At 37.7% G+C, this 72,089-nt stretch overlaps 2 protein-coding genes and 1 long non-coding RNA gene across 6 annotated transcripts in view; 1 reads left to right on the top strand and 2 right to left on the bottom strand.

Annotated features, from left to right (window-relative positions):
- The first annotated feature begins 20,323 nt into the window (after positions 1-20,323).
- LOC131995019 (uncharacterized) lies at positions 20,324-33,412 on the top strand. The gene is made up of 2 exons (XR_009397069.1): positions 20,324-20,372; positions 32,192-33,412. It is a non-coding gene; the product is annotated as an uncharacterized LOC131995019 (long non-coding RNA).
- On the bottom strand, positions 22,611-50,342 carry LOC106096082 (zinc finger protein 674). Of its 4 annotated transcripts, XM_059362559.1 has the most exons (6): positions 50,036-50,342; positions 49,341-49,790; positions 40,976-41,555; positions 40,531-40,640; positions 40,064-40,451; positions 22,611-22,816 (listed from the first exon to the last, which is right to left on the bottom strand). In XM_059362559.1, the coding sequence occupies exons 2-6, from the start codon at positions 49,344-49,346 to the stop codon at positions 22,701-22,703; spliced, it is 1,200 nt and encodes a 399-aa protein (XP_059218542.1). In that variant the 5' UTR covers positions 49,347-49,790; positions 50,036-50,342; the 3' UTR covers positions 22,611-22,700. The 4 variants fall into 4 exon arrangements, with proteins under 4 accessions (XP_059218542.1, XP_059218543.1, XP_059218544.1 ...); XM_059362560.1 differs by lacking the exon at positions 49,341-49,790 and having other exon boundaries at positions 49,840-50,342; XM_059362561.1 differs by lacking the exon at positions 50,036-50,342 and having other exon boundaries at positions 49,345-49,833.
- Positions 50,343-66,272: 15,930 nt separating this feature from the next.
- The window catches only part of LOC131994758 (myb-like protein I), a 22,304-nt gene continuing 16,487 nt past the window's right edge, over positions 66,273-72,089 (bottom strand). The window contains exons 2-4 of the mRNA XM_059361634.1: positions 69,293-69,727; positions 68,997-69,155; positions 66,273-66,329 (exon numbers count right to left, since the gene is read on the bottom strand). Coding sequence (XP_059217617.1) covers positions 66,273-66,329; positions 68,997-69,155; positions 69,293-69,586 — 510 coding nt within the window. The 5' untranslated portion in view covers positions 69,587-69,727. The remainder of the gene's footprint in view (positions 66,330-68,996; positions 69,156-69,292; positions 69,728-72,089) is intronic.

The raw sequence follows: 72,089 nt of genomic DNA, 5'->3' as shown, positions 1-72,089 counted from the left end.
ACGTTTGATTTGGACTTTAATTTTAATTTCGTTGAAGTTATAATTTCTAAAAAATAAAATACAAATTCCAGTGAAAAAATGCAAGACGCAAAAAAAAAGGTCTCGTATTAGCATTTCAAATTTCATTGCAGTTGAATGGAAATGAGATTTATCTGTGTCGTAGTTGGCATCGATGTAGGAGGGGCAACTAAAGTTTAGTACGTATCGGCAGTCTTCAATCAAACATTGGAACGTCCGCACATTACGCAAAATACCTAGGTTCAAATCCAAAAGGACACAAAACCAGAGAACATCAGAAAAATCTTTAGTTGAGGTTATACTTTTCTAAGCTCGCATAGAGGAGGGCTAACTGATTTCTGCGCTGATTTGCGATCTATCCCTGGCTAGCTTATCGGCTGCTTTGTTTTCCGCAACCCTTGATGGGTCGGGCGTACCGAAATCAGACAGCCTTTCCTATAGTTCGACAAAGCTCCTTTCCACTTCTTACATGACACGAAGATAGAGCCTGCAACGTCGCCTGGCTATCCAAGTTTATAGTGACAGTCCCATTCGGCCACCGCTCTCGCATCTACATCGATTCCAGGGCCTTCAGGACCGTAAAGACTTCGGTCTGAAAGATGCTACACCCTTTCTGGACCCTGTGGTTCTTTGATTCCAAGAAACTCAATGGTGCATCTATAGCAAAAGGTGCCCTGGTGCATCTATAGCAAAAGGTGCCGGGATGGGCTTGGTACACCCAGCCCGGAGATACTTCTCCGGGAAAACTACGTCCAACCCGTCAATATAGAAAGCATATTATTCTTCGTGCCGCAAATAGCATGTCGCCACGCGCCATCTCCATTCCCCAGCAAAACTGAAGAATGCCCAAAGTTTGAGGAACTCTAGATTTCTGACCCCCTAAATCTGCAGTGCCGTCAAACAATGGGGTGGTTAGTTTAGTTTGAAAGGGTGCGGATTTTAATCCACCCCATGCCACATACACCTAAGTCAGTAATCGTCTTGTAGTGCACTCTAAATATTAAAAGTAACATCGAAAAAAGAAAAGTCAGGAACTTCGTGGTACTTAGACCGATTAAAGATAAAACTAGATTTTTTAATTTTTTTTACCTGTTAGGGCGAACATTATTTTATTTTACAATTTTCGTTTGTTTTCTTTCAAGACGAGCTCAATGATCGGAGCCACAGATGTCTGGCTTTTCTTTTCCATTGCAGAATAATCTTTTATCATTTAGCTCGTCTCGAAAGAGAAATAAACCAAAATTTATAAATCTTGGACTTTTGAATAGTCAGAGCTTATGTTAACAAGAAAATTTGTTCGGGCTGCCAAATCTTAATTTGTGGTCTCCATGACTGCAGTAGCGAATGAGCTCTATATAAGATGATATTTGGATATAGGTGTCACATATATCGATATCACGCTTTACATTATATTCGTCATAGTTTCCGACTGGCCATTTCTGTTCTAGAGGCTACATCTAAAACAAAGAAAGTCGATTTTCAACTGGGATTATTTGGTGCATACCTTAAAACTGGGTATCAAATTTGACCGCTTTCTACTTCTTCAATCTTCTGGACGCTCGTACTGTTTTAGGATCAGAGTGGGCAAATGTGTTTTACATTATTGGAAAGGTATGAAAATGAGGTATATTTTGAATATAAAACAGCCGGTCCTAAAGTTAATACACCTAGATAGAAGTTGATAGCAAACGTGCTTATTCCAGTACCGTATGGTAATAAAGCAATAACGCACGGTATGGATAAAATAAAGAATGATTGATACCGTTTGGTACTAGCCTTATTACCGAAATGGTATTGGTTTTATTATCAATCTATTACTAGTTTTAGTACCAAACCACCATTGAATATTCCACCCCCTAATGAACCAAAAAAAAAAAAAAATCATTGAAAATATTTTTAATTTTATTTTATCTCGGTTATTTATGTTAATAGTTACAATTAAATCATTACGAAAGAAGTAAAAGCGTGACCATGGATTCTGCTAAAAATTTATACAAACTTAATTTAGTTGAAAGGCATAATTTTATACTACATACCAGGATACAAGGTTAATCGAGAGAACGATTTATATGGGGGCTATAATAGGCTATAGACCGATTTAGAACGTACTTGGCACAGATGTTGAAAGTTGAAACAGAACACCGCACGCAATGCCAAATCGGATAAATTGCGGCTTTCAGGGGCTCAAGGAGTCAAATAGGGAGATCGGTTTACATGGGAGCTATATCCAAATCTGAACCGATATGGCCCATTTGCAATCCCCAACGACCTACATCAACCTTAAGTATCTGTGCAAAATTTCAAGCGTGTGTTTATTTGAAAGTTGTCCCTTTTCTCAAATAACATTTTTAACCAATTCAATAAAAGGAAATAATTGATATTTCTTTTTGCATTAATAAAAAATAAATTATTTCATTGGATTAAATTGCGGATAAAATATGTAATATATTGCTTCGAAATATTTATTTTTTAATCAATATTTTTTTAAAAGAAAGAAGAAAAAATTGCATTTTCTTTATGAGCCCTTGCTCATTGACGTGGATACCGTCTGTAAAAAATATAATGAACAAAATAATTTATATACATATTAAAGTGAATGGTAATAAATACAAATCTCAGCATTTTGTTCACAATACCACGATATCTTGATCCACATGAAGGAATACTGAATTTGTTATTTTCCGTCACCATCGTCGTTTTACATGCCACTACATTCTCTATAGGGATAATAACAAATTAAAATAAAATAATAGTTATAAATACAACGACTATCTTCTTCCAAATCCTCAGTTTCGTTTGGAATGTATCTATTTCCTTTGCTCACATCCTAATTTTTTCTGCTATTCACCATTTTAGCAAATTGCTTTTACTTAACAATTATAATTTAATAAATTATTTCATTTTATTGATATTTGTCTACCCACGTATACGATAGAAACTAGAATTTGGCTCACTCGCACTCCCATGCAATACATATGTGTGAAAGAGAATGCGACAGAACGCAGAAATAGATACTCGCAATTTGTATTATTAAATAACAATTTAATTCGTACAATTAAAAATATGTTCAACTTATGCCTGCTTTGCCAAACACTTGCCATTATCCAAAATAAATCGGATTTCAATGTAAAAAATAATTAAAGCAATTAACACCTTGTTGGAAAAGTCACTTATAAATCAATTCCATGTTTAATAGGTAAGATTTAGGTCTATATTTTGTCTGTGTAGGTTTGAAGTTTGGTGACCATCGTAGAAGACATTGTGCAAAATTTCAGCCAAATAGGATAATAATTGCGCCTTATACGATCTCAAGAAGTAAAAACGGGAGATCGGTTTATATAAGATTATAGACTGATTTAGAATATATTTGGCACATCGTTGTTCAAATGTCAGTCAAATCGGATAAGAATTGCGCTCTTTAGAGGCTTAAGAAATCAAATCGGGAGATCAGGTTATGGACGGATTTAGACCATATTTAGCATAGATGTTGGAAGCCAAGAGACACTTCCCGCAAAATTACAGCCATATCGAATATTGATTGCTCAAGAAGTCAAAATCCATGTCTTCGTTCATTGCCAAAGACATGGCGTACATTATAATACGCGCAAGGGCAGCAAAGTAAACACTGCATGGAATTTGGCAAATCCAACTAACACAAATTAATGAAAACCAATCATTTTGAAAGTGCTCGATGCTTTTTTATACCCACCACCGTAGGTATATTTATTTAGTCATTCCGTTTGCAACACATCGAAATATCAATTTCCGACCCTAAAAAGTAGATATATTTCAAATCGTCGTAAAATTCTAAGACGATTTAACGATGTCCGTGTGTCTGTCCGTCCTTCTGTTGTAATCACTCTACAGACTTTAAAAATTAAGATATTGAGCTGAAATTTTGATGCTCGCTGGTTAAGTTCTTGAACGGGCCAAATCGGACCATATTTGGATATAGCTGCTATATAGACCGATTTTCCGTTAAAGGGTCTAATGCCCATTAAAACTTCATATTTCATCTGATTTTGCTGAAATTTTGAACAGTGAGTAGTTTTAGGCCTCCCGACATCTTACCTAAATATGTTTCAGATCGGACTATATTAAGATATAGCTGCCATATATACCGATAAAGGGTATGAAGCCCATAAATGCTTTATTTATTGCCCAATTTCTCTGAAATTTGAAACAGTACTATATTTAGATACAGCTGCCATATAGACCGATCTCCCGATAAGGGGTCTGAAGCCCAAAAAAGCTTTTCTTTTTTAACCGATTTCGCTGAAAATTGAAACAGTGAGTAGTTTTAGGCCTCCTAACATAGGACCCATAGTAAGAAGGACATAGTTCAGATCGGGCTATATTTAGATATAGCTGCCATATAGACAGATCTGCCGATAAAGGGTCTGGAGCCCATAAAAGCTTTATTTTTATCCGATTTTACTGAAATTTAAAACAGTGAGTAGTTTTAGGCCACCCGCCATCCGACCCAAATATGGTAAAAATAGGACTGTATTTAGTTATAGCTGTTATATAGGCCGATATGCCGGTTAAGGGTCTGAAGCACATAAAAGCTTTATTTATTACCCGATTTTGTTAAAATTTTAAATACAAATGTCAACAATGACTTATATTTATAAGACCAGTCAATGTTCGTGCCGAACTTGGGTGCATAAGTTATCAAATTTTCATCGGATTCTGACAAAATGGGTGTTTACATATATACCCGAGGTGGTGGGTATCCAAAGTTCAGTATTTTGTATGCTGGACCGACTAAATCGAATAGTGAATTTCTTAAAGTGTTATGGGGACCAAAGCGCTGTCCAATATATAAAGCTGCATTATCATTAGATCGCATGAACTGCATAAAACAAAGCATTAGGTTCGACAATCGAAATACGCCACAGCAGCGACTAATCAACAGCAAAACTGCGGCTATTGATGATATTTTGCAAATGTTGCAGTCTAACTTGGCAGCAGCTTACACTCCACATGACGCAGTGACCGTTGATGAACAGTTATTCCCATACAGAGGCCGCACCCGCTTCACACAACATATTCCATGGAAGCCTGCCAAGTACAATATAAAGATATGGTGGTGGAATGATTTACTCTGGCCGACGGTCATTCCTACTGATTCTGACAAAACAATTGGCACTACCAAAAATAGAGGAACGAGCGCTGAACAACTGCATAACCGCATATCCAAGGATACGGAACGCAATGGAAGCATTTGATGTAAAGGTAAGAAAAAACAATTATTATGTTGAAAACAGAATAACTACATAATGTTGTTCTCTTTAGATATTATCAAGACCGGCAGAAGGAGCTGCACCGTCGTTTGCGTTTAGAACGAACATACCGTAATGTCGCCTATGCCGTTCTGAGTACGGACGGCAGCGGAAAACAAGGGCCCAGCGCCATACCTGTAACAATCCAGTTTGTGCAGAGCATTCAACCCTAATGCATCGATGCTACACCTTCACAGATAATATTAAAACTTTCTAAAAATCAAATCATCTAACATTCATTATACATAATGAATGATAATTAATCAAAACTAATAAATTTTTAAAAAATACGTTTACATATAAAATTCCATTTAATAAGTACAAGGCCCCTTGTACTTCGTATAAGGTCAACGGATGACTCAACCGTCAGAGGGAAGTTATTTAACAGAAGTTATTTTCCTACCATGGCAATATAGGGATCAAGTAAAAGGTATTAAAGGGTGAAAGAAAGCGCAGCGGAGCGTGCCAGGTCCAGCTGCTACCAAAATTTGCAAATTTTGACCATGAACATTCCACTAAGAACACGGGCTAACTTCTCACATATCAATGAGTGCAGTTCGATTCATGTTTAAGCTCAATGATAAGGGGCGTTTTTTAATAGCCGAGACCGAAAGGTGTGCCGCAGTGCGACATCTCTTTGGAGAGAAGTTTTAACATGACATAGTACCGCACAAATGTTATTAGGAGGTGAAAACCTCCGCTGAAATTTTTTTTTGATGGTCTCGCCAGGATTCGAAACCAGGCGTTTAGTGGCATAGGCGGATATGCTAACTTCTGCGCTACGGCGGTTCAGCTATTACCGCATAAATAAAATAATGCCACATAACCAATACAACGGACACAATCGAAAACAACAATCTTTTGGTCATAACTTTGAAGGTTGCAAAAAGTTGCAGCTTAAATTTTAGCATCTTAACACCACCAATGACATTGAAGTAAAATATCAATGGGGATTTCAAGGGGGAACATAACTAAAAACTTACTTGAAAATTTAACTGGTGAGATAACCTTACAAAACATACAAATAAAACACTAATTTTAGATAACCTACACAACAACTTAACGTACACAAGATATCATTTGCAATATTCTATATAGATTTTTTCAACATAAATTGTATTTATTTATTTTCATAAAACAAAACCTTCAAATACCAAATAACAAATGAATTCTATACAAATTATATATTTTTTTCATCTTTATTTAAAATAATCAGGTATTTTAGTTTGGATAACACTCTTCTATTTCTTTTCGTCAACAAAACCTTCTAATATATTGAGAGACTTAAGTCCATTACTTGGCACTTAATTACTCATCTGCACAAAAGTTCTAAGAACATAAAATGATAAAAAACGTGCTCCAATGTAGGTATGGCCTTATTGATATCAGCCAATTCTTCATCGGCTTGTTCTTCATCATCGTTATCTGAATCTGTGGATTTTAAAGTAATATGACATTAAGCATTTCTTCACCAATATCCTCAAAAAGGTAGGTTCGAAACCATTTCCGTTTACTCCTAAATTGCTCGTCTTCTAAAATTTTACGAATTACAACTTTTTTTTTTAAAATATTTGGTAACGTAGTAAGCAGAATTCCAAACTGCTTAGCTATGTCTTTTTTTTTACTCCTTCTTCAACTTTATTGATAATTAATATATTTTCCAGAGAATGCTACTGAAAATTATCGTTTCACTGACTTTCTTCTTTAGTTTGTTTTGGTTTTGTATATATAAACATATATATATATAAAAAGGGTGTTGTAAATATTGACATTCGTTTTGAATTCCTGGATGTCGTAGTCGATGGGAAATATATTTGACGGAAGTCGATTCCACATACGAACAGTTCGGACGAAAAAGGAATTATCTTTAAAGTGCGTCGTTCGGTCTACTGGACAATCTATCACATACGGGTATAAATTCCTAGAAAGTATCGTATTTATGACGCTGAACTCGTTTTTACGCACACAAATAGAATTAAAATTTTTTACTAAATTAAAAGAAAACAAGTAAGAGCGTGCTAAGTTCGCCCGGGTTGAATTTTATATACCCTACACCATGGATAGCATTTGTTGAGTTCTATGGGCGGTATCTCCTTTTAGGCCAACAATGCTATGCTATTGGAGCTATATCAAGTTATAGTCCGATTTGGACCATAAATGAATGCTGAACATGGTAGAAGTCATTGTGTAATATTTCAGTTCATTCGGGTAAGAATTACGCCTTGTAGGGGTTCAAGAAGTAAAATCGGGAAATAGGTTTATATGGGAGCTGTATCAAGCTATTGTTCGATTCAGATCATATTAGACACGTATGTTGAAGGACATGAGAGAAACTGTTGTTAAAAATCTCTGCCAAATCGGATGAGAATTGCGCCCTCCAGAGGCTCAAGAAGTCAATATCCCAGATCGGTTTATATGGCAGCTATATCAGGTTATGTACCGATTTGCTCCATACATAGCACAATTACTGGAAGTCATATAAAAACACCTCATGCAAAATTTCAGCCAAATCGGCTGAGAATTGCGCGCTCCACTGGCTCAAGAAGTCATGATCCAAGATCGGTTTATATGACAGCTATTCCAGATTATGAACCGATTTGAACTTAACACAGTGGTTGGAAGTGATACCAAAACACTACGTGCAAAATTTCAGTCAAATCGGATAATAATTGCGCCCTCTATAATCCTATAATTTGGCCCATTTATAATCCCAACCGGCCAACACTAATAAAATGTATTTGTGGAAATTTTCTAGCTTTACTCCTTCGAAAGTTTGCGTGCTTACGACAGACAGACCGACGGACGGACATGGCTAGATCGATATAAAATGTCGCGACGATCAAGAATATATATACTTTATGGGGTCTCAGACGCATATTTCGAGGTGTTACAAACAGAATGACGAAATTAGTAAATCCCCATTCTATGGTGGAGGGTATAAAAACAGAGAAAAAAAAGCAAGACCGAATCTTATATACCTTCCAGCATGGATCGAATTTGACGGGTTCCCTTTATAGGAAGAAACTAAAAAAGATAATGATAGATCATAAAAAGAAATACCCATTGATTATTTATATGCTTCGATAAGAATTCCGCCCGTTGTAGGCTTAAGAAGTATAACGACCCCCTCCACATTTTTTCGAAACCAAAATATTTCAAATTTCTTCTATTTCTGTAAAATTGGTAAAGGTACATCTGGATGGGGGATATACTAATTTCGTCATTCTGTTTGTAACTACTCGAAATATTCGTCTGAGATCCCATAAAGTATATATATTCTTGATCGTCTCGACGTTCTGAGTCGATCTAGCCAAGTTCGTCCGTCTGTCTGTCGAAAGCACGCTAACATTCGAAGGAGTAAAGCTAGCCGCTTGAAATTTTGCACAAATACTTCTTATTAGTGTAGGTCGGTTGGTATTGTAAATGGGCCATAGAGTGCGCAATTTTTATCCGATTTGAATGAATTTTGGCACGTAGTATTTTGTTATGATATCCAACAACTGTGCCAAGTATGGTTCAAATCGGTTCAAAACCTGATATAGCTGTCATATAAACAGTTATGGGAACTTGACTTCTTGAGCTTCTAGAGGGCACAATTCCTATCCGATTTGGCTGAAATTTAGCATGACGTATTTTATTCTTACTTTCAACTATGTGTCATATAAGGTTCAAAACGGTTCATAACCTGATATAGCTGTCATATAAACCGATGTGGGATCTTGACTTCTTGAGCCTCTAGAGGTCGCAATTATTATCCTATTTGCCTGAAATTTTGTACGACGGATTCTCTCATGACCATCAACACACGTGTTTATTATGGTCTGAATCGGTCTATAGCCCGGTACAGCTCCCATATAAATCTATCTCTCTATTTTACTTCTTGAGCCCCCAAAGGGCGCAATTCTTATTCGTATTGGCTGACATTTTACACAGGTCTCCAACATATAATTTAATTGTGGTCCAAACCGGACCATATCTTGATATCGCTCTAATAGCAGACTAAATCTTTTCTTATATCCTACTTTGCCTAAGAAGAGATCTTTTTTGAAATTGTGGTCGCTATTGGGTGCAAGACCCATCGGCGGTCACATTTGGTCATTAAGTCAGAGTCGAATTTTGTACTGATTACTAACACACTTATTATAGCCCGATATTAAACTTTCAAAGTTTGGGTGTCTTATTTATGTTTTATAGAGAAAGTTTGATGAAATTGTTTCATTTGCCCATTATTAATGATAAAATTTTAACAATTTTTGTTTTTGACAATTTGACTTGTCGAATTTCATTTAAGATTCTCGTACATAACACATAAGGATATAATTTTTCGCCTAATCTTTTCATTTTAAAAAGATTTCACGGAAGAAAAGCTAAAATTAAAAAAAAAATAAAATATTTTAAGTTATATTTCGCTGTGGTCCAATCTACGGTCAAAGACAAAAGAATCAAAAAATTTTTAATAGAATTTTCGTGCCTTAATCACTATGAGCTCCGTATCAATTGTCTGAGATGGTGCATTGTGAGTTGTGGAATTGCAAGAAAAAAACCAAATGGTTTTATTTTAAATTGTAATTAATCTGGGTGATCATTTCGGACTTTTAAAATTGTGTTTGAGCCCTTAAAATTTTTTCTTCATTGTTGATGTAATTCAAATAATGTATAATTAAATATTCCTAATTATTCTTGGGAAAAAATTACATATAAAATTTTAATTAAAATAATAAAACGAGAATTAAGAGAAAATTAATAAACAATTATATACAAGAAAACTTTTTGTTAAGTGTTTGTCTTTCGGAACAATTTTTATAAAAAAAAATTCCATGGAGATTTTGGCTTAAAGAAACTTTTCGTTTAAAACAATCACAAAAATATTATCTTTTGAAGAAATGACATTGCGATTTGGTCTTTAAAAAATTGCATTAACCCGTTACCGACGCAAAATACCCAAAAATATAGCTGCTTTGGAAAAATTCAAGCTCGAGTTAGGAAAGAGGTATCGTTATGAAATTTAGATTTTCGTAAAATTGACGACTGAAATCAGTATTCCCGTCACATTTGGGGGAAAATGAACTTGTCAAAAATAGGCAATTTTTTTTAACCCAAAAACCAAACGAAAAATTTCTAAAAATTCTTAGGATTGAGATTTCATGAATCCGTCTTAATGTCTTGTTGCATTTGATGGTTCCTGTATTAATAAAATTTATTTATGATAATAATCCTTATTCTTTTGACAGTAGGTGCGATTTTATACAAAAATCATTAAATCCAGCTTTTCCGCTAAATGACCATAAAATATTAAAAAAAATCATTTTTGGTTGCAGTTTTTATACCCTCCATCATAGGATGGGGGTATTATAATTTCGTCATTCTGTTTGTAACTACTCGAAATATTCATCTGAGACCCCATAAAGTATATATGTTCTTGATCGTCGCGACATTTCGTGCCGATCTAGCCATGTCCGTCCGTTCGTCCGTCCGTCTGTCGAAAGCACGCTAACTTTCGAAGGAGTAAAGCTAACCACTGAAAATTTTCCACAAATACTTCTTATTAGTGTAGGTCGGTTGGTATATTGATAAATGGGCCATATTGGTCCATGTTTTGATGTGCCATATAAACCGTTCTTGGGACTTGACTTCTTGAGCTTCTAGAGGTCGTAATTATTATCCGATTTGCCTGAAATTTTGTACGACGGATCCTCTCAAGACCGTCAACATACGTGTTTATTATGGTCTCAATCGGTCTATAGCCTGATACAGCTCCCATATATTGGCTACACAGGTCTCCAACATATAATTTAATTGTGGTCCAAACCGGACCATATCTTGATATCGCTCTAATAGCAGACCAAATCTTTTTTTATATCCATTTTTGCCTAAGAAGAGATGCCGGGAAAAGAACTCGACAAATGCGATCCATGGTGGAGGGTATATAAGATTCGGCCCGGCCGAATCTTGTTTTACTTGTTTTTTTCAAAAATGTTTCAAATTTAAAGTATTTTTAAAAATTGCTACGTCAATATAAATTCTCTAAATTATGAATACATAAAACTTCATCATAATCGGACAACGGAATCGAGGCCCAAACTTAATGGGTAAAAATTTTGTTTTTAAAAATATTTATTGAAATTTGTCTATAGGAAAAATTTAAGGAAAATGTAGTTTGAGACAGGTAAGCATAACAACAAGTAAAAAGGCGTTAAGTTCTGCCAGGCCGAACTTTGGATACGCACAACCTCGGGTATATATGTAAACCACCTATATAGCAGCTATATCGAAATATGTGCCGATTTGGACCAAATACTAATAAGTACAAGTCGTTGTTTAATTGTGTATAACAGAATATTGATCATTTTAGTAGCTTTACCTAAAAATAAACCGATCTGAGCCATATACGACACGTATGTCGAAAAGCCTAACATAAGTCACTGTGTCAAATTTCAGTAAAATCGGATTATAACTGCGCCTTTTATGTGACCAAGACTTTAAATCGAGATATCGGTCTATATGGCAGCTATATCCAAATCTGGACCGTTTTGGATCAAGTTGCAGAAAATGTCGAATGCCTAAAACAACTCACTGTCCCAAATTTTGGCGACGTCGAACAATAAATGCGCCTTTTATTGGGCCAAAACCTTAAATCTAGAGATCGGTCTATATGACAATTATATTCAAATCTGGACCGATCTAGACCAAATTGAAGAAGGAAATCGAAGGCCCTAACACAGCTCACTGTCCCAAATTTCAGCAAAATCGGACTATAAATGCTATAAATTATGGGATCAAAACCTTATATCGAGAGATCGGTCTATATGGCAGCATATGCATATCTGGACTGACCTGGGCTAAATTGAAGAAGGATGTCGAGTGGCCTAACACAACTCACTGTCCCAAATTTCAACAAAATCGAATAATAAATGTGACTTTAATGGGACTAAATCGGCGGATCGATCTATATGGGGGCTATATAAAAATATAGTCCGATATAGCCCATCTACGAAATTAATCTGGTTGTGGACAAAAAAAGAATCTGTGCTAAGTTTCAGCTCAATATCTCTATTTTTAAAGACTGTAGCGTGATTTCAGCAGACAGACGGACGGACATGGCCAGATCGTCTTAGATTTTTACGCTGATCAAGAATATATATACTTTATAGTGTCGGAAATGGATATTTCGATGTGTTGCAAACGGAATGACAAAATTAATATATACCCCATCCTTTGGTGGTGGGTACAAAAAGACTTAAAAAATGTATTGTGGCAAAATGCAAAATTTTATTGAAGTTTTGGCTTTAAAAAATAATCTCGAGGTAAGGTTGTGGTTAGAGAGTTTTTGTTTTTAATTTTGTCTTTAAAAAAGTTTAAAAGTAGTAGTTTTGTCATTAAAGAATATTGCTCAGAAATTTTGTGTTTAGGAAATCTCATTAAAATTTATTTAAAACAATATCATTAACATTTTTTTTTGCTAAGCATATCATTACAATTTGTCCTTAAGAAAAATAATTTTAAGGCGACCCTTCCAAAGCAAAATGTTGTCTTTGTAGAATATTATAAAAATTAAATTTTGCATTTTAAAATAATGTTACTGAAATTTATTGTATAAAAAAAATTTAATTTAATTTTTTTTAGGTAAATTTTTTTTGTGGGGATGGTGGCTCGGTCTCCCCGGACTACGTCCTTGAGCTATATGTAAATCTGAACCGATTTCTATCAAATTCACCAAAAATGTCGAGGCTCATAAGAGAAGGTTGGGTTAGGTAAGAGTGGCAGTCCTTTACAGACTCACATAGACAATTTTAAGTCCATTGTGATACCACAGCAGCGACAGACCAAGGATTATGGAGGGAATCAAACCCACGACCCTTGCACTGGTAATCCAAGCACGCTACAAAATCGGCTACTGAGGCACCCTATAAGTCATAAGAGAAACCTTTGCGAAAAATTTCGTGACAAATCGGTTGACGAATGACGATACTATTGCAGTATTAGTCAAAGTCAGACGAACATATATATAGATTGTATGAAAATTGCCAACTGTATTTTGTACACAAATCAACATTAACAGAAAGACAAACAGATGGACATAGCCCAATCGGATCAGAAACTGATTCTGAGTCGGTATGCTGTTAACGGGTCTATCCCTCTTCCCTGTATCACAGTGTGGGTATAAAAAGATCATTTTTAAGTCGCCGGAGTCGATTCAAATAGTCGGCAGATCGGTTTTTATGGAATCTGTATAGAAATATGGACCGATTTTGCTCTTTTACAAACCCCAACCGACCTACATTAATAAGAAGTACTTATGCGCATCGAAATATATATCTGCGACCCTATTAAGTATTTATATTCTTGATCGTCGTGACATCTTAAGTCGATCTAGCCAAGTCTGTCCATCCCCATATAATCCAATCCTCTGATTTTATTTCGTAAGCCTCTAGAGGGCACAATTTTGCATAACGGTTTCTATTACGACCTCCAACATTTTTGCAAGCATGGTATGAATCAGTCCACAACCTTATATAGCTCCCATAAACCCATCTCCCGATTTGACATCTTAAGCCCCTATAGGGCTCAATTCGCATCCTATTTGGCTGAAATTGCGCATAATGATTTCTCCTATTGCCCCTATCATTCATGCCAAGTATGGTTTGAATCCGTCTTTGACTTGATATTGCTCCCATATAAACCGATCATACAATTTTATTTTTTGAGCATATAACCGAGGCAATTCTCAGAAAAATTTATAAAAGGTCCATGGAGCTTTATCCTTTTTAGTATCGGCAAGCAAACGAGATTCGGTCCGACCGAACTTTTTACTTGCTTTGACTTAAAGATGTAACCTTTGAAAGTTGGTAGAAATGGGTTCTCAAATATGTTTCTCATTACGATTTAACGAAAGCTAACTTTAAAGTTATCTCGTGTTAACATAATAATGTTAAATTTTTGTTTGAATTCACTAAATAACAATTTCGTAAACAAAAAAAGTTGTTTTTTTATCGGAGCGGAGCGGTATTTGAGATTGAAAATCGCTCCGCTCCGTGATCAAAATATTTCGCTTTTTTTGCCGAAAATATATTTAAAAATTTCCCACATGGGAGACCGTTGAGAATTTTTCTGATAAATTTTAAATTATTTTGTACCATCTTTTTCATCTTTTTGGCTTTTTAAAAGCCGGTCGTGCGAGTTAATTTCTGTTTCATTGTTTTTTAAGTCGAGCTTAATGACCCCACTGCTGGACGCGTTTCGATAATTGGGTTTCTTTATCTCATCGGCATCATCGTGAACTATGTCCGTCCGTCTGACCGGCCTACAGTTCACACTTTGTTCTTCGTAGCACTTATAATTGATACCTATATTGACTGTAGGCGACTAAAAAGTCGGTTGTGCAAAAATTTTGTCCGTACATTATTTTCCGAATCCGATAAGCTTCCGGAATAAGTTGAAAATCAGCTGAACAAAATTCAGAAACTCAGAAGAAGACATGGGCTGGAAAATTTAGATTGTCCAAGCATTTGCAATATTGGGAAAGAGGTCTGCAGACTTTTTAACAGAAAAGCCGGAAGCCTCCTGGAAGCTTTCCTGCGAACGATAGCGTTAACGACGCCGCCAAGATAAAAAAAACGTTTATCCCAAAAACCCATGTCCAAACTGAGACTTTAGTAGACGACATGGGAGTGAGAGCAGAGACAACGGAGGACATGTTGAGGCTTTTGATGAAAACCCATTTTCCACAGGATACGAAGGGACTCCTGGAATAATGACTTTGATCGAAGGTTTATAAAAACTGAATTTATGGCGAAGGAATCCTTGAGGAGCTTCAAACCATTTAAGTCACCCGGACCTGATAGAATATTTCCGGCGTTACTACAGAAAAAGGCAGACAATCTGGCGCCTCGCCTGGCCAAAATTTTCACAGCGTGCATAGGACTTTCATATACTCCGTAAGCCTGGCAGGAGGCAAGGATTGTGTTTAAACCCAAGCTCGGCAAGGCAAGTTATGCGACACCAAAGGCCTACGGACCCATAAGCCTTACGGCCTTTCTACTCAATACCATGGAACGTATTGTGGACACCATGATAAAGAGTAGGATATCCAGCGAACTGCTCAAATACAAACAGCATGCCTATGTAAAGGGAAGGTCGGTGGAGACTGCCCAGCATGATGTTGTGTATATAATAGAAGAATCTTTCGATGCCAAAACCTACACGCTGGCGGTATGCATTGACAGCGAGGGGGATTTCAACAATGTGCGGACCGACACACTGATCCAATCCTTAGACCAGTACCGGGTTGACCCGGTCCTTAGAGACTGGATAAACCATATGCTAAGGAACACGAGGATAAATTGTGTGTCCCATGGCATAAATATAAGGGAAGTGGCACAGGCCACGCCACAGTGGGGCATTTTATCGCCACTCGTATGGGTGACCACCTTAAAGGACCTATTACGTATGCTGACTGAGGAGGGATTTGAAACCGTCTGTTACGCAGACGATGTTATAATACTTTTAAGGGGTAAGGATCCGAACAAGCTATGCAGAAGGGCCGAAAGGATCTTGCATATGGAATATGACTGGGCTAGACCCAGAGGTCTCAATGTTAATCCAGAGAATACTGAAATATGCCTGTTCACGAGGAAGATGAAAGTGGGCCAATTTAACGCACCACGTTTCCTAAATAAGACTATTTCGATTTCTGACAAGGTCAAATACTTAGGTGTGATCTTGGACAGGAAACTGAATTGGAAGTGTCACATTCATGAGCGTACTGAGAAGGCTCACAGATATTGAGCACTATGTAGACGGGCCGTAGGCTCGAAATGGGGTCTGAATCCTAGGATAGTCCACTGGCTCTACAGGAGCTTGATTAGACCAATACTTACTTACGCCTCAGTAGTTTGGTAGATAGCTATGGTGCAACATAAGGACCATACAACAGGTTCAGAGAAATGAAAAGGCAGACGATTTGGCGGTGAAGGCCAGAGGACTGCCGTCAATAAACTTGGTTAACCTGAAGCCTTTCGGGTCGACGCAGTCCGAGTTAAGGGAGTGGGCGACGAATGTGCATGCAACATTGTGGAACAGCGAAACGGTCAGTAGGGCGGCGAAAATCCTATGGGGGGATCCAGATCGTGAGAAGGCGAGGTTATTACTGAAAGGAAGCAAGAAGGAGGTCAGTATAGCTATTGGTATTATAACGGGACACCTAGAACTTCGAGCTCACTTGTGTAAAATCGGTGCGGCTAGTGATAGCAAGTCTAGAGCATGCGGGGAAGATGATGAGACGTTGAAGCATTTCTATTTTTATTGCCCGGCTTTCGCGTCCAACAGATACCTGTATTTAGGTGGGGACACAATACCAGACATGAACCAACTTAGGGTAGTGGTATTGAAACAATTATGGATTTTGTAAGTAGCACGGAATTCCAAACTTAAAATTTTCTTTTTAGAGATTGCTTTATAGTTTTTAGAGTGTATGTGTATGCCCATAGTGGCATGGGGCGGATTAATATCTGCACACTCTTTTCAACCTAAACTAACCTGCATTATTTTTTAATCTACATTTAGAAAATCCACAATGGAAAAGAAACCCATTTACTTTAATTTCTCGAATTTTTAAACTTTTCTCTAATACAATTAAAAGATCATTGGTTTTGTTTGTTTTTTTTTTTATTGAAATACTTTTTGTTGTTTTGTTTGCATTTTTGCTTTGTAGTTTAATTTCATACAGTATGGGGAGAGTCCTTCGTAAATATTTTAATAGTTCGCGTTGGATTCGAATTCTATTCATGTTTAAAACTACCGATCAGATTTTGTGTCTTAGATTTTTCTCCATATTTTGTTTTGTTTTTGTTTTTTGTAATGTACTTTTCATCTATCATTCTGAATTTCCAAATTCACACATTTAATACTTCTTAGAAATACATAAAATACATGGTATGTCCTATTTATTAATAATATTACCAATAATTGATGATTAAAATCATTTGTTATAATGCATTTGGAGTATCATTTATTTTTTTCTCTTTCTTTCTTCTTTCTCATTCATGTATCTTCTTCTGTTTCACAGAGACTTAACTATTACGGTTCATTCAATATAAGGGATTAAATAAAATGAAAAACTAAAAAGAATAAACGAAAATAAAATTCAGAACTAACATCGATTTGAAAAGAGTTATAGTCAGCAAGGAAAAGTATTAAAGTAATAAAATTAAATATGAACACAAATGAAGGTTGATACAAAAATATATGTTATTTTTAAAGTTTTCGTTTTTGTTACCGGATATGTAAAATTTGTGTTTTTTTTTTCTTTATTTTTGTGATACACTCGATTGTTATTCTCCAATAAATTTTCAATAATGTACAATTTGTATTTTTTTGCAATTTTTTTTTGTGTTTTTTTCTTTTAAAAAGCATTACATGCAACACTACAATTTTTTGCCAAATCAAAGATAAACTGGTTCACATAGTATGTGTCATTTGATTTATGGTCTCCATGAGTTCAATCTGGTAAAATCAAGTGGAACGGTGTTATTTTTTTTTAGGAGGGATAGGGGTTATATTCATTTTAAATGGTCTATTTACAATTGACTGGAAACACTACCTTTGGATGGCAACTCTTACAAAGTTATAGACGGATGGTCAACATGCAATGTATTGGCTCACAAAAAGGAAATAATGGGTTTCCCTCGAGCAACAGACTCAAAGACTATTTGAGAGGTTGAATTATATTGAAATTGCGTAGCATACTGGTCCAAGCCGTTAGGTCCAAGGTATCACATATTGATTCAATAATAACCTCAAAACTGGAGCAGTTCTTTTGGCACGGAATTCATATACTACCGGAAGAATGGAAAATTCTAATTACATTCTTTTGATCATATCCTCTGAATTATGTGTCAATACATTTTATTGTACAATTATAATGAATAAATTGTTAGGAAAAAAATATTTACATTATTATTTTTAGAGTAGAGAAAGGCATTCCGTTCGCTTTTATAACGCATTCAAAAGAGCAAGTAATGTCGCTGCTTTCAACGCATTCATTGTTTGTTGAATGCTTTTTTACGCTCTTTTTTACATTGCAGTTCCCCCGCAAACTCCGTATTCGTTGACATTTTTGTTCGGTGCGAAAAAAAAATGCAAATGCGGCCCGTCCCTTTTTATTTGGTCCCAATTTTTAACTCGTACTCTATTCCTAAATACCTTTCATTTGAGTCCCATATTGTCTCGATCAGATCACTTTTGATTTTGGGTGGGAGGTTTTTATATATAAAGGCTTTACTCATTCGACACGATAAATATGCAGACCATTCGTGTTTGGTGAGATATGTGAACAAAAGACATGCAATGCAATGCACTGCTTTCGTCATATTCTCTTTCTATGAACTGTGTTGAATGTTGTTGTTTTGCAATGATGTGTGGCGACTACAGTATGCCATTTTTTTTGCGAATGGATTCAAAAGCAATAAAAGAGGCATTTAAACCGTTCTCTGTTGTCCCAAGAGTACACATAATATTAATTGGAAGTTTGTTAAGAAACTCTGCATGTCATTCAATTGTTTCACAATTTTTCGTTTCTTTCGAATTTGAAAGTAAAAAAATCTATCATATTATGAAACCTTCTTAGGCTCAGTATGATCCCCAAGCGAAATTTTCGGTAGCAAATATGAGTGCTGCCTTTTTTATTTCGGGATTGGACAACCCTTGTGTTGCTATCTGCCAACTGACAGCTCTATCGTAAAGCTTGGTATTTTTGAGGACATACGTGCTCAGTACGTTTTGACATACGAGCGGTATTTGTGTTGTTTACAGTAACTTAAAAGATTCATCTCGCCCAAAAAATGGAATTAAATCGTGAAAATTTTCGTACGATTATTTTTTACAACCTTCGACGTGGATTAACTCAACAACAGTGCATCGATGAACTTAATTAAATTGTTGGCGATGATGGAGCTTCATCAGACCAGTGTTTATCGATGGTATGGTGAATTCAAACGAGGTCGTAGTTCACTTCAGGACGAATTTCGTGAAGGTTGTCCAAAATCAGTTGTTTTCCCAAACACCATTGATGCTGTGTGCCAACTGATATTGCAAGATTGTCATGTGACCTATAGTGAGATTAAGACAACCGTAGGCATTAGTGGCACGAGCTTTCATTCAATATTGCATGAACATTTGACCGCCAAAAAAATTTGAGCGATTGACACAATTTGTCAATCGCTCAAAAAAGACTCGTGTCGATTGATCGAAAGACATGCTCCAAAAATACGAAACAATTGCATTTTTGGGCACTCAAAATATAGATTTGATGAGTTATCCGCCGTATGGCCCTGATTTGGCAACTTTCTTTTTATTCTCGTACACCTGAAGAAGCGGTTGATGCGTTCAGAATGCATGTTTAGGAGATACCTCAATCAGAGTTGCAAAAGTGCTTCGACAATTGGTTCAAACGCATGCAAAAGTATAAAGATCTTAATGGGGAATATTTCGAAAAACAATAAAGCAATTTTTAATAATTAATATTTGCTTTTGTGTTCTCTATTCCTGAATGTAAAAGGCAACCCTCGTACATGGTGATTATAAACTATGATTCATTTGATCAATCTGCCACACTTTTTTTGGTGATAAAGTACGAATTCATCAAAATTAAGCGTTATTTCGTATTCAAAAATCTCTTACGTGGCCCAAAAAATGATCAAAGCAATAGTTTTCTTCCAATGAAACCAAAAAAATATATCCAATGCTTTGAATGTCAGCCTGTAGCACAAAGCAAACTGAAAATTCCGCTTGGGATATGTCAATGCATTTCTTATGGCAACGAACATTTCGTTTGAGGTGCATGCCGGCTTTTAATCAGAAGTCGTGAGGAATCTAATCGGAATATTATTTTAAAATCGATTTGCCGATGTTATTGACGATGCATTTTTAATGGATACGACACGAATGTCTAAGAATATTGGTTAATTTGTTAAAAAATACTTTACCAATTCTTGAAAACTTGAACTGACATTTCACAGTGAACTGGGATTACCAGTACGAGTATCGTGAGTTCGATTCGCATCAGAGACATCGGTCTGTCACTACTGTGTGTCTACTATGTAAACTATTCCATTTCTTGAGTTTTGGGTTAAATGTGTTTTACAAGGTTCTGAACAATTTTCTTCGAGAAATTTCTATAATTTTTTAACACCTATGGTTTTGGAGATACACATGTATTCAGTATTCAATGTGTATGACCATTTTTGCCAAATGGGAACGGAAGTGTGTAAACTTCTTCTGCGAAGGTGATCTGTTATTGTGTCTGTTTGTCGCGAACTTTTCTACTAAAAATTTGCCAGTAAAAAAATTGCAGAAGAGTAAGAAAATCCTTTACTATCTTTTGCTATTTATTAGAATTGAACATTAACCAGCTGTTCGATGGTACAAGATTTCTGCTGGGAAAATACCTCCAGTAGATATTTGCAACTCTCAATTATCAAACTTTCAAAATTTTGTTCGTCCTTAACCATTTTCGCTTTAAAAAAGTTATAAAAAGTGATCAGTTCTATAGGCCATCTCATAGCATCAGGTTGTACGTACGGCATTGACCTGATGGAGTCCTTCATCGGCAAGGGCTACCGCCTTAGTGTATAACACACTGCTACAACAACAACAATTTCGAAAACAGAAACTATGTTTAGCACAGATGTAGGAAGCACTAATACAAGCCATCGTTTCAAGCAATAATAGTTTATTTTAAATGAAAGAAATAATACCAAATGACCAGTTTATATTGAATATAAACCAAAATATTATATTCTGTGCCTTCAAAAAGTCAACTCGTGACAATGGTCCATATGGGGGCTTTATCTAGATATAGACCTTGTAGCTGATTGCCATACATAACCTGTCTGCAGGCAAAAACTCACTGACGACGGACTGGGTATGCTTTCGCAACGGGTGTCTTGAAAAAAGAAATATTAAGGCCAGGATCAAACACCTATTTAAATGTAACAGAGGAGTCCCGAACCCCCATGGGAATGCCATACTAAGCTTCGGTTCTCTCCGCAACTTTGGGTTCAATCCATGTTATGCCCAAATCAGTCCTCACCTATAGCCAGCTGAAGACCTGTGCTCCAGGGGATTCCGGCAATAGATAAGAGTACTCTGGTCTGACTTTAAGACTTGTTCAAGTTGGGTCCCGAATAGTGCTTAACTGGCTGTCACTAAGACCCAGGGAGTTGGTACCATTCAAAATATAACTAAAATCGCACCACTGTGGAAATAAACTTCAAGGCAGGCATCCTGAAAATCGCAATGTAGAAATTATTGGAAAAAAATCATCTGCAACAAATAGTTTAGTTTACGTCTCGCGTACCCAAACTTAGGATGACTTAAAAAAGCGACAATGGCCTAGAACAGGTGGCATAAGTCAGTACTGTTTAAAAGTATTTATACCCATAAGATGCGAATAATTTACAAGGTTTTTGTGAGCGTAATCATTGCAGTTGTGACCTAAAGTATTCTGTTCCAGAACTTAACTTTTCATCATTCATACTTCTTAACTAATTCACCATATCTCCGGCAGAATTTTGTAAACCAATTGTCGTTGCGGTGCTCACAGTTGGCTGCATGAGAATGAAATTGGTTTTACCCTCCTTATCTGTGGCAAGTTGCAGGAGTTCAGGTTTATCCACACCACCGGTGGATGCAGTGATATCGCCGGTATGGGTGATAACGCAGTACTGATTACCATTGTAGGTCACAATGGGCAGAGTGGTGCCAACAGCTGCTACAGATGTCGGAACACTGGCCGCTGCCGTTAACTGATGGTGCTGATGATGGGCATCCGTTGTCGTTTGAATGTTGAGGCCGTTTATGTTATTCAGCTGGGCCTGGACGTAGGTGGCGGCAGTTGGTGAGTTGGCAATAAAGTTGGCAATCTAATTTGAAATGAGATTAATGGGCGATATAAGGTTGTAAATTTTAAACTGTAACTTTATATGGAGTTGGTGTTATCGAATCAGTGTTTTTGTTGTTGTTGTAATTACTGTTGGCTTTTAAAGTGTTTCCTGTACAAGTGTGTTGTGGTTATTTTCGTTAATATGAATACTCTATGTTTTGCAAATATTTACATCATGATTATTGTTGTTACTGTTGTTGTTGGTGGTGGTGGCGTCTCTGTTATCATTGTTCGCTGCTAAAGCCGCTGAGGTTGTACTAAAGATGGCCGGTGGTTGGGTTAATTTCTTTGGTGCTCTCTTCACCACTTGTTGCTGTTGCTGCTGTTGTTGTTGTACATCTGCAATTTGCTGTTGTTGTTGCTGCAAATTGATAAACATTTGATTCTGAATGATTATCTTCTCTTTACGTTGCGACATGTCATCATTGCTGCCACTATTATTGCTACCTCCACCGCTATTATTGTTGTTGTTGCTGTTCGTAGTTGCTTCCATTTGATAGTTGCGCTGATGTGCAAGTGTTGCCATTTTGGCGGTTTTTCCAATTTCTGTTGTTTCCTGTTCCTGATGTCAATACTGAAAATGCAAAATCACATTTAAGCTGGTAGCAAACATTTTTATTCATATATTTAAATAAAACAAGTAAAAATGATTTAAAATCGATATCTTTCTGCTGACATAAATGGAATAATTGGAGGCCTTAAGATAAAGCTCAAATGGGGGTTTCTTTAAGAATTAGAATTAAATTTGTCCCAATCAGGTGCTCAAGAAGCTAAATAGAACGATCCGTCAAAATGGGAGCTATATAAGATTATGCACCAGAGAACGGTTCGAATGCTATATTCATTGTCTATGAATCCATTCGAATGCAAATTGTTGTCACCACACATCATTTTCAAACAACAACATTCAACATAATTCATAGAAAGAGAATGTGACGAAAGCGGTGCATTGTATCGCATGTCTTTTGTTTATCTCGCCTACACTCAAAGGCAAGGAATACGCAGCGAACGGTATGCATTCTTTTCCTCTCGATTGAATAAAGCCTTTATATCGTCCCCTAACCGCCGAAAAGATGTAAGTGCCAAAATCAAAACTTTACAGAAGAAGGTTTTTAGTTAATAAAACATGGCATAACTTAGATTGAAATATGATTTTTATGTATGCATCACTTCTTTGGCTGATGCATTTAGTGGTAAAAAATTTAATGCATTTAAATAAAGATAACGGTATTTTTGGCACCACATCTGTTTCGCTGTAATATGAATGACCTAGTTTTAAGTAATTTAGAGGTAAGTGCAATTAACATCATTGTTTGAAAGTAAGCTAAAAGTCTCAAGTCCGATTTCAATGCAATTTGAAACATGGACCATAATTTCGTTCATAACTGACCATACATGGATTCCTCTGATGTTATGTGATTCCTCTGAATTTTGCAACAGTGAGTTGTGTAAAGCCTCTTGACCTCCGGACCGAATATGGTCCATATAAGACCATATTTGGATATAGCTGCGTTATAGACCGATCCCCAAATCTATGGTCTTGGGCCCGTTATGGGCGCATTTTTTTATCCGTTTTCGCTAAAATTTAGAACAGATATTTGTGTAGGATCCTCAAAACACTTTCTGAATATGGCCGTATAGACCAAACTGCTTTTAAAAGTGGAAAGAATGGGCCGAAATTGTATTAATACCCGGTATCAACAAAATTTTAAGCTGTGAGTTGTTTTTGACACATCAAAACGCTTGTCCGATATAGACTAGATTGGAACGAAATATGATTAACGTGTTTTTAATTGTTTATTTTTTTGGACTAATAGTACTTATAATTGGGGATTTTGGAGCGGACTGAAGTGGAGGAAACTGAGCCGCTCCCTTCGTGCCAAATATATCAAATCCTTCGTTTAATTACAATCCTATATATTCCAATCGAACCGTAATTCCGCCTTGGGGAGTTTCTTTGGGTGTCTCCAAATTCGGATATGACCTGCGTCCCTTATTGTTCCGGTTGACCAATATGGGTTTATTGGTGACCCCAAACTTGAATATTAGATTCACACTGTACTTTAAAAGACTTTGAATTTGGGTACTTTATTGTCTTGGTCGGTCAATATCTCCCTTTCGCGGTTTGCTTGAGATACTTAGCTCTACTTCCAAATATAAAACCTTTTTGTTATCATAAGTAAGTGCCCTTAGCTATCACAAAATTTATCTACCAAAATTAAAATGGCACTTACATTAAAATTGTTTTTGCTGTAAAATCATAACGCCTTGGATTATCGACACAAAATTTTAACAGAAGGTGGAAGATTCGATTCGTAAATTATCGAATAAATCTTTTAAAAAACTGAAAATCTCAAAATTTGGCACTTATATTTTTTTGGTGGTTAGGGAATGAAACAAACTAATTTTTTGTATCGCTCTTAACGAGAACAGTTTATTTGCTCAATATTGGGCATTGGTTAGTATGGTTTTATCGACATTTTCGGTATGAATTGAACCATTCGTGTTAAGTATGGTATTGTACAACCCGTTCCATAGATATTATGCTTTTAGTGCGTTTTTTCATAATTTAACCACAGTAACATAATAATTTGTTGACCGATTTATAAATTATATACCTTACTAGCTGACCCGGGCCCGCTCCGCTGCGCCTTCTTTTACTTCATATGGAACAAAAGTTTCCTTGGAATATTTATTTTCGACAATTAAAGAGCTTTTAATTAAATACCATGCTACGAAAATAGTACAATATATCGCTTGACTAACAATTTAAAAATATAAGGGCCTTTGTCCGAATGCCATATGATCTTTATTGGTCTACGAATTTAAGTTTGGATGTAAGGTGTACTCCATTCCTTAAATACTTTATTTCAGCCCGCTACTCTCATGATATCTGATTTAGGGATGTTTTCGGGGGTGAGGTGGTACCCCAGGCACTTGGCCGTAAAAAAATATCAGCATCGTGCTCTTCTTTCAAAAACCATTTATTTAAACCCCATATTGTCATCGGTTTAGGGGAGTTTACAAGATGAGGCGTCTCCCAAACACATGGCCCAAAATAGGTTATCAAATTCGTTTTCTAATCTTAAATACCACATATTGGCATGTTCGAAAAATTTTTACCCTTTGCGGCGTGTTTTGGGGAAGGGGTGATTCCTTAAATACATGGTCCTAAATTTGGATATCAAATTCGTATTATACTCCCAAATACCTTTATTTGAGCCCCATTTTGCGATGGTCACTAACTAATTTCTGTGGGCTATTTTGGGAATGGGGTTGACACCCAGAAAATTGGTCCCGAAAGTGGGTATCAATTCTTGCTCTACCCCCCAATACCTTTCATTTGAGCTCGACATTGACATGGTCGGTAAATATGGCCGATTTAGGGGTGTTTTGGGGATTGGGGTGGTCCCCCAAACACTAACCCCGTAAAATATATTAGCAACTTGTTTTATTCTCATATATCTATATATCATTTATTTGAATCCCATATTGCAATTGGCCTCAAAATTGGATATCAATTTCGTTTTCTAATCTCATTTAAACTCCTTATTGCAAAAGTCAGCAAATATGTCCGGTTTGGGGTATTGGCCCTAAAAACTATAAATATTTAGTTCCCCTCTCTTTACGGCCCAAATTGTCTTGGTGAGCAAATACGTCCTATTTGGGGGTTGTTTTGGTGGTGGGACGTCCTTAGACAGTTGGGCCCTAATGTTGATATCAGATACGTGGTCTACTCCCAAATATCTTTAATTTGAGCCCCATTTTTCCATAGTCGGCAAACGTGACCGGCTTGAGGGGTGTTTTCGGGCATGGGCGGCCACTCAGTGAGTTGGTCCTGAAAATATATATCGGATTCGTGTAGCAAATACTTACTATATGGGTGGTGTTGTGGGGGTGGGGTGGCCCCATAGACACTTTTCCAAAAAATTTTGATATCATATTCGTTCTTTACTCCCAAAGACCTTTCATTTGAGCACCATATGGCTATGGTCGTAAATTTGTCCCCTTTGGGGTATGTTTTTGGGGAGAGGCGGCCTCCCAAACACTTGATCCCATATTTGGATATCAGACTCGAATTTTACACTTAAATACCTTTTATTTAAGCCCCATATTCCCATGGTCAGTAAATAAGTCCTGTTTGGGGGTGTTTTGGGAGAGGGGTCCACCCCCAGAAACGTGGTCCCACATTTGGATATCAGATTCGTATTCCGCAAATACCTTTCATTTGAGTCCCATATTGCCATGATCGGCATGATTGTGGGGGTGGGGTGGCCCCTAGACACTTTTCCCGAATATTGATATCAAATTCGCGCTTTACTCCCAAAGACCTTTCATTTCAGCCCCATGTGGCTACGGTCGTAAATGTGTCCCCTTTGGGGGAGGTTTTTGGGAAGAGGCGGCCTCCCAAACACTTTGTCTCATATTTGGATATCAGATTCGAATTCTACACTCAAATAAATACCTTTTATTTAAGCCCCATATTCCTATAGTCAGTAAATAAGTCCTGTTTGGGGGGTGTTTTGGGGAAGGGGTGGACCCCCAGAAACGTGGTCCCCCATTTGGATATCAGGTTCGTATTCTACTCGCAAATACCTTTCATTTGAGTCCCATATTGCCATGGTCGGTAAATATGTCTTATTTAGGGGTGTTTTGAGGGTTGGGGTGGCCCCCTAGCACTTGGTTCGACAAATGGACATCTGATACGATTTCTTATCGTAAATACCTTTCATTTGAGTCCCATATTGTCGTGATTGGTCTAAATATATGTTTGGTAGGTTTTAGGGTGGAGCGGCCCCCCTAGGTACCCGATCAGAAATTTGGATACCAAATTTTTATTTCGCTTAAATAGCAGCACCCATCTCCGAGATCTGGCGTTTCTGAAAATTAGGGTAAGGGGGAGGGTCCGCCTCCACTTCAGATATTAAAAAATGTAGTACCCTATTTTCACCACGGGATCATTATGCACCATCTGTGAAAATTTCAAGAAAATCGGTTCAGCCGTTTCTGAGTCTATAAGGAACACCCAAACATACAAACAAACAAACCTACAAACAAACATAAATTGATTTTTATACATAAGATTTTGTCGCGAAGCAAAGAAGCTATTCCAGTTTAAAATAGAAAAAAGCTTCAATCTTCGTCTTCGATCAAGGTTTTATTTAAAGCGCAATAGCGACAAACGCCACAAAATGATCAAATATCGTACGAACTCGTATCTTTTTGTTATTTCGTCTTTTTTTGAAGGATTTCTACCGAAAAAGTTACATTTCGCAATGAATTATGGAATTCTTGGTTAATCAAATAATTTTTATCGAAAACGGGTACATTTCAACAAAACAAATATTAATTTTATTGATAGTATTAAAAACTATCGACATTGATGCAAAAATTAAACTATCGATAGTGCCATCGATAGTTTGCCAGCCCTAGATCTTATACCAAAGTAAAAAAACAATTGAATCGAAAGAGCAAAGAGGTTGCTGGGGAACATGATGAATTTCCGAATCCGACAATCCGAACAGTTTCCTCTGGTGAGAAAATTTTCCCAATTGAGCAATTCGTGAACTCTCAAAATGATGGTGTTTAGTTCATCGAGCACACATATGACAATTTGAGCCTACGAACGGCTACCCAAGTAATTTCGTATCTCCAGTTATGGTATTCCAGCAAAAAACTTGCGGAATGTTCAGCAGTTTTGTAATGAAAGTTCAAGCCACTCGCTACTGGTGTACTAAATTCATCGATGAAATTATATGGCAATGTCCCACTTAAACTCGCTTCCCCCATGTATGCAATGTAGAAGCACAAAATAGAGAATACGAAATTATTATCACTCGCAAATTCGTGACATGTTCTATCATTCGTTAAAGACCGTGCATAAAATACAAAAAAAGGCTTCCATGCAGGAGTGCAACTACATATGCGGAAAAGGACCCACCCGCTTACGCTGGAGTACCGAAAATGCGCTATTTTTAGCACTTTAATTTTTTGCATCAAAATAATCGATTGGGTTCGAATTATTATATTCTTCTATTACACAATTACAAGCGCAAGAAACAAATGCGATTCTTGGTTGAGCTTACAGTATGCACAAAGACCGTTAATAGCTGCTCTCCAATCGTCAAATTAAATGCGGCTTATTATCAAAAAAATATTGTAGAAGCTGCTTTGAAGTCGCAGGCCCGCACACATATTGTTCGTAGACAATGAAGTACGTGTAAACCAAGAAGCGCGTGTAAACCAAGAGTGGTTAAAAAATCATGTTCCGAATTTTATTTCGTCCACACAGTGGCTACTCAATTCGCCAGATACCAATCCGATGAAGTTTTCTATTTGGACCATTTGAGACAGCAGGATAAGGACAAAAATACATGACTTAGAGAAACATCTAGGCAGCAGGAGCCAATGTGTTACCTGCTAAACAATTTAAGACCGGAGGCGACAGGCTATGCATCAGCTTGTCTGCGCGATCCGGCTAGAAGAACGCATATTCGATGATTGGAACCTCATCATACTATATCCCGTACATAAGAAGGGAAACAAGACGAAATGTGTCACCTACAGAAATATAAGTCTCCTCCCCATCACATACTAGATACTCTAGAACGTACTGTATGAAGGAGTAAAACCCGAAGTCAATGTGATAATTTTGCCCTAGCAATTCGGCTTTTGACCTGGTAAATTCACCATAGACCAGTTATTCACAATGCGCTAAATCCTAGAAAAGACCCGAGAAGCCGTTGACTACGAAGCCGACAAACCTATACGTTCAAAGGCATTTCAAACCAAGTCTGAGTTTGGTATCGCTGCAAAATTAATACGACTTTGCAGGATGATTCATGCTGATACACGTTCCACGTACCAAACGAGATTTTAAACAAGGGTACTGCATTTTTTTTATATCTGAAGGGGGGCGGACCCTCCCCCTTACCCTAATCTTCAGAAACGCCAGATCTCGGAGATGGGTGGTGCGAAATTTTGTGTGCTCTCTTATAGTAATCTAAAAACAAAAATTTGGTATCCAAATTTCTGATGGGGTACCTAGGGGGACCGACCATCCCCAAAACCTACCAATTATATATATAGACCAATCACGACAATATGGGACCCAAATGAAACGCATTTAAGATTAGAAAAAGTATTTGATATCCAATTGTCGGACCAAGTTTCTGGGGGTCCACCTCTTCGCCAAAACACCCACCAAACAGGACTTATTTACTGACCATGGCAATATGGGGCTTAAATAAAAGCTATTTGAGTGTAAAATACGAATCTCATATTCAAATGTGGGACCAAGTGTTTGGTCCCCCTCCCCAAATATATGACCCAAAGAGGACAAATTTACGACCATAGCAATATGGGGCTCAAATGAAAGGGCTTTGGGAGTAAAGTACAAATCTGATATCAATATTCGGGAAAAAGTATCTATGGGGCCACCCCATCTCCATAACACTACCCACGTAGGAAGTATATGCTGCCCTTGCAATATGGGGTTTACATAAGAGGTATTTTAGAGTAGATCACGAATATTATATGTATTTTCAAGGCCAAGTCACTGAGTGGCCACCCCATCCCCCAACCCGGTCATGTTTGTCAACTATGGAAATATGCGGCGTAAATGAAATTTATTTGGAAGAAGACCACGAATCTGGGATCAACATTCGGAACCAAATGTCTAGGGGATGTCCCGCCACCATGACATCCTCCAAGTAGGACGTATTTGCTCACCAAGACAGTTTGGGTTTTCAAGACAGTGGAGCACAATATTGATACTTTTTGGGTCCATACTCCAAACCGGACATATTTGCTGTATTTTGCAATAAGGTGTTTAAATGAAAAGTATTTGAGATTGAAAACGAATTTGATATCCAATTTCGAGGCCAATGCCAATATGGGGTTCAAATAAATGGTATATAGATATATGAGAATAGAGCAAGATTCTGATATATTTTCAGGACTAAAAGTTTATGGGACCACTGCCCAAAACACCCCTAAATCGGGCATATTTACCGACCATGTCAATTTGGGGCTCAAATAAAAGGTAATGGGTAGTAGAGCACGAAATTGATATCCACTTTCGGGACTAATTTTCTGGGTGTCTACCCCTTTCCCAAAAAAACCCACAAACAGCAATTATTTACTGATCATCGCAAAATGGGACTCAAATAAAATTATTTGTGAGTGGGACCAAGTATTCGGAGCAGCGCCCCTTCCCCAAAACACCCCCAAAGGGTAATAATTTACCGACCGTGCCAATATGTGGCTCAAATTGAGATTTTAAAACGAATTTGGTAACCAATTTTGGGGCCAAGTGTTTGGGGGACGCCTCATCCTATTAACTCTCCTATTAATGGCAATATGGAGTTTAAATAAATGTTATTTGAGAGAAGAGCACGATGCTGATATTTTTTTAAGGGCCAAGTGTCTGGGGGACCACATCAGTACATCTAACATCCAAATTTAAATGACATTAAACCCTCCGAGCCAATTCGTAGTCCAATTAAGATCATATGGGATTCAGATAAAGGACTCTAATATTGTTATACTGATTCTGATTCTGATATATTTTCAGGACTAAAAGTTTATGGGACCACTGCCCAAAACACCCCTAAATCGGGCATATTTACCGACCATGTCAATTTGGGGCTCAAATAAAAGGTAATGGGTAGTAGAGCACGAAATTGATATCCACTTTCGGGACTAATTTTCTGGGTGTCTACCCCTTTCCCAAAAAAAACCCACAAACAGCAATTATTTACTGATCATCGCAAAATGGGACTCAAATAAAATTATTTGTGAGTGGGACCAAGTATTCGGAGCAGCGCCCCTTCCCCAAAACACCCCCAAAGGGTAATAATTTACCGACCGTGCCAATATGTGGCTCAAATTGAGATTTTAAAACGAATTTGGTAACCAATTTTGGGGCCAAGTGTTTGGGGGACGCCTCATCCTATTAACTCTCCTATTAATGGCAATATGGAGTTTAAATAAATGTTATTTGAGAGAAGAGCACGATGCTGATATTTTTTTAAGGGCCAAGTGTCTGGGGGACCACATCAGTACATCTAACATCCAAATTTAAATGACATTAAACCCTCCGAGCCAATTCGTAGTCCAATTAAGATCATATGGGATTCAGATAAAGGACTCTAATATTGTTATACTGTTAGTCTAGCGATATGCATATACTATTTTCGCAGCATCGGAGCGGGACCGGTTCCGCTAGTTTCACTATACAAAACACTGATACCACCCGTGTTGTCATATGGTCCCGAAACATGGGTACTTGTGAAAGCAGACGAGGCAGTGCTTGGAGTGTTTGAGAGAAAGATTCTTCATAAAATGTATGGACCGGTTTGTATTGATGGAGACTATCGGCGTCGTATGAACCACGAACTGTATCAGTTGTATGAAAACGTTAGCATAGTTAAAGGTATCAAAATACAAGTTTTACGTTCGCCAGGTCATCTTGTCAGAATGAATGAAGAAGCTCCAACGAAGAATCTTTTAAAGGCGATCACTGTGGTACACGAGAACCGAGACGGCAAAAAGTCAGGTGGAAAGATCAAGTGGTGAAAGACACATCGAAACTTGGTGTCAGAGGTTTTAGAAGGTGCAGAGAAGATCGAGGCACTTGGAACGCTACTTTGAGTGCGGCTAATGGAACAAACGTTCTGTCATAGTCAATTAAAGTAAGCAGAGCAATAGTCGAAGCAAAATGTGGTCACATTGAACAAAAGTAATTGGTTTCGGAAATTTAGATTGCTTTCCCACGTTTTTGTTATTTGAATCAATAAAAATATTTTCCCACAATAAAATTTGGTCGTTCGAATTGGTAACCCTTCGTGTCAGCTATCCTGTATATAAACTAATCTACACTTGGTCCATTTAAGTCTGTGGAAAATAATAGAAGGAATTCTAAAGCCAAATTAATTTTTCTTTGCAGACTCTTAAAACAATGCCTTATTTGGATTAACTTATAAAGGGCGATTTTTTTAGCTATTATCTTTTTGGAAACACTGGGTTAAACAGCTCATGCTTTTGGTTCAGTGTCAAATATCTCCATAATTTTACCATGAATCATCTTACAAACGAACAACGCTTAAATTTTATTTTAAAAATCATCGTATGGTCAGTTTAGTTGACCCACTGAAGCGGCTATTCGGGCTATTGTGTCTAAATTTCGCACCAATATTACATTGTTGAACATTAAACTACCAACACGTTTACGTAGAGTGCGAACTGAAGAAAATATCGCAGCTGTATCGACCGGAGTTAATAATGACCATAAATTATCGATTCGGCGCCGTTCGCAGCAATTGGGCCCCTGTTATTCAAAAAACTGAAAAATTTTGCGGCAGGATTTGGGTGTGAAACCTTTCAAAATACAGCTGATGCAAGAATTAAAACCGAACGATCTACTGCAGCGCAGAATTTCTGGTGAATGTGCTCTTGGAAAGTTGGCCTAAGATCTACTTTTTCATCGAAAACTTGTGTTCAGCGACGAAGCTCATTTTTGGCTCAATGTATACACAAATAATCAGAATTGTCGATTTTGGAGTGAAGATCAGCCAGAAGCATTACAAGAACTACCAATGGATCCAGAAAAAGCCACAGTTTGGTGCGGTTTATAGACTGGTGGTATCATTGAACCGTACTTCTTCAAAGATGATGCGAATCGTAACGTAACTGTGAATGGTGAGCGCTACCGTGATATGATATCCAAGCCTTTTTTACCCAAAATGCAAGACCTTGATTTATATGGCATGTGGTTTCAACAAGACGTTGCCATATGCCACCCAGCACGCGTAACAATGGCCTTATTGAGAAGTGAGTTAGGTGAACATTTTATTTCAAGTTCTGGACCGGTCAATTGGCCGCCTAGATCGTGCAATTTAACGCCTTTAGAATATTTTTTGTGGGGATATGCTAAAGCTCATGTCTATACAGACAAGCCCACTTCATTTGAATTTTTGGAAGACAACATTGAAGGATTTATTCGTGAGATACCGCCCGAAATGTTGGAAAGAGTATGCCAAAATTGAACTTAGCGGATGGACCATTTGAGGCGCAGTCACAGTCACCATTTGCATGAAACAATCTTCAAACATTAAATTATATGGAACGTACTGTCGATTCAAAGAAAGATTAAATGGTTTTTTCTGAATTTTATATGTTTTTGTTTCTGAAAACTTTCCTATAGCTTTTAAAAAATCAACATTTAGTATAGGTGAAAGTCTCAATTTTCATTCGTTACTGAATATACTCTTATGATCATACAATTATAGCTGCTATTACACTGTTATGTCTGCCGCCATGTCACTTATTGTACTCACAAGACTTTCCTTACGTACGTCAATTACGAATAGAGCGTGCTCTAATCGGCATGTATTTTCATTTGTCTTGTATTTTTTTTTATCGACTTGCATGAAATAAGAGCTCGCTTTAATCGAAATCAGTTCTATTCTATTCCGCACAAAAAGTTAAACGTTTATATGTGTTTGATAACCAAAACAATTTTTTTATACCCTCCACCATAAGATGGGTGGTATACTAATTTCGTCATTCTGATTGTAACTACTCGAAATATTCGTCTGAGACCCCATAAAGTATATATATTCTTGATCGTCGTGAAATTTTATGTCGATCTAGCCATGTCCGTCCGTCTGTCCGTCCGTCTGTCTGTCGAAAGCACGCTAACTTCCGAAGGAGTAAAGCTAGCCGCTTGAAATTTTGCACAAATACTTCTTATTAGTGTAGGTCGGTTGGTATTGTAAATGGGCCATATCGGTCCATGTTTTGATATAGCTGCCATATAAACCGATCTTGGGTCTTGACTTCTTGAGCCTCTAGAGTGCGCAATTTTTATCCGATTGGAATGAAATTTTGCACGACATGTTTTGTTATGACATCCAACAACTGTGCCAAGTATGGTTCAAATCGGTCCATAAACTGATATAGCCGCCATATAAACAGATCTTGGGTCTTGACTTCTTGAGCCTCTAGAGTGCGCAATTCTTATCCGATTGGAATGAAATTTTGCACGACGTCTTTTGTTATGATATCCAACAACTGTGCCAAGTATGGTTCATATCGGTCCATAGCCTGATATAGCTGTCATATAAACCGATCTTGGGTCTTGACTTCTTGAGCCTCTAGAGTGCGCAATTCTTATTCGATTTGTCTGAAATTTTGTACGACGGATTCTCTCATGGCCATTAACATACGTGTTTATTATGTTCTGAATCGGTCTATATCCCGATATAGCTCCCATATAAATCGATCTCTCTATTTTACTTCTTGAGCCCACAAAGAGCTCAATTCTTATTCGAATTGGCTGACATTTTACACAGGTCTCCAACATATAAATTAATTGTGGTCCAAACCGGACCATATCTTAATATCGCTCTAATAGCAGAGCAAATCGTTTCTTATATCCTTTTTTTTTGCCTAAGAATAGATGCCGGGAAAAGAACTGGACAAATTCGATCCATGGTGGAGGGTATATAAGGTTCGGCCCGGCCGAACTTAGCACGCTTTTACTTGTTAGATATAACTACTAAAAGGACCAATATCTTGTTATATACAATTGAACAATGACTTTTACTTATTAGTATTTGGTCCAAATCAGAACATGTGTTGATATAGCTGCTATGGGGCGTAAGGTGTCAGTTTTGCACCGGATTTTGACAAAAGGTGGTTTACATATATACCCGAAGTGGTGAGTATCCAAAGTTCGGCCCGGCCGAACTTAATGCCTTTTTACTTGTTCCTTTAAATGTAGATACAAAAGCCATGCCAATCATGTGCACATTAGTAGAGCAATAACAAAAAAAAAAAAAAAATCCTCCTATACTGATTGAATGGGGAGAGAAAAATATAGGAGAGGGAATCTCGAATATTCGGTTTGGTTCAGCTGTTTTATTTTGGCTAAACATTTGATTGCTATTTTTTGGAAAAAAGAACATAAAATGGAAAAATAAGCCAAAATAAGTTATAACGGTAGCTAAAAAAGTTTACAAACATGTTTAGTGTTGCTTTTGTAATGTTTGTTTGAATTATTGTATTTCAATAATGCACAATAGTGGCCTACAGCTTGGCTAAATTAGATGCTTCCAGAGTAGTCTGGTGGACAGATAAATAAATAAATTGTGCCGTGTTGTCCCTGGCTGCATGCGGGGGACACATCCTGCATGTTGGCGTTTTCCCTTGCCAAAAGGAGTCGTCATTTAGAGGTTTCCTTCTCCTTCGTCGTCATAAATACTGTGGTGGCCTATCTGATGCGCCGCTTTATCTAAAGGTCTACTTTTATGGAGCTAGAACTTGAAGATCTAATCGACACTTCCAGGCGGCGGCCGCTATTCATGGTGGTTGGGACGGCTGCTGGATATAATGCTGCCGAAAAGCGACTTATGGGTTTATTCCTACTCCTGTGGAGTAAATGCGGCCAAATGTGGCGCCAAGTATCTTTGAATAATTGCCTATGAACATTCCATTAAGAAACAAGCAGAAGACTTCCTGCACATCATTGAGTGCCGCCCGATTCTACTTTAAGCTCAATGATAAGGGATCTCCTTTTAGTATCGTACTCGGAACGGAGTGCTAATAAAATATAAAAACTTAAAAAAATCTTCTATGGTGGGTACATGACATATATAAACCGGGAGAACCTAACGAAATTTTTACTTGATATTGATGAAAAAGTGAAAAATAATTTCCATACATTTTAAACTGTTCGTAAGTAAAAATTTTACAATTTTTTTTTATAAAAGCATTAAATTCACAATTTTTATACCCTCCACCACAAGATGGGGGGTATACTAATTTCGTCATTCTGTTTGTAACTACTCGAATTATTCGTCTGAGACCCCATAAAGTATATATATTCTTGATCGTCGTGAAATTTTATGTCGATCTAGCCATGTCCGTCCGTCTGTCCGTCCGTCCGTCTGTCTGTCGAAAGCACGCTAACTTCCGAAGGAGTAAAGCTAGCCGCTTGAAATTTTGCACAAATACTTCTTATTAGTGTAGGTCGGTTGGTATTGTAAATGGGCCATATCGGTCCATGTTTTGATATAGCTGCCATATAAACCGATCTTGGGTCTTGACTTCTTGAGCCTCTAGAGGGCGCAATTCTTATCCGATTTGAATGAATTTTGCACGACGTGTTTTGTTATGATATCCAACAACCGTGCCAAGTATGGTTCAAATCGGTCCATAACCTGATATAGCTGTCATATAAACAGATCTGGGGATTTGACTTCTTGAGCTTCTAGAGGGCGCAATTCCTATCCGATTGAAATGAAATTTTGCATGACGTATTTTATTTTTACTTTCAACAACTGTGTCAAATAAGGTTCAAATCGGTTCATAACCTGATATAGCTGCCATATAAACCGATCTGGGATCTTGACTTCTTGACCCCTAGAGGTCGCAATTATTATCCGATATGCCTAAAATTTTGTACGGCGGATCCTCTCATGACCATCAACAAACGTGTTTATTATGGTCTGAATCGGATCCGATACAGATCCCATAAAAATCGTTCTCTCTATTTTACTTCGTGAGCCCCAATGGGCGCAATTCTTATACGAATTGGCTGAAATTTTACACAGGTCTCCAACATATAATTTAATTGTGGTCCGAACCGGACCATATCTTGATATCGTTTTAATAGCAGAGCAACTCTTTTCTTATATCCTTTTTTGCCTAAGAAGAGATGCCAGGAAAAGAACTCGACAAATGCGATCCATGGTGGAGGGTATATAAGATTCGGCCCGGCCGAACTTAGCACGCTTTTACTTGTTTTAATTTTAGTGGCAATGAAAATTTTAGTGGAAATGTCGATATCTATCCAAAAATTGTTGGTTGTTAAATGAAATTCGCACTTATACGATTTGCCTTTAAAAGAGTAATTTGTATAGATGGTTGGAAGGAAATTCAATTATTTTTTAATTTTTGGAAGAAATAACAAATTCGCACTTAAACGATTGGCAGGTAAATCAAAACTACTGTAACAATACATGTCGAGAGATAGCAACTTAAGTCACTTTACTGTGACATCGTAAAAGAGACGAAAAATATTAAGGTTTATTTTGTCATCTGTTCTTTTACCCTATATTCTTGCTAATTTGTGAAGTATGTAAGGAAGTTTGGAAAAAATATTGAATGTTCATCTGCATAATGATATTTTCTTCCTCCAACTAAATATTTCAGCGCAGCATATTAGGAAATCCAACATTACGGGTAACATTAAAAAGTCGCTTTATGATTCCAAAAAGGATTTGATTTTATTAAAACCTTATTGTCCACTATCCATATTTGACTTTTTGTTACAATCTTCATATAGACCGTTCCACTAGGAGAATTTTTGAGCTCGACAATCGTATATTTCAGCACTTGGACAAGTAATGAAAATGCTTCAAACTAGAATATATGTGTATACGCCCAAAAGCTCTATTACACGGCGTGTAATTGTCTTATGACATGGCAAATTTAGCACATGTAGAGTTGTACATGTCGTGCGATTCAAACGAAACTAACATATGAAATCACTTTTCAAAATAGCACATGTATTTTTTTCGATTAGAGAGTGCTCTATTCCTTCTGACAACAATATAAAGAAATTATCTATTTTTGTAGTCTGTGAAATGAAAGCAACCCCAAATTAAACTGTTTTCACAAATTTATGATTTAACAGGTTTTCTCACAACTTTAATAATTATCTTATACATAAAAATCAATTTGTGTTTGTTTGTAGAGTTGTTTGTTTGTTTGTATGTTTGTGTGTTCCTTATAGACTCAGAAACGTCTGAACCGATTTTCTTGAAACCTTCACAGATGGTGTATGATGACCCTGTGGTGAAAATAGGGTACTACATATGATGTTAATTAAAAGGGGGGGGGGGGGGGGGGGGGGGTTGAAAGGTATTTGAATGCAGAATACGAATCTGATATCCAAATATGGAACCAAGTATTTGGGGGGCCGCCTCTCACCAAAAACATCCCCCGAAGAGGACAAATTTACCACCATAGCAATATGGGGCTCAAATGAAAGGCCTTTGGGAGTAAAGCACGAATTTGATATCAATATTCGGGAAAAGTGTCTATGGGGCCAGCCCACCCCCACAACACCACCCAAATTGGAAGTATTTTCTGACTATTGCAATATGAGGCTCAAATAATAGGATTTTTAAAGTGGAACACGAATCCGATATATATTTTCAAGGCCAACTCACTGAGTGGCCGCCAATCCCCCAAAACACACCCAAGCCGGTCATGTTTGCCGACTATGGAAATATGTTGCTCAAATTAAAGGTATGTGGGAGTAGACCACGTATCTGATATCAACATTAGGAGCCAACTGTCTAGCGGACGTCCCACCACCATAACAGCCCCCAAATAGGACGTATTTGCTCACCAAGACAATTTGGGTCTTGAAGAGAGTGGAACTAAATATTCATAGTTTTTAGGGTCAATACCCCAAACCGGACATATTTGCTGACTTTTGCAATAAGGAGTTTAAATGAGATTAGAAAACGAATTTGATTTCCAATTTTGAGGCCAATGGCTATATGGGGTTCAAATAAATTATATATAGATATATGAGAATAGAGCACGTTGCTTATATATTTTCAGGGCTTAGAATTCTCAAAACTCCTCAAAACACTCCTAAATCAGGAATATTTACCGACCATGACAATGTGGGGCTTAAATTAAAGGTATTGGGGGTAGAGCAAGAATTGATACCCATTTTCGGGACCAATTTTCCGGGGGTCTCCCCCTATCTCAAAATACCCCACAAACAGCAATATTTTAGTGACCATCGCAATATGGGGCTCAAAAAAGGTATTTGGGAGTAGAATACGAATTTGATATCCAAATGTGGGACCATGTATTCAGGGCATCATCCCTTTCCCAAAACACAAACAGCAATTTTTTAGTGACCATCGCAATATGGGGCTCAAAAAAGGTATTTGGGAGTAGAATACGAATTTGATATCCAAATGTAGGACCATGTATTCAGGGCATCATTCCTTTCCCAAAACACCCCCAAAGGGAAAAAAATTTTCGACCATGCCTATATGTGGCTCAAATTAAAATTATTTGAGATAAGAAAACGAATTTGATAAGCTTTTTTGGGGCCAATGGCAATATGGGGTTTAAATAAATGGTATTTAAGATAAGAGCACGATGCTGATATTTTTCAGGGCCAAGTATCTCCCCTGAAAACACCACTAAACTAGATATCGTGAGAATATCGGGCTGCAATAAAGTATTTTAGGAATGGAGTACACCTTACATCTGAAATTAAATTTGTAGACCAATAAAGATCATATGGAATTAAGATAAAGGCACTTATATTGTTAAACTGTTAGTCAAGCGATATACTATTTTCGTAGCATGGTATTTCCCTAAAAGATCTTTAATTGTCGAAAATAAATATTCCAAGGAAACTTTGTTCCATATAAAGTAAAAGAAGGCGTAGCGGAGCGGGTCCGGTCAGCTAGTTACTCATAAAAGAAATAGTTTTTGCTCAAATTTTTAGGTTATGTCATACGAAAATAACATACAGATGTGATAGCAAAAATGATAAATCGTATGTAAATTGACAATTTTGACAAACATTTTCAATTACATGTGAATACAAAAAGTGACATGTCATAAGGCATCTACATGCCGTGTAAAAGCGTCCTAATGAAAAATTTTTATGTAAATATTATAATCCATAACAAACAATGATGTCTGATATAAATGAAAAGAAATTAAATCACTTATACAATAGATATGAATGTTTAGAATATATAAAACTACCGACTTTTGCTCACCTCCAAATGACTCTTGGCATGCAGTGTCCACTCATCTCGATTGGAAAACATACGACCGCACAATTCACAAGTCCACGACAACTGCTGTTGGGCATGATGATGAGGTATTATAATGCCCGGTATTGCTGTGGCCTGACCTCCACCAGCATGCTGTCCGCTAGATGTTTGAACAATGATATTTTGGGCAGCCACCTGTACAGCCTGTTGTTGCAATTGTAACTCCAGGTTTTGTTTATTGTCTTCAGACTCGGGTTCTTTTTTCTTGACCAAATTATTGAGACGCTTCCCGAGAGGAGCGATATTTGTTGGAGTCACATGTTTGAATTTATTCATATGAATGACGAGCTTATCACGGCGAGCAAAGGCTTTATTGCAAACCTACGGAAAAATACGAGAGAAGCAAGTCAATAAAATCCTTTCTTGGCACCAAATATCTATTGCGGCTATAAAATTATACTTCACAAATATAAGGCTTCTCTCCCGTATGTATACGCATGTGAATGGTCAGCTTATCCTTGCGCGCTAAGCCCTTGCCGCAAACGGTGCATTCAAAAGCTTTATTTGTGGCTATAATATAGATTATATATATAAATGGATATGTGAGACTTGGGTAATGAAATTGTGAGGCAATTGTGTAACTCGTACATTTCAGTATCCCGATAACAAAAATCTATGCTTAATGAATAACTGGCACGTGTCGTAGATCCAAATATCATATTATATTGGGAAGTCGTAGAAATACAGATTGACAATCACATGTTTAAAGAAAAACGCCCTTTTCTTTACAAAGTAGGGCGGGCCATTGTTTATACATTTAACTTGCAGGCATTCAATCCAGTTATTCATGCTCATCGCGAGCATTACAAAATTGCGCTCTAGGAGATATGAAAAATGAAACTTACGTTTAGACGGATTGACTTTACGTACACCTGAAGAGGCCTGTTGCACTTGTTGCAGAGCCTTGAGACGGCTGGCTGGATGCATTGAACCCCCCTCCACATATGGCTCGGTAAAAGGTATCAAATTCGGCTTGGGTATGTTGTAGGTGATGTTGTCCGCAGACCAGGTGCCCAAACTTTGAAGTACGCGAACGCCCCCTTCAAAACCCATGCCTACATCGTCGGGTACTGTAAAAGTGCTGTCATTGCCGGCCGAACTTGAGGAACTTATTTGTGGTACTTTAATGGTGCTCGTATAGTGTTGTTGTTGTTGCTGCTGTTGTTGCTGCTGCTGCTGCTGTTGCTGTTGTTGCTGTTGAAGTTGTTGGTTTGTATTGTTGTTGTTGCTATTACTAGTATTATTATTATTGCTATTGGGAGAACTTTGTTGTTGTGTTTGATTAGTATTGGACGTTTGTTGTTGCTGCTGTTGTTGTTTAAATTGTATAGCCGCTTGGGCCATTTGCTGTTGTACCGCCATATGTGCCTCCAGATATGCATTCTTTTGGGCCACCGTCATTTTGTCCATATTCACTGTGCCGTCCTGAAAAGAATTCCAAATCTTTCGTTTATTTCCCTTTCAAATCTTTATCTTAATGTTTTTATAACTTCTATTGTTGAATTAAGGCAATAAGTGCCTCAATATCTGACGTATTGAATACCGTGAAAACAAACAAAATATTCCAAGTTTGCAACCCTTAGCTCAAATAGGGGCTCACCATAACTGACAACTCTTCATTTCTTTGTCAAACAAGCCCTTGGCTCTCTGCATAACAAATTAAAAGAGAGCAATTCCCTCTTCAACATGTGTTTTTATGAAACACAAATGGAAATGAAACAAAGCTTTGGTAAGAGAGAGAAACTCTCACTTGTTTGCTATTTAGCGGTAACTTTTTATAGAGCTCTCTTTGTTTTTCTATTCCCTTTTCGAAATTGTTCAATTTCACAATTCTACTTGCTTTACGCGCAAAATTCTTTTTACGTTTTTTTCTGCAAGCCTTTATACACAACCGCACTTATACAACGTTTGTGTGTGTTCGTTTTTTTTTTTTTTTTGAAAAGAACGCCGGTTGCAATTTTAGAGGTTTGAGGTTCAAGTGTGTATTGTATGAAGAAGCGTGAACAGTGGGATGAAGACCATTTTAAGCTTAAACTCATATGGATGTAAAATTTCGTCTTTTAAAACAAGACGAGAAAAAATTGACAAAAAGATACCAAATCTTCTGTACTTCTAAATTTTATTCAATCAAAGCTAGTATTTTAACGATTCTCTGTCTATAACATTTTCTCAATGGCAATAATTTGAAAATTAACGATACTACTCGCAATTTTCTACCATTTAACAAGTGAAAACAGTATAGGATAACACAAGTTACACTTATATGGATTCTGCCAAAAAGTACACAAATGAACGTAGTTAAAGGGCATAGTTGTACTTTACGTACCAAATTTCGGACAAATCAGGCAAAAATTGAGGATTTTGGGGCTTTAGAAGGCTTATCGAGAGATCGGTTTATATGGGAGCTTTATCAAGTTATAGACCGATTTGGACTATACTAACAGTGGACGTTGAAAGTCATAACAAAATACTAGGAACAAAACAGACAACAGTAGCTGCTTTCAGGTCCCTAACCTTAGACTTATCCATACTAATCCGGGCGACCATTTCTGGTTTTATTTTTCTTATATCTTGGCCAATTTTAGTCCGATTTTGACGATGTTTGGACTCACAAATTTTGATATATTTTTAAAGTTCAAAAAAAAGAATTATTTTCGGTTTTAACATTAACATTTTTATATTTTTTGAAAATTTCTACGTGGATTACCAATACCAGGTGGACTTTGGGGTGAACTCTGACGAACTTGGACTGGTATATTGAGAAGCATTCCAAAAGTTATTTGGCCTAGTCTAGACTTGAACTATAGAACTCGCACTGACAGCCAGAAGGAGTTCTAATTTCTTTGAGAACTTGTTTGATTTAGCGGATGTGAACATTCGGGCATTGTTGGGCTTTTTAAGACAATCTGGTTGGTTCAACGAAAATGCCTGACAATTTACCGTGGACGATGTTACGATTGTCATCCGTGGCGCCAAGTCATCCAAGGCGTTGGGCCTGGACGGTGCTGATAAAGAAGAATCTGGATCAACCTGGAGTCGAGTACCTTACGACTGTCCTCAACCTGTCTTTGAATACTCTTATAGTACCCGATATCGGGAAGATTGGCAGACTGATCCCGCTACTAAAACCTGAAAAGACACGAGTAAATGGGAGTCGTACAGATCGACCTCCCCCTAATCTCACCAGTTGCCAAAACGCTTGAGGGACCACTCCTCCCAATCCTCGCATAGATTTCGAAGACTACATAGCACAACAACTGCTTTGCATGCCAACACTTTATACATTTGCCGTGGCTTTAATCAGCCCAGGTCATGCGATAGGACGGTCCTCGTGGCACTGGACCTATAAACTATAAAAGGCATTCCACAGCCATGCCAAACTATTTAATGACAATGCCAATACGTCCCTCCAGCCAGGCTGAAACGCTGGGTCGGAATTATCTATGTGGTCGCCAGTCATTTGTGGAATTGAGGGATAAGAAGTCGTAGCACCGAAGAGTGAAATAGTGAGTTCCCCAAGGCGGGGTGATATCTCCTGCACTGTTTAACATCTACCTATCCTCCATTCCATCCACCCCAGACGTCATAGCTATCGTATCATATACGGATGATTGTACAAAATGGAAATAACCGCTGATAAAATTATCATAGTTTCCAGTATTATTGGAATAGATCTGCAATTAACGAAAGAAAAAGGAAATAAAATAATAAAAATAAATTGAACATCAAAACTGATGAAGTGTAGTAACGCACAGTGGGCCAAGCGGTGAAAAAATTAGAAATGAGTCCACAATTTTTTATCCGTTGATCTGAACGGAAAAAATGGTCTAAACATTTGTAGAGGAGGACATAGGGTTTCAGGTTTATATCTTTAATATAGTCATTTCTCTATACTTCAAGAGACTATTGATCTACCAAACCGATTTGCTTTATTTAAGACTTTGAAGAAAGAGCTTGAACTCTAAAGAAAACATGTATATAATACGAGTACCGTTAACTAGATATGAATAGTTAAATTTTGAAATGGCAAAATTTTGCCTTGTTTTTTTCAGTATTTTTTTAATAACTCCATCAATTTTTAAGCTATATGCTAAAAATTTAACACGAATTGTGCCAGTATACGTATGTATAAATTGACAAACAAAAAGGCGTTAAGTTCGGCCGGGTCGAACTTTGGATACCTCGGGTATACATGTAAACCATCTTTCGTCATAATCCGGTGAAAAATGCATAATTTATGCCCCCATAGCAGCTATATGGTACCAAATTCGGTACGGAAATTGAGTGGTCTAATAAGTACAAGTCATTGTTCAATTTTGTAGAACAAGTTATTGGTCTTTTTTGAAGCTATATCCAAATATAGACTGATCTGGGCCATATACGACACGGATGTCGAAAAGCCTAACATAAGGCAATGTGTCAAATTTCAGCGACTTTGCATTATAAATGCGTCTTTTATCGGCCCAAGACCTAAAATCGAGAGATCGGTCTATATGGAAGCTATATTCAAATCCGGACCGATTTGGGCCATATTAAAGAAGGATGTCGAAAGGCCTAACACAACTCACTCTCCAAAATTTCGGCGAAATCGGACAATAAATGCGACTTTTATCGACCCGAGACCTTAAATCGATAGATCGGTCTATATGGCAGCTATATCCAAATCTGGACCGATCTAAGCCAAATTGAAGATGGGTTTCAAGTGGCCTAACACAACTCACTTTCCCGATTTTAGCAAAATCGGATAATAAATGTGGCTATTATGGGCCTAATACCTTAAATCGGCGGATCGGTCTATATGGGGGCTATATCAGGATATAGTCCGATATAGACCAACTTCGAACTTAACCTGTCTATGGACAAAAAAAAAGAATCTGTGCAAAGTTTCAGCTCAATTTTTCTATTTTTAAAGACTGTAGCGTGATTCTAACAGACAGACGGACGGAAAGACATGGCTAGGTTAGGTTAGGTAAGAGTGGAAGTCCTTTACAGACTCACTTAGACAATTTTAGGTCCATTGTGGGAACACAGTAGCGACAGACTAAGGCTTCTGACGGAAATCGAACCCGCGACCCCTGCACTGGTAATCCAAGCTCGCTACTAACTCGACTACCGGGGCGCCCAAAGACATGGCTAGACCGTCTTAGATTTTTACGACGAACAAGAACATATATACTCTATAGGATCGGGTTGGAGATGGATATTTCGATGTGTTGCTAACGGAATGACAAAATGAATATATGCCCATCCTTCGGTGGTGTGTATAAAAAAAATAACCATGTCAATATCTTCAGCAGTTTAAATTGACATTTAATTGCACACATATCTAAAAAGCTTTTATTGTATCATCTCTTCTAAAAAACTGAGAAAGAATCATGAAAATATCTTCATTCTATTTGCTTTTATGCAACCGGCAACATAAATGTTAATTCTTCAAAAAATCCAAAATACACCAATACAAATGAAAATCGATCGCCTTATTTACCCAATATATCTTTTTTTAGGGAAATGTTCATACCTTTCCAACGATGTATAAAACATTTCCCAACTCGGGTTCTATCTACTCTAAATTCCATCTAGACTTGACTAAGCTCGGTGTAAAAATCTCTGTTTGTGAAATGTACGCTTATATGTCAATAAACTAGAGACAAAAAACTCATTGGGGTAATCTGGGCACAATTCCAATGGCAAAATGAAATTTTTCTATGTAAAGATAAAATTTCAAAGAAATTTTTTCTAAAGACAACATTTCAATAAAGAAATGACTATAAAAATTTCAGTAAACAAAATTGTAATATTTTTTTTTTTTCAAAATGTCAATAAAACTTTTTTAAAGCCAAAATTCAATGAAATATTGCCTAAAGCCATAATTTTGCTCAAACCTGACTCCGATTGTTTTTTACAAAAGAAAAATTTCAATAACATCTTTTCCAACGATATTTTCCTAAAGAAGTTTCTAAAGATATTATTTCAATAAATATTTTAAAAGACAAAATTTTAATGAAATTTTCTTTAAAGAGCGAATTGAAAGGCCTATTTTAAATTGATGTAGAATAAGATAAGTTATAATGGCAGTCTTCAATCCGACTCACTTGGTCAATTGTGATGGCATTGAGATGTGACAGAGCCTCTAGTTAGTATCCAACCTACCACCCTTTATTGGTGATCTAAGCGCCCTACTGCCTTATTAATGCAAGTCGATCGGAATTTGTAATTGCACCTACAACTAGATTTTACATTCTGAGCTTTAGAAGCCTCATTTTTTCTGATTTGCTGAACACCACACTACATAACATCTGGATAAGTCCATAACTACATGTAGTCCCAATATAAACCGATCAGCTATTTTTTTTTCACGTAACCTACACGCAGGGGATGCCCCCTATATATGCAGTGCATTGCGTTGGCAATGAGGAAAGTTAAGGGTTGGAGGGGGAAAAGAGGGAGTAGTGTTTATATATATTAGTCTTAAATTTCTGAACGTCTATACCATACTGTCCCCAATCAACACCATCGCTCTCCGTTGAACCCGTTCGAGTAGCTCCAAGGCTGATTTTGGAGCTCCTGCCCATATATGAGAGTTATATTCCATCCTCGGCCTAATGTAGGTAGTATAAATATTGAGAAGATCAGAATAGGTGAAATATTTCTTGCACCGCTTAAGAAAACCCAAACACTTGAATGCTTCTTTCGACACTTCGAATACGTGTTTCGACAAACGGACATCACATTGTATCTTCATGCCCAGAACATCAAGAGCATCTGACTGTTCAGTATCTATACCGTCGAAAGATATCGACGATTGAAGTGGGTCACTGAATCGCTTGTGAGACAAGAAACAGCACTGCGTCTTTTGTTCTTTAAAGTCTACTCTGTTCATTCTATGAGAGCGAATTTTATATTACACAAACGTTTCCTGTTAGGACATTTAACATTAATTTAGTAGGCATCTTGGGCTAGTTGAATGAAAAAGCTTTCAAGAGAATTTGATCAAACTGTAAAAACTACGGTTACAGATTATTGCAAATTACCCAAAATCTGACGAACATATGGGAGCCATATCTAAATCTGAACCGATATCTAGCAAACTTCTTAGATATTGTGGTAATCGCCGAGGAAAGTGTTGTGCTAAATTTTGGTAAGATTGGTCAATAAATGCGCTTGAAGTGGCGCTAGATGTGAAAATCAGGCAATCTATATATATGGCAGCTACATCTAAATATGAACCGATTTCAATGAAATTCCCCAGTCATACAAAATTTTTTTTACTGCCAAATCGGTTAACAACTGATGATTATACAATAATATTGATCGATTCATCCATGGGTTAAAATATAATTTTGCCATGAAATATAGGAGGATAGGAAAATCAAATCTCACGCCGCCCACTATAAACAACCATATTATTGAAATGTTGACAACTTAACAAAGGACGGAGGATCAGATGCAGACCCGCAAGGACAGCGAGGGAGGGGTCGCACGAAAAACACATGGATCTGCTGTACGAAAAAAGAGTTGGAATCAACCCATATTTCGTGGAATCAAGCCAGGGCTTTGACCAAAGTTAGAGCTCGAGAGAGAGAGAACTTGTTGATGCCCTATGTTCACACTGAACAATTTACTATTGGCCAATTGTAAATAAAGGACATATTTATATGAAATGCATCAATACATCGCTTGCCAAATTTTAGAAAAAATGTGTGTGAGCAAAAATAACAAACATCGGAAAACTTCCCGTTGCCAACTTGGATAAAAAATAAGTATTAAGATGTTTAATTTGGAGATTGTTCTATTTGGAAGTTATATCAAAATGTCGGCCGATATGGAACATATTAATGTGGCGTGTAGCTGATGAGTACATTATAAATTTTTTTCTAACTTTCAGCAAAATCAAAATGTCAGGTCGCATCTAACGTTTTGATTTTGCCGAAATTTGGAAAAAAATGTATAATGTAACAAGCTGAAGAGTTTTATTTATTCTGCCGTTGTTTATATTCAGAAATTCGTTTTTTGTATCAACTTGATACAATGCAAATTGCAAATTTTGCCAATGAACATTCCACTAAGGGATAGGGACAAACTTCTCACATATGAATGAGTGCGGTCCGATTCAAATTTAAGCTCAATGATAAGGGAACTCCTTTTTATAGCCGAGTCCGAACGGCGTCTCGCAGTGCGACACTTCTTCTCCTGTGGAGAGAAGTTTTACATGGCATAGTACCTCACAAAAGGGGAAAACCACCGCCGAAAATTTTTACTGATGGTCTCGCCAGGATTCGAACCCAGGCGTTCAGCGTCATAGGCGGACATGATAACCTCTGCGCTACGGTGGCCTTCTTGATACAATTCCGGAATTAAACACACTTCGGCTCACAGAATGGAAAACGAATATGGGTTATGTGAGAAGCACAAAGTTTCAGAAACAGATTTTTCAAAGATTTACGAAAAGTAATCTTAGAGCGCACAACAAGCCGATTAATGGCTTCTGTGTACACCCAAAGTGGCATAAAACGATTTTTTTTTTAAATTTTATTTCCAAATTTTTATTAAAATTTTATTTTTGAAAAAAAAACAGGTATCTGCAATAAAATCAGTATATGAAATCTTTTTTGCATCTGTTGAGCTTGTTTTATTTTTCTTCAATTACAGAATTGATCGAAATGACCATTGGAAAAAGAGGTTGTGCTTCGATGTAGTGAAGGCCATAATTAGATAATAATATTTTATTAGAACTGCCAAAGAACCGAGTGTACATTTTACGATTTATTCTCATATTGTCCTAAGTTTTATCAATAATGGATGCAACCTATTACTTGACTTTAACAACATTTGTTGACAAAGGATATTGTATGTAGCCAAAAATACTTTCTGTACGCAAATCCCAATGCTAAGTGGTCATCAGTTTTCGGCTGCAAAATTCAACCATATATGACACATATCATTCATTTTAACATTCACAATCGATTCTTGTTGTTTTCTTTAATAATATTTGGTATTTTGGTGTGTTATCAGATTGTTGAAAATATATGAACAGCACACCCATACCAGCATATTATACAAGACTTGCTAGGAAGAAATGCATGTTTTTTGTTATAGCAGTCCCACTGTTCGTCTATTAGTGGGAAGTAATTATCCTGTTTTCTGTCAATTTCTTGTAAATTGTGTAAATGAAATGAACTATAATTTCTTCAAAATGCGACTTATACATACATACATGGCTCCGATTAAAATATGCAGGATGCGTCGTTTAAGGGACTTTATTTGTTAAGCAGTCTGCAAAGCCGATTGTTTTTCATATTTCTCAGGTCCTTTTAATCAATACGGTTAGTATTGAATTCCATAAAAAAAATCAAATGTTGTTTGTGGCTGATCTTAAAAGTCCGATGTAGGTCTTTATTTCACTTTATTGTATATCCAAAGTCAAGCATTGCCCTCTATGGTGTCCTTTGGATCCAACAGCCGATTTCGGTTTCTCCGTTGAATCGTTTAATCGATTTTTCGCGCTGTAATAAAACGATTTGTCCACGCACACACATACACACAGCGCTACATGCACACAGCCACACAAAGCAATTCAGACACAAGCCAACACCAGGCTTGATGGCTGGCTGGCCGACTCTGGCAGACAGACAAACACACACGCACTCGCCAGACTATTGGCTATGATATAATCATTAAAAATTCGTAAGAAATTGAATAAGAAATTTACTTTGCGGAATTCAAATGAAACGCTGACGCAGCATCCGCAACGGCTGCCGGTAGGAGCAATCTAAATAATTTCCAACACTTTCCACTCAAACGTGCAGGAGGCAAGACAGTCCTGCCAGCAGCAACTGGGACTAATAATTACAAAATTTTACACTCGCTGTGCACCGCAAAGTATGCTACGATAAGTTCTACAGCACCTTTTGTTTGTGTATGTATTGCGAAACTGATTTGCCACTCAAACGAACGTCTGTCTGCCGTCGTTAGTCAGACGTATGTGTTTTTTCTTTTTTTTGTGTGTTTATTCTTTATTCTTCTTTGCCTATCTTTATTTCCTTTTACGACGCGTTCGTAGTGTCGTTACCGCCGTTTGGGGGATAGATTTTTTGTAATACTTGAACGAATGAACGATTTCACAAACGACGGAGACGAATCAATCAATCGAACGTTGAAAGAGGATTTGTACACAACGGCGTTTTAATTCAAGTGGTTTCGATTTCCTCCGCATTTGTTTGGGGATAAAAATAATTAATTTTTTCCAAGGGAGTTGCTGCTACTGCCGCCGCCGCTACTATTCGTTCTGTACGCATTTACTTTCAATTGTTTGTTGCCCGAGTCCCCAAATGTACGCAACACAAACTTGCTAGTCGCTCTTTCTCTCTTTCTTTCTCTCACTCTCTCTTTACACGGCACTATGCTGGTATGATTTTTGTGTGTGCGAATGTGTATGGTTAAAAGCTTACCTTACCGCTTTGTTGTTTGTGTTGCGAAAGGTTTCCGGTTGGTGGAGGGTTGCGAGTTCGCAAATATTCAGTTGGTCTCACAAAGAGTAGCAAAAAAAAGAGTCAACATGGAAACGGAACTACCACAATAAAAAAGAGCGTTATGCCATACTGTGGACCTTTGTATTATGTATTTGCAGTTGTAGCACAGTGGGGGGAACTTAATAACTTTGAATATATGTAAAATATGTGTTTTGTAGACATTGCATATGTTTTTTTGAGCATCGAAAAAAATTTTGAAAACGCAGTAATTTGTTTCATCGTATGTACCTTAAGAAACGTTTGCATATTTTGAATATTTTTGCATTGCTTTTGCACATTTTGTGCAAATTTTTTGACTTAGAAAATGCCAAATATCGAAGATTGCTAAACCGATTTAAACTAATTTTTGTTTGTACCCTTAAAATTGACCAAAAACACGAATCCCGTAGTAAGATCGTGGTAATGCTATTGGGGAATGGGGAAACGGTCCATCCCAAAATGACGTTGGTAGATCGGGACCATATCTGACTCAAATGTAAGGTTTTCGAGAGCACAATACGAATCTGGCATTCAGTTTTTGATCCATGTTAATTCCATGAGATTTTAATAAATACCCCTAGGTAATTATATCGTAATTTGGTCATAAAACAGTTTTTAAAAATGATGCACACATAATTTGCTTACTATAGGCAGGTTAAGTTCGAAGATAGATCTATCCTCTCATATACACTGGTTAATGTAGCCTTAAAGTATATTTATTTGACAGTTTACCAAGAATCCTACTTTAAAGATGCATTAAGCTTTGTGAATACGGCCATTAGAAAAATAAAATGCTCGCCTCATTCATCATACATATTATTTATAAACGCTTTTATAAATGACGAAGTACCTAACGTAGCTCATTGCGTCAAATTGCACCTATACGTTCTTGTCCATTGTGATACCACACGAAAAGGAAGATGCCTTTTAGTGCCTACCGTTGAACCATCCAGATCGGATTAGGTTAGATTAGGTTTAAGAGGCAGTCTACCATCAGACTCTCTTAGACGTTTTCGTCCATTGTAATACCTCAGAAACAGAAAAAGGAAGTTGCCTTCTAGTTCCAACGATAAACCATCCAGATCGCTTTAAAATGCCCAATAACTTGCGAATGTACACATCCGCTAAATCAGACAGGTTCTCAATGAAATGAGAACCTAAAGTGAAACTCCTTCTGACTAACAGTTAGTCAGAAGGACAAACACACAGAAGGTGTTCTATACTCTCTTATTCTTCGATGTCCTCACAGCTTCCGCCAAAGTTGTTGCTGGCAACCTTCAGTCTGTCAGCATGTTTTCCGATTAGACAACGACCTGTCATGACGGACATAATGACTGAAACGTCTGTTCTATCCAATAACAGCAAAGCGGTAGACCTCTTCAAATCTAGATTAGGCCACATAGTTTTGGAATGCTTACAGCCCCTTCTTTGTGACCATCTATCATTCGCTGTTCTTCGGGCCTGATCCTGAAAACTTAGCTTATATGTTGCTAGAGGCATACCCACAGATTCTAGTATCCCTGGAATATATAGGGTAGTTTCTAGTCTCGCAAGCTCGTCCGTTTTACAATTCCCGGGGATATCTCTGTGGCCCGGCACCTAGAACAGGTGAATTTTGAAATGTTCAGCCATCTCGTTGAGAGATCTGCGACAGACGAGGGCTGTTTTTGAGTTCAGAAATACATTCTCCAGGGATTTAATGGCTGTCTGGCTATCTGAGAAGATATTTATGTCAATCGTCATAATGACATTATATCTTAGCCATTCCATCACTTCCTTAATTGCAAGGAGCTCCGCTTGATACACACTTCAGTGGTCGGGTAACCTTTTCGATATAACCAGTTCTAGATCTTTAAAGTACACCCCAAAGCCCACCTGGTCATTTTGTTTGGAACCATCCGTAAAGAAGTCTATGCAGTGGTCGGGTAAACTTTTCGATATGACCAGTTCTAGATCTTTAAAGAACACCCCAAATCCCACATGGTCATTTAGTTTGGAACCATCCGTAAAGAAGTCTATGTAACTTCTGTTACCAGGGATATCGTAGTTCCAATCAGAAATAGTGGTACAGTACTTTTTATCAAAAAGATCGCATTAAAATACCAACAAAATGCGAATGTTCACATCCGCTTAATCAGACAAGTTCTCAACGAATTGAGAACCTGAAGTGACACATACACAGCAGATGTTCTATAGTCTCTTCTTCCTTGAAGTCCTCACGTCTTCTGCAAAAGTCTTTACTGGCAACCTTCAGTCTGTCAGCATGTTCCACTATCAAATAGTGGCCTGTCATGACAGACATAATGACTGAGACACCCGTTTTAGCCAGCAACATCAAAGCGGTAGACCTCTTCAAGACTAGACTTGGCCACATAAATTTGGAGTTCTCTACTTTTTCGGGCCCGATCCTGAAGATTTAGGTTACATGTCACTATAGGCATACCAGCAGATTCTAATTCCCCTGAAATGTATGTATGTAGTTCCTAGTCTCGCAAACCCATCCGCTCCACAATTCCTTGTGATATCTCTGTGGCCATGCACCAAAAACTGATGGATTTTGAATTGTTCAGCCATCTCGTTGAGAGATTTGCAACAACCGAGAGCAGTTCAGGGATTCAATGGCTGCCTGGCTGCCACTTCTTCTTAAATTGCAAGAATCTCCGCTTGTTAAACTCTACAGTAGTCGGGTAAACTTTTCGATGATCGTCTAGTTTGGACTCATCCATATAGAAGTCTATGTAACTTCTATTACCAGGGACAGAGAGAGAGAGTAATACACACATTCAGTCACATTTTCATTAAATGGACATCGCTGTATTAGTCCTCAGTGCTGTTATGACCATGCTCACTGGGAATTTTAAGGGGACTAATACAACTAGGCCTCCAGAGTACAACTAGTACTCTGGAGGCCACCGTAGCGCAGAGGTCAGCATGTCCGCCTATGACGCTGAACGCCTGGGTTCGAATCCTGGCGAGACCATCAGAAAAAAAATTTTCACCTGTGGTTTTCCCCTCCTAATGCTGGCGACATTTGTGAGGTACTATGCCATGTAAAACTTCTCTATAAAGAGGTGTCGCACTGCGGCTCGCTGTTCGGACTCGGCTATAAAAAGGAGGCGCCTTATCATTGAGCTTAAACTTGAATCGGACTGCACTCATTGATATGTGAGAAGTTTGCCCCTGTTCCTTAGTGGAATGTTCATGGGCAAAATTTGCAATTTGCAATACAACTATCTCTGCCAAATTTCAGTGTAATAAATGTGGATATTATTATTTGTAAAATTTTGAACGTTTTGGTCCTCAGGATACTATTGAAAGAAAACAGGACAGCACATTAACCTCAAAAAAGCACATAAAAACAAGATTCTTAACTTTTCTATTTTGGCTCGTACATTTTGTACATATGCATTTTGCATAAAAATACATATGTATTTCAGATATGCACTCAACTTTCTTTTTCTTACACCAATTAATGTTAAAATTTTCTTACACCAATTTATGTTAGATCAAAATCGGCCCCTAAAGTATGCACATGTCCGCTGTCTAGTGATGTAGATAATTAAGCTATTTTGCAGCTGATCATTACAATTGCTCCACACCGAAAGAAAAATTAAAGCCATGCGATTTTGCGCGAGTATTAATATTTTATTAGGACAGATAAATAAAGAAAAATGTAATGTAAATCTTGATTTACTTTGTCCTGCTAAAAGCCAGTTCGTGGATACAAGAATTAAGCAAAACCGAATACCTATGACCACGTTAGTCATTCGTAAAAACGCAAGTTTTAAGCTTTAGTTTTTAGGAGGCCTTCTGGAAAAAATTTCTCAAGATAATTTCAATTTAAATGTTCAATTTCAAAGAAAGGGCACAACATTCAGATAACAGAAGATGATGCGTCTGGAGATTTAAGCTTCAGACCCGCTTACCTTTGTATAAGTCTGAAACCTCTGGAGCAGTAATGGGCAAATACACATACCCTTTTGCACACAAGAACAGAAACAAGAACATAACAAACAAGTACATGAAAAATATTTGCAAAGATAATCTTTTTGTTATTTGAATTGGTATTTGGACTTGTATATATTTAACATTCAACTCAATCAATAAAGTTAGTGTTTAACGTATAAATGTACCTGAAAATAGCATCTTTTTGTTTGCAAGGTTATCTTAAAGTATATTTATCCCATCCAATATTTTGAAAAAAGTTAGGTTCACCCTTAGAGGCATCGCTTCAAAATTTGTATGGGCAATGTTGAGCGTTTGCAATAAATATGAAATCAAATAAGAGTTAATATTTAAAAACTACGTGCCAAATACACCTAAGAGAACGATTGTAAATTTAATAAGAGAACTGTTTTGCTTAACCTGTTCTCTTCATCATGGTATGCCAATGCCCTCTGCAGCAAAGTACTTAATCGAGATTACGGTTTTACTTGACTGCTTGTCCTTCGCTTTGAAATTGTTCGCATACGGAAATGGGAAATGACATTTGAAGATGTCAAAGCCATAGCAGTGAAACAGATGACTTTGAAACAAAACAATCGCTTGTACAATTTTCTTATTCTGTGTGGTATTCTTCGTCGCCGAAACAACCATAGCGCAGCACTAGGTCCTATCATTAGGCCAGTACTAACATGCATACACTGCCACTCACTTGAATAGAACATACTCAATTAATAAACTAATCTTAAATATTTTCTCTAAATTGTAGTAGAAAGTGGTAGTAAAGTACATGGTGATCCTTTAAAACTTGTTTACTCGAGCTTAATTATTCATCAAAAAGTTACCAATAAAATGTCTGTTCCTCTTATATAACTAACGATAATACATAAAACAAAGTTATTCATTCAAGTAAAATATTTGGGTTATTTGAATTGAACATCCTATTTTAAATTAGTATAAACGCAGAGACAAATATTACTATAGTATTCTTTATCCTGCCTAAGATCCATTGGTTATACTTTTTAATATAAAACCTTTTAACTTACTTAGAAAATCGGCTTTTATGTTGATCCACGATTATTATACCCTCCACCATAGGATGGGGGTATACTAATTTCGTCATTCTGTTTGTAACTTCTCGAAATATTACTCTAATACCCTATAAAGTATATATATTCTTGATCGTCATGACATTTTTTAGTCGATCTAGCGACATCTCTCCGTCTGTACGTCCATCTGTCTGTCGGAAGCACGCTTACTTTCGAAGGAGTAAAGCTAGGCGCTTTAAATTTTCCAAAAATACTTCTTATAACTGTAAGTCGGTTGGGATTGTAAATGGGCCATATCGGTCCATGTTTTGATGTAGCTGGCATATAAACTGATCTTGGATCTTGACTTCTTGAGCCTCTAGAGGGCGCAATTCTTAACCGATTTCGATAATAGCATGCCAAGTTCGGCCGGGCGTAATCTAATGGGTCGCATTTGTCGAGTTTTTTCCCGGTATCTCTCTTTAGGTAAACAAAGGATAAAAGAAAAGAATTGCTATGCTATTGGAGCTCTATCAAGGAATGGTCCGATTCGGATCAAAATTAAATTGAATGTCATTGTGTAGTGTCGGAGGCCATCGTAGCGCAGAGGTTAGCATTTCCGCCTATGACGCTGAACGCCTTGGTTCGAATTCTGGCGAGACCATCAGAAAAAAATTGTCAGCCCCTTCAAATGCTGGCAACATTTATGAGGTACTATGCCATGTATTGGGTTGCCCAAAAAGTAATTGCGGATTTTTCATATAGTCGGCGTTGACAAATTTTTTCACAGCTTGTGACTCTGTAATTGCATTCTTTCTTCTGTCAGTTATCAGATGTTACTTTTAGCTTGCTTTAGAAAAAAAGTGTAAAAAAAGTATATTTGATTAAAGTTCATTCTAAGTTTTATCAAAAATGCATTTACTTTCTTTTAAAAAATCCGCAATTACTTTTTGGGCAACCAATAAAACTTTTCTCCAAAGAGTAGTTGCACTGAGGTACGCCGTTCGGACTCGGCTTTAAAAAGAAGGCCCCTTATCATTGTGCTTAAATTTGAATCGGACTGCACTCATTGATATGTGAGAAGTTAGCCCATGTTCCTAAGTTGAATGTTAATGGGCAAAATTTGAATTTGCATTGTGTAGTAGCAGTCATTGTGTATACTTTCAGCCAATTCGAATAAGAATTGCGACCTTTAGGGGCTCAAGAAGTAAAATAGAGAGATCGGTTTATATGGGAGCTGTATCAGGCTATAGACCAAATTTCAGCCAAATCGGATAATAATTGCGCCCTTTAGAGGTTCAAGAAATCAAGATTCAAGATCGGTTTATATGGCAGCTATATCAAAACGTGGACTGATATGGAACATTTGCAATCCCAACTGACCTACGCTGATAAGAAGTATTTGTGCCAAATTTCAAGCGGTTATCTGTACTCTTTCAAAAGTTAGCGTGCTCTTCGTGAGACAGGACATGGCTAGATCGACTTACAATTTTGTGACGATCGAGAATATATATACTTTATGGGGTCTTAGACGATAATTTGGAGGAGTTGCAAACAGAATGACGATATTAGTATACCCCATCCTATGGTGGAGGGTATAAAAAATAATGCCTCCCCACAACATGACAATACTTTATTGACTATGAAAACGATTAATAAAGTCCTTTTCCTTTCGACTATTGCGGATATAATAATAAAAGCCATCAAGACTCTTTAATTTAATATTTTAAGGCCTAAATCTTTTGACAAGGCAAAAAATCGAAAACGATTGCAGCAAAGATGATCTAGGGGTGATTTATATTTTATTTACGTTCGTTTCGAATGCGACTCATCAGAAGAAACGCGTTTACTGTCCATATACATAAATTTTTCCTAACATTTTGCTTGATTTCGGTAGCTAAATCAAGGATATTTAAGGCTTGTATAAGAAACGTGCTGTTTTCAGCAATTGTAAACCCACTTTTGGCTCAAATTTTGGTTTTTTTTCCACGTCTCTTAAAATTTCAGCAATCACTTTTCGACCTTAGCTTTTCCTTTTTGGATTTATAGTGAATTAAAAGCAAAAATTCATTATTGGTCATAATTTGGGTCCTTCTTTAACACCGTAGGACATAGCTCGACCCATTATGCCATTGTTGGGTTTATTTTAACTTTGTTTTGCTTAAATTATAACTTTTTGAACGTTCATCACTAACTTTTAATCAAAAACTGATAAAATCGCAGGATGTTCTATTTAAATGACCCAAATATTTCACTGGAATTTACGACTTTGTTATGTTTTTATTGTATTGTCCTTGATTATCCTTTTTAAAATCAATAATATACTACCTATTGCTAATACAATTTTAGAAAATAAATGAGATTAGTGTACATATTTATTGGGCATATTCTATTCAAGTGAGTGGCAGTGTATGTTCATTTTGTGCAGCAATTTTTCGCTATCAATTAATGTAGGTACATAGGTCAATGTGGGATACAGATTACCATGATCGCCTGTTACTCTGAACGCCTAGGTTTAATTCCCGGCTATAACATCAGTGTTCGGACTAGATTTCAAACATGAAAATGCGTGCTAAGCTCCATCATGGATAGCATTTGTCAAGTTCTTTGCCCAGTATCTTTTTATAGGCAAACAAATGATGCAGGATAACAAGTAAAAAGACATTAAGTTCGGCCGGGCCGAACTTTGGATACCCACCACCTCGGGTATATATGTATACCCCTTTTCGTCACAATCCGGGGAAAATTGGATAACTAATGCACCCAAATTCGGCACGGACATTGAGTGCTCTAAACTACTCACTGTTTCAAATCTCAGCGAAATCGGATAAAAAATAAAGCTTTTATGGGCTTCAGACCCTTTATCGGCAGATCGGTCTATATGGCAGCTATATATTAATATAGTCCGACCTTAACCACATTTGGGTCCTATATTGGAAGTCGTAAAACTACCCAAAAAATAAATGCAAATTTTGCCCATGAACATTCCACTAAGGAACAGGGGAAAACTTCTCACATATCAATGAGTGCAGTCCGATTCAAGTTTAAGCTCAATGATAAGGGGCCTCCTTTTTATAGCCGAGTCCGAACGGCGTGCCGCAGTGCGACACCTTTTTGGAGAGAAGTTTTACATGGCACAGTAACTCACAAATGTTGCCAGCATTAGGTGGGGAAAACCACCGCTGAAAAATTTTTCTGATGTTCTCGCCAGGATTCAAACCCAGGCGTTCAGCGTCATAGGCGGACATGCTAACCTCTGCGCTACGGTGGCCTCCTACCATTTGTTTCAAAATTCGCCGAAATCGGGTAATAAATAAAGCTTTTATGGGCTTCAGATCCTTTATCGGCAGATCGGTATATATGGCAGCTATACATAAATATAGTCCTATCTGAACCATATTGGAGTCAGATGTCGGGAAGCCTAAAACTACTCACTTTTTCTAATTTCAGCAAAATCGGATAAAAAATAAATCATTTATGGGCATTAGACCCTTTATCGGCAGATCGGTTATTATGGACCGATTCACACAACTTGCGGAGAGTAGATTGAAGGTCAAAGGAGAAGTCGTTGCGCAAAATTTCAGCAGAATCAGATGAGAACTGCCCCCTCTCAAGAAACCCATATAAGGTCGGTTTATATTGGTTTATTATACGGTTTATATGGGAGCAATATCAGGTATTATACAGATTCAGGCCATACTTGGCACGTAAGGGTCGTACAATAAGTCATTGTGCAAAGCCAAATCGGATAAGAATTTTCCCCTCCAGAAGCTCAAGAGGTCAAGTCGGGAGATCGGTTTATTCAGACCATACCAAGCACTGCTGTTGGAAGTCGTATCAAAACAATTCTTATCCGATTTCAGTCAACTCGGATAGGATTTGCGCCCTCATGATGCTCAAGACGTTAAGATCCGAGATCGGTTTATATGGCAGCCATACCAAAACATTGACAGATTTGGCCCACTTACAATCCCAACTGACCTGCAGCAATAAGAAGTATTTGAACAACATTTCAAGCACCTAGTTTTACTTCTCGAAAGTTAGCGTGATTCGACAGACGGACGGGCGGAAGGACAGACGACAAGACGATCAAAAATATATATACTTTTTAAGGTCTTTGACGACTATTTCAAGGTGTTACAAACGGAATGGCGAAATAAGTATGGTGGAGAGTATTAAAACGATGTTCCCATCATTAAGCTTAAACCAAAATTGAACAGCTGTTCTCATTGTCCATTGAAAGACATAGTTTCATAAAAAAACTACTATTCTCTGACATATTTGAGACCCCATAAAGTTATAAATTTTTGATCACCTTGATATTCCATGTTCTTTTATGGAAATCACAAGGTAACCGTTTGAAATTTTACACAGGAGCTTCTCATTGATGTAGGTTGTTGGGGATTTCAAACGAGCTAAATCGATCCATATTTGGATTTATCTCTATTTTAAAATTTTACTACGATTTGCTCATTTGCGAAGAATCTTTCTCTCAAACATTCCAAGCACTGCCTCGTCTGCTTTCACAAGTACCTATGCCTCAGAACCATATAACAACACGGGTAGTATCAGTGTCTTGTATAGTGTAATCTTCGTCTGTCGAGAATTGTTTCGAGACTGCTTTGTTTCTAAACTGCCTACTTAATCCAAAGTAGCATCTGTTTGCCAGTATTATTCTTTGCTTTATTTCAAAACTGATGTCGTTAATTTCGGTTACGACGGTGCCGAGATAGATAAGACTACTGACTATCTCAAAGTTGTGATTCCCAACTTTCTCCATTTTCTTTATCTGATCTGATTACAAACGTTTTGGGAGTTGATACAACCTATTTTATTTTATCTCCATTCACAGCCAGACCCATTTTCAATGACTGCAATTACTACTTCCGGTGACCGATCTATGATGTGGTTGTCGTCGGCATAGGCGAGTAGCATGTGTTTTCTTTTGATTAGTATGCCATATCTATTCACAACTGCATCTCGTATAATCTTCTCCAGCAGGATATTAAAGGGATCATAGGATAGGCTGTCACCTTGTCTGAAAACTCGTTTGGTACTGAGTGGTCCTGAGAGATTACTTCCTTTTCTTACTGAGTGTATAAGCAAGTGTCATCCTGCAGAGTCTTATTAATTTTGCAGGGACACCAAACTCAGACATGACTTGAAATACCTTTGAACGTATAGAGTTATCGAAGCGGCTTTTGTAGTCCACAAAGAGATGGAAGGTACTGATTTGTTCTTCTGGGGTATTTTCTAGGATTTAACGCAGTGTGAATATCTGGTCTACGTTGGATTTACCAGGTCTAAAGCCGCATGGATAGGGCTTAATTATCTTATTGACTTTAGAATTTAATCGTTCACAAACAAACTCTGTAGGAGAATGTGCCTGCACCAAAGCCATCGGTTTGATGTTTAATTCTTTGATAGAATTTCCGGATTTCATTCTGACTCCTGTACATATCAATAAGCCCACATTCACGTATTTCCACTTCCTTTTTCTATCCGCGGAATAAACGTTTCTCCTCTCTCTCTCTTTTTCTCGATACCTCTCCTTCATCTGGCGCGTTGCTTCTGATTGCAGCGTTGCTCTATGTGCCGCATATTTGGCTTCGGTAGTATCTCGACAGTCTTGGTCGTACCATGGGTTTCTTGGGGGAGGCTAACGGTACACAAGTACTGATTTCGAGGCATTTTCTATGGAGTAGGCAATGGTTTGCCACTGCACCGTTATATCATCCGAACAAGGTGTGCTATCATCAAGCAGTTGGATCAATTGAGTAGAGTATGCCCTTGCCATCTGTTGTGTTTTTAGCTTTTCAATGTCCAACTTCATTGCAGTGTCAGATCGAACTTTCTTCGTCATGCTTAGAAGGGTGCGAACCTTTGCTGCAGCAAGGTAATGATCCGAGTCTATATTCGCTTCACGGATCGATCGTACATTTAACACGCTGGATGAATGCCTTCCATCTATCACAACATGACCAGTTTGGTTTCTAGTGTTTTGATCAGATGACAGCCATGTGGCTTTGTGAATCCTTCGATGTTAGAATCTGGTGCTGCTAACTACCATATTCTTTGCCGCGCCGAAATCTATTAGCCTCAACCCATTATGGGAAGTTTCTTCGTGTAGGCTAAATTTTCCGACTATTGGACCAAATATATTTCCCTTCCCTACCTTCGCATTAAAATCTCCCAGAAAGATTTAAATATCATGGGCATATTCTCTATCTAGACGCCATAGAAAATATTCTTGATCTGCTCGTCCTTGTATTCCGTCGGCACATGGGCACAAATAAGGCCGATGTTGAAGAATTTGGCTTTTTGCGGATTGTTGCTAGACTCTCATCCACCGGAGTAAAGCTGGAGGCAAGGTGTTTCAGTCTCCGACCAACCTCAAATCCACAGCCAAATTCATGCCTCGTGTTATGACAGCTATTGTATAGTTCGTCATCATTTGGTGTTGTTGTGCCGCCATTCCCGGTCCATCGCACATCTTGTAAGGCGGTAATATCTGCCTTGTACTTCTCCAATACATCCGCCAGGCGTATACTGCACCTTTTCTATAAAGAGTGCTGACATTCCAGGTGCAGATCCGCAATCATGGCCTTTTTTTCGTTTGCGTGGTCGTCAACGTTAGGGCGTCAGTTTTTACTATTCTTTTGTTTCTCAGAGTGATTCTTATAGTTTTCCGGGTCGGGTTACTGGCCCAGCGCCCCGTACGGGTTTAGTGGGAGCGCACATGTATCACTCGATGTCGCGAGCCACTTGCTCCAAGATCCGACGCTCTTCTCCAGCCGCCCCAAACCTGGAAACAGACGCTGATGTTGGTCACTGGTTATTTAAAGGCGCCAATAACTCGCCTTGTCATCTCGAGTATATTTGGCACTCAGTATTTAAGTCAGAGTAAGTGCCACCTGACCCCTCCTCTCGAAATCGCTGACTGCCTGGGCCATATTTGCAGCTACTCCGCATAAAAACGAAGCTTTCCACCATCCGCACCATTCACCGATAACGGTGAACACCACACAAGTCGAGGCTCGAAGTTCCAGTGTGTGTGTAGCTCATATTTATCCCGTGTTTTATTATGATTTTCAATATCCGTGGTATGTATGGTTCAAATCGGTCCATAACCTGATATAGCTCTCATATAAACCGATCTCCAGATTTGGGATATTGAGCTCCGAGAAATAATTGCTATCCGTTTTGGTTGCTATTTCCCTACTTAGTGTTTTGTAAGGTCTTCTTACAACAGTACCAAGTAAGACCCATATCGGTCTATAACTTAATATAGTTCCCATACAAATCGATGTCACGATTTGGAAGCCTGGAGGCCTCTATTCTTGTCCGATTTTACTCGTATAATTTCGATATTACATTCGACTTATTATCCTCATCAATTTATAATTGTAGACGGACGAGTTAATGCTATGTTTTCTTAAATAAGGAGTATGCTCAACAAAAATCATACAGAACTGTTCCAGTTTTCACAATCGTAAGAATTTTGCGAATTCAACTTTAATTTATGCTCCGATAATCGGAAATCGCAAAAATTTTTCGATTTCAAATCGGTCGAATCTGCGAATTGAAAACAAATGCACTAATTTCTTTATAATTATGAAATCTTCTTTAAAACAAACAACACACCAAATTCACCGCTGTCACTCTTGGTATATTTTGCGAATTCGTTTCAAAGCACAGGAAAATAAACAGCTGATAGCATCTTTTGACAAAATATTGCGAAAACTGTCACCTGGAGGGCATTTCATCCTCAAAAAAACAAGGCGAACAATAGTAACATGGGTCCAAAAATCCTTGCTAATGTCGCCATGGGCAGCTTGCTGATGTTGTCGACAAGGGAGAAGAAAAGGTTGCATACCTAGGAACAATTGGAGTGGGATAGTCAATGGACTGTCGTCTGTATACTTCGACGTACCCGGACAACGGATACAGATATGTACATGAAACTTAACCAAGTCAATGTTGAGGTGTTTTCCAGTATGAAAAATTTGGGGACCCTAGTTGGTCCAGAGGCTGATCCATAGGGCTTGAAAATTGGTCACCTCACATTTTGAATTGCTTGCCAACCAGTTATTTGTGCGGCGATCGGCTTGATTTTTTTTTTTTTTTGAAAATAGAACTCGCAATACCCTACAACAAAATTAAGTATCTGTGATATCTCTAACGGTTTATGAGTTATTTTTAGAAAATTTTGATCAAGTTATCATCGGTATTTTTTTAATTGTGGGACCATTTGTGAACCGCTTGAAAATTTTGTGAACCGTTGGTGCAGATTGTCCCTTCCTACCAAGAGTTATTCACTTCATAACCTTAAATTGTCGAAAAAAATCAAAATTTTGAATTTTTTTTTGCAAAGCATGTAACTAGATGCGAATAATGCTGCAGAATCCGCGATTTGATTAACTTTAAATTAATTAAATTAATTGTAAAGGCCGTCCCAAAATCGTCATTTTTAGACAAAAGATTTTTTGGTTTTCATCACGTTCACGTACCCCACAAGTGTACTAATTAACTGGCAAAGGTTTCTACATTCTAACCGCAAACGTGTGAGAAACACCTAGTTTACTAAAAAGGTTCATTTCAGCGAAGTATCTTAATTTGGCCATTTGGAACGCTTTTTATAATATATTGGTACATTTCTTATATGTGATAAGTTTGCACCTGTTCCTTAATGGAATGTTCATGGGAAAATTTGCACATTTGCATCCCCTAGAGGCCGCAATTTCTATGTTATTTGGCTGAAATTTTGCACAATGATATCCAAACCAAGTATGGTCCGAATCGGTCCATAACCTGGTACAGCTCCAATAGCATAGTTATACTTATATATTATCCTTTTTTGTCTATAAAGAGATACCGGCTAAAGAACTTGACAAATGCGTTCCATGGAGGATGGTATATATTAAAATTTGGCCTGGTTGAACTTAACATGCCTTTACTTGTCCTTATTTAAATCACTTTTTTATCTGTAAATTGTGAAAAAATCATGATGATTTCTTTATTCGTTCCGATTTTATAGGTCAAAAACTCAAAAACGCCTGTACCGATTTTCGTGAAATTTTCACAGATTGTGTTGGATTATCTGGAAGGAGCAAGAGGCTATTTAATGGCGAAAAAATCCCCTTAACCATAGGCGATCATTACAATATGGGACTGAAAAGAAAGGTATTCGAAAGTAGTGCACGAAACTGATATCTATTTTCAAGACCAAGTGGCTAGGTGGCCGCCCCACCCCCAAAGCACCCATAAATATCAGACAGCCAGGCAGCCATTAAATCCCTGGAGAACATATTTCTGAACACAAAAACCGCCCTCGTCTGTCGCAGATCTCTCAACGAGATGGCTGAACAGTTCAAAATTCACCTGTTCTGGGTGCCGTGCCACAGAGATATCCAACGGAATTGGCCCGAAGGACAACGAATGATAGATGGTCACAAAGAGGGGGCTTTGAGCATGCCAAAACTATGTAGCCTAATCTAGATTTGAAGATCATTGGCTAGAACAGGAGTTGCAGTCATTGTGTTCGTCATGACAGGTCACTGTCTAATCGGAAAACATGTTGGCAGACTAAAGGTTGTCAGCAACGAATTTTGCAGAAGCTGTGAGGACATCGAAGAAGATGATACTGTAGAACACCTTCTGTGTGTGTGTCCCGAACCCACTTAGACGAAAACGTCTAAGTGCGTCTGATGGCAAATTGCCACTTAAAACTAACCTAACCTAAAAATACCTTTCCTTTCCAAAATGCCTTTTTGGACGGCTCCTTAGATACTTGGACCCAATTTTTAATGTGACATTCGTACTCCAGTCTTGAATACCTTTTATTTGAGTCTAATATTGCCCCGTACGGGGTTTTAATTTTTTTAAAATTTCTAACTCCGTATTTCGCACCACACCAAAATATCAACGAATACTGAGCGAATGGTGCGAATCATCTCTTCTTTTTATTGTAACAGCTTTCATTTTATTGCTTCTGGCGTTACGGCATTTGAAGGCAACGACTTTAGTTGCTATTGTTGAATGAAGGCATGCCAAAAGCAACGAAAATATGAATGCGTTGTAAAAGCGAATGGCAGTAATCTGTTCTCTGGTACGGATTATTTTATTATCCATCTGAACACCTCTGCCGAAGTCTACCGCCATTGCGAAATATTTTAAAACAAACATTTTTATCCAAATTTGGGATAAGTGTATGGGGACTACCCAACCTAAAACCCTCTAAAGGGAAAATCTGTTATTTGAATTTGGAAGCAAGTCCTGGAGGAACACCCATTCCCAAAATAACCCCCACGATATATATGTTTTAACGGATCATGGCAATATGCGACTAAAATGCAAGGTGTTTGCGGGCAGATTTGTTTTTGCAAATACAGTCGAAAGCGGAAAAGTAAAAATCTGAAATTTCTACGCAATTTTCAGTTAAACGTAGTTCTTATAAGTGAAATTCGTTTCCAGTTGATCAATAACGCAAATCGCCGTACTTATTATGTATGAAATAATATGATTTGAATAAGAACAGCGCCTGGAAGCACCCTTTTAAAGTCAGGTACTATTATTAACAAAATAACAAAGGTTATATTAGAGTGGGATTCTACAATCTTAAGAGACTCACTTAGAGTATTTTAGTCCAATGCGATACCACATTATCAAAGGACCAGGCCGGTGGGACTCGAACCCACGAACTCCCACTCCGCCGGAGCGGTCTAAAATGACAAAAACTGTTTTTGAAAACTTTATTGATTTTTTTTAAGTTTCAGATAGAAAGGCCAACCATATTCCAATTAGGCGAGTTCAATTGCAATTGCATTTCTTCTCGTGGTAACTTTTTGTAACCTCCACCACAGGATGGGGGTATACTGATTTCGTCTTTCTGTTTGTAACACCTCGAAATATGCGTCTAAGACCCCATAAAGTATATATATTCTTGATCGTCATGTCATTTAAAGTCGATCTACCTATGTCCGCCCGTCTGTCTGTCGAAAGCACGCTAACTTTCGAAGGAGTAAAGCTAGGCGCTTTAAATTTTGCACAAATACTTTTTGTTAGTATTGGTCGGTTGGGACTGAAATGGGCCAAATCGGTCCATGTTTTTATATAGCTGCCATATAAACAGATCTTGGGTATTCTTGTCCGGATTGAATGAAATCTTGCACGTGGTATTTTGGTATCACTTCCAACAATTGTGCTAAGTATGTTTCAAATTGGCTCATAACCTGATATAGCTGTCGTACAAATCGATCTTGAGTCTTGGCTCCTTCAACTTGTAGAGGACGCAATTATTATCCGATTTGGCTGAAATTTTGCATGAGGTGTTTTGTTATGACTTCCAAGAACTGTGCTTAGTATGGAGCACATCGGTACATAACCTGATATAGCTGCCGTATAAACCGATCTGGGATCTTGACTTCTTGAGCCTTTAGAGGGCGCAATTCTCATCCGATTTGGCAGAAATTATGTACAACGGCTTCTCCCATGACCTTATCCGAATGGAACGAAATATTACACAACGACTTCTACAATGTTCAACATTCAATTAATTAATGGTCCAAATCGGATGAGAATCGGACTATAACTTAGGATAGCTCCATTAGCATGACAGTTATTATTCATACTTTGCCTAAAAAGAGATACCGACAAATGTGATCCATGATGGAGGAGGGTATATAAGATTCGGCCCGGCCGAACTTAGCACGCTCTTACTTGTTATTTTTGAGAGCGAACAACAAGCCGATTACTGGCTTAGGTGTACGTCTATAGTGGCATGGGGCGGATTAATACCAGCACATTCTTTTCAACCTAACCTAACCTAATTTTAAGGGTGCAGCTCTACCCAAAAACAAACTCCAGACGGATTAGAACAATTCAAAGCTTAAATGGGAGGTATTTACAATATATGTAAGAGTTGTACCTAACTCCGATATGTACATTTGGGGCCAAGTTTTTGGGAGCCTCTCCATCCATAAATATCCTTGGAAACTCCCTAGATTAAGGCAGAATCTCATCCGATACATATAAAGGGTGATTTTTTTGAGGTTAGGATTTTCATGCATTAGTATTTGACAGATCACGTGGGATTTCAGACATGGTGTCAAAGAGAAAGATGCTCAGTATGCTTTGACATTTCATCATGAATAGACTTACTAACGAGCAACGCTTGCAAATCATTGAATTTTATTACCAAAATCAGTGTTCGGTTCGAAATGTGTTCATTCACCGTAACGTTGCGTCCAACAGCATCTTTGAAAAAATACGGTCCAATGATTCCACCAGCGTACAAACCACACCAAACAGTGCATTTTTCGGGATGCATGGGCAGTTCTTGAACGGCTTCTGGTTGCTCTTCACTCCAAATGCGGCAATTTTGCTTATTTACGTAGCCATTCAACTAGAAATGAGCCTCATCGCTGAACAAAATTTGTCAAAATTTGAACACATTTCGAACCGAACACTGATTTTGGTAATAAAATTCAATGATTTGCAAGCGTTGCTCGTTAGTAAGTTTATTCATGATGAAATGTCAAAGCATACTGAGCATCTTTCTCTTTGACACCATGTCTGAAATCCCACGTGATCTGTCAAATACTAATGCATGAAAATCCTAACCTCAAAAAAATCACCCTTTACAACATATTATATATGGGAAAAACGTGTTGGAGTATATATGTAATTTTTTTAATTAAAGCGAGCTCTATTTTCGTCGATAATACACGTAGACACATGTGGGTAAAAAAATGCAATTCAATACAAGTACATGCTAATAAGAGTGCGCTCCATCTTATCTGACATAGATAAGGATAGACCTATGGAAACAAAAAAACACATGTCATAGGACAAATACATGTCGATTAATAGCACCCTAAGTCTTTCAAATATCCTAGAGTCATATCAAAACCATACATCTCCGGTGCAGGCTATAACTTTAGAGGGCTATACCGAAATTTGGTCTGATAACTAATTTCACTCTTACTTTGAAATGCAGCTCTAGACCATGATCCCGCTATTGTTACACAGTGCAGTTAAATAAAAAGCAGTATGATAAAAACAACTTTCGACAAGACTATTTCCATGATAGAACATTTGGGTTTAATTTCACCTAAAAAAAAATTTTGACTAGTGTCTCCGCCATCTACGTAGCGTTGAGCTTGTGTCAAATATGAGAATTAAATTTCAAGCCTACACTTTTTAGATGTCAAGAAATTAACTTAACATAGTTTAACCGCAGGGTCAGCTCTAATCTATTTGTGAGTCTATTCGCAACATCGGTTTTACAAACAATGCTGCTTTATGTTTACATCCTCAACGTTTTGGGACGAAATGAGGAAAAATGCAAAATTCCTGCATTGTTGATTTGGATACACATTGCAACTTACCTTTAAATTTATTGTTGCTGTAACGGCTCGCATGGACTCAGCATAGTTCCTTAAAATATTCTCGTTGTATAAACTGGTTTGGCGCCAGTCGTACAGATTCTCCACCTTTTGGACGCAACGCTCACAAATGTTTTTGGGCAAAAAATCTTCTTTGGCGATCTGAAATCGATAAGTAAATGCAATGCTGGGCATTGAGGCCAAAAAATAGACACACACACACCCACAGACAAAAAGAGTATGTCATCAAAACACGACTTTCAACGAGTCTTGGAGATGGAATTTAAATTGAAACTTACATTTACCGGCATTAGCTGGCGTAATTTGTAAATGAGATTGCGTTGTTCAGCTTCCTTTTCGAACAGGTGAATTTTGGAGGACCCATTACGCACCGAACAGAGACGACATAGCTCGGCAAATGTTGTAAAGTTCAAATTTGCATCGTAATTCTGGGCATTAAGTTGGTTGATAATGTGTTGTGTTTGTTGTTGCTGCTGCTGCTGCTGGGGATGCGTCTGTGTCTGGTGTTGTGGCTGTTGTTGTTGTTGTTGCTGCTGTGCTTGTTGTTGTTGTTGATTACCGGTATTCAACATAACTATTCGATTTAATTTGGAATTCTACTTTCCGGCATTTACTTCTATACTCGTATATGACAGTTTGTGTGAGTGTGGAATCGCGGTTAGTTATTTTTATCACAGTTTACTTGCAGCCTTCAAAAACGTCTCTTGCTACATCTGCACGCAAAAAAATAATTCACTACCCAAAACGAAATTTTCCACAAATAAACTTAATTTGTGAACAGCGTTGGTTTTTGTTTGCGATAAATCTCAAGATCTTTTATGATAAATACATGATATGCGTCGTAGTAATTCGTGCGAGTTTTTTTGTTTGAGGTATTGTGCATATGAGAATTTTTTTCTCCCTGTAGTGAATTTTTTTAACGGTTTTACCATAACGCAGCTAATTTTACACTAAAAAGTAGCAAATTCAGGACTAACGTTCAAGAGTGGAGGAAAATCTTACACATTTACAATAACAATAGTACTTCTCCAATAAAATAGATTTGTTTGTCGCTAAGATATTGCAAACGTTTGTGTGTTTGAGTGTGTTTGTGTAAATAATGGATATGATGTACATGAACAACTCCATTGTAACGGGAACTACATTTTTACTGAAATATACAAATATATCAAAACTAGTTTAACGGGCGTTACCGCAATTAGGTCTAACCGCGCGTTTACCGCGGTTAGGTTTAAGTGACAATCTGCCATCGGAGTCACTTAGGAGAGCGATGACATTGATTGGAGAAAGTAGGGTATCCCACTCTACTGCCTTCATTGAACATCGTTGTAATGTGGGTTGCCTGGCGCTATTCTATAGGCACTCTCGTGGTGTTTGCTCAACTGACATTCGATTTCTTATTCTTGATGTAAGGATGTTTGTCAAAAATACAAGACTTTCCAGATTGGCCAGCAGATCAGACAATATACTACAGTGAGAACTCTTCTTCCGCCCGAACTATTCGTATATGACTCAGTACACCTCCGGGAGATGTTCCTCTGCTGACCATTCTTTTTAAATGGACAGGTCCCAGGTCTGCTGTAATGCATCTTTTAGTAAGTAAATTAATAATAAATTTTCCTACGTTAGTATTGATGCATAGAAACTCCAACTCCTTCATGGTTGACGTCGGTTTGAAAGCAGAATAAATGCCAAAAAACTGATTCAATTGTTTATTCCTTGATAGCGAGTGAACCCTCTCTGTAGGCTACTAAGCCGTAAAGGGCTGTTTCAATGGACTTGCCCTTACTATACGCATGCTGTTGCCAAAACAGGCGTTCTCCAAGGATCTTTGCCCTAACGTTGTCCCTTGGAGTGTTTCCTGGGACATATGTGTCAACGAGTAGTTCTAGTTTTTCCCCACAAGACATTGTCCAGATATTCTGACTTCTGAATGTTATCGGTTTCGAGGAAAGGATCGTCCTTAGCCTAAAGGTCTCAGATGTATCCTCCACGAGCTGCTGAATTCCACCCAGGATTTGTTCTGAGCCTTTGTCAGCTTGTCCTTCTATTTTCCTAGCTCTGCCTTATCGAAGTCCCAGTCGTGTGGTGCCATTATGGTTTTCGGCCTGGTAAAGAGTTTTCCGCAACCCTATCTTAGACTTACTAGTTCTAGGGTTCACATGGCGGTCGCTGTTTGCCCCTTGCTTGGGCTCTAAGAGATGCTGACATAAGCGAGTCATGCAGGGCCTTCTTAATCCGCTGGATTATTATGTCTATATCCGCTTCTGCAGTGTTTTCTCCAAAGCTGAAGCTAATACAACGATGATCGGAAAAGCTGAGACTTCCTTTCTACTGATATTCTCTGGAACAAATGTAACATCTAGTATCTCCGGTCTATTCCTGGTAACAAAGGTCGGTCTATTTCCTTTAATACAAATCGCCAGATTGCATCTTATAATAGATTCGATTATCAGCTACCCCTTTCGATGATGTCCGAACTTCCCCATATCTGGTGATGTGCATTAGCATCACTTTTCTGCAGACACGGCTTCAACCAGCAACTTAAGGCTTGAAGGCGGCATCTCTGAATTGTGTGTCATGTATAAAAAGCCAACCAGATATGAGACATATTCATTTCAACGTTGACTACTACTGAAACTTCAGTGCTTAGCGACGGGAGAAAACAAATATATTTAGACTACTCTTTGCAAGAAAACAGGCTCTGTGTCTCCCTTTCCCCGTACCCTTGAGTAGTGTACGTACAGGAATTCTTAGTCCACGAACCATTCCTCCACACACCCATGATTTCTGGATAAGAACAACGTCAAATCCTCTTGCCATCACAAGGACCATTAGAACCGCCAAAGCAGCCAAAGGACTTAGATTTTTCACAACTGTTGCATTAGTCTCTTCGTCTGGGTCCGCCAGAAGTTCATCCTCACAAGATTCGTTCGATCTTACCACTCTTCCTCAGGACACTTGACTCTTGCGGTGTGAACGAGTCCTCCTAAGATGCTTCACTAGCTGCTGCTGTCATAATAACTTTAAGTTCCCTCCCTGCTGACGCACACCTTGCGCCCAATCCGACCGGAT

The sequence above is a fragment of the Stomoxys calcitrans genome, chromosome 2 (genome assembly GCF_963082655.1).
Source record: "Stomoxys calcitrans chromosome 2, idStoCalc2.1, whole genome shotgun sequence".
In the NCBI taxonomy this organism is placed as follows: Eukaryota; Metazoa; Arthropoda; class Insecta; order Diptera; family Muscidae; genus Stomoxys; species Stomoxys calcitrans.
Note: the sequence above shows the minus strand (reverse complement) of the source record. Positions and strands in the feature narration are given on the sequence as shown.

Excerpts from the sequence above, each read along its gene's own strand:
- LOC106096082 (XM_059362559.1), bottom strand. Across the intron at positions 40,641-40,975 it reads TAAAGTCAATCCGTCTAAAC|CCACAAATAAAGCTTTTGAA; the intron begins GTAAGTTTCATT and ends TCTATATTATAG. Across the intron at positions 22,817-40,063 it reads TCATTTGGAGGTGAGCAAAA|TATTGACATCAGGAACAGGA; the intron begins GTCGGTAGTTTT and ends TTGCATTTTCAG.